At 38.5% G+C, this 72,089-nt stretch overlaps 1 protein-coding gene across 1 annotated transcript; it reads right to left on the minus strand.

Moving 5' to 3' along the window:
• Nucleotides 1–17,766: 17,766 nt before the first annotated feature.
• LOC136771407 (axonemal dynein light intermediate polypeptide 1) lies at nt 17,767–21,938 on the minus strand. The gene is made up of 6 exons (XM_066723704.1): nt 21,732–21,938; nt 20,342–20,475; nt 19,638–19,807; nt 19,150–19,328; nt 18,598–18,762; nt 17,767–18,287 (listed from the first exon to the last, which is right to left on the minus strand). The coding sequence occupies exons 1-6, from the start codon at nt 21,807–21,809 to the stop codon at nt 18,246–18,248; spliced, it is 768 nt and encodes a 255-aa protein (XP_066579801.1). The 5' UTR covers nt 21,810–21,938; the 3' UTR covers nt 17,767–18,245.
• Between the last annotated feature and the right edge of the window lie 50,151 nt (nt 21,939–72,089).

Genomic DNA, 72,089 nt, shown 5'->3' on the forward strand with positions numbered 1-72,089 from the left:
TTTATCAGATAGATTAAATTAAACACAAGTTGGAAGTTTGGAATGAACCTCCTGCTACCCAAAAAAGTGACATACAATAACTGAGGAAGGAAGGAAGGAAGGAAGGAAGGAAGGGAGGAGGGAGGCAGAGTGTCATCTTCAGCTATTGATGTGATGATATTAAAAAAATACATGACTTGTTTAGTAAAAATTGAGCAACATCTCATCTCCAGGAGATCATCTTTACACAAAGGAAAACTCATCTATGGCGTAAATTAAAACTTTGTGAAAGGACAGGGTTTATTCATACTTGTTCATTCTTACTTTGAAAAAGTATTGAGAAACACTGCCTATTTCTTTTTTTTACAGCCTAGATCCTTTAAAACAGTATTTGTCTTCTATTAAACAATTATTTAAATTTCCATTCTTGCATCTTCTGATCCATTAGTCTTAATTTCCAGCATTGTTTGATTGTTTGCTTGTTTGTTAGATAGTTCAGACTTAATATTGTGATCCATTTTGGATGATGCAGTGTTTTAGATTTTAGTTTAATTAAACCTGTTATCTATATAAAATGATTTCCTTCCTTGTCCCTAAAGCATGCTTCATATTTGTATCACTGTGTAGTGGATTCGTCCTTTATAATAAGTAGAAATTAAAGAACTAAAGAGGTATTTAAAATGTGTTTCAACTTTTGACTAACACAAAGTAGTCACTGTAATGCATTTCCTATTACTCAGAGAACGGAAATTAAGTCCATAAAGATTTACTCCAAGTGGCTCCAGTTGAGATGGAAATCTAATGTCACTTCATGTGTCTTGTGACTTGTGTGGTCTTTAAATGTGCAGTTTGTAAAGGATTTCATGATCTAACTAGCCCATTAGGTTGTTTCAGCATTCCGGACGTCATAATATAAGGTTAGCTGGCACTGACACAAAAAGATCCTAATCAATTTAAAGCTGTAGTTGTCCTAGCAATGTTCAGCCACGGGGATTCTCACATTTCACTTCTCTTACAAGGTAACACTCGTCATTAATTTACATGATATGCTAGGGCTGTGAATAACTAAAGACTCCGCCGCTGCATTTACAGCCGCTGAAGCCAGTCAAAACACAGAAATGTTATTTCTAAGTGTCTGTGATTGTTGTCAAGAGCGCTGATGAAGAAAACTGAAAACTTTGAACATGATGAATTGAACTTAGGCTGTCCAACGACCAATGAATATGTTTTCACAAATCCGTGTTGCTAGAATAATAAAATGTGAATAAAACACTACAAATGTTGACACGTCTTTAATACACACATCAGGCTTTCAACAGCCTGATGTCACTCTCTGTATCTTTAGGAGTGTGAGGCTCCAGTTTTTCTTCTTATTTCAATCTTTAGCGGCTTGTATTTGAGTTATAGGACTCTACTTACAAAGCTTTTAGCTAGTATTGTTACATTTGACTTTGTGCAATCTTATTCTTTGTACACAGTGCATTGGCCTATTGTTTAGCTGTTCGTGTTTAAGGATTGTCTTTCAACATTAACAGTATATTTTGGTTGGGTTACATGATTAAATAGGATTTTAACAAATGCATAAAGCCAATAATCACTTATTTTGTGTTGCAGAACTGTATGTCAGAGAGTGACAGTTTAAAGGTTTCAAAGGATTATTTATTTAACAATTCGTATTTTAATTTAAGATAGTTTTCCTATTTTTATTTTCAGACAGTCATCTTCAATTAGAATTACAATCTGTCCACTAGCAAATTGTAAGACAGGGAATTGACCAAGGTGTTTTGAAATTCAGTTTGACTAAGTAAGTGTGTCATGTAGGGTGTGTGTGACAAGGCCTGAATATTCTGCCGACATCTAGCATACGACTTCATATGTACTGAATATTTACGGCAAAGTAAACTCAAGTAATCCACTGAAAAAAATAATAACATTAAAAAAGTACCAGCATGCCACTTACTCACATGACAAAAATGTGAAATGAGAGTTTCATATAAAAATAGGCATTGAGTCACACAATACTGTAGTACAGTCTTGTGTTACCAAAAAAACACTCTTTGTTCTTGTGAATGGAGTTTCAGCCATTGAATTATGTGACTACAAGAAAAAACATGACAAGTTTAGAAACCATGAACATATTTAATCCAGATTATTGAGCCACCTATGACTTTAATGATGTTTGCATCCCTATGTAGTATAAAAACTCCATGACACAATAAAAAGAACATCACATACTGCAACTGTTTATGTATGATTAACCAAAGAAATGTTACATATTACATATTACATAAGTTTGCATCCAAGTAGAACAGTGAATTAACTGAATAAATACAGAGTTTACAAGCTTTGGACTAACCTGGTTGTCAAATGTAAATGCATAACTATGTATATTTATAGTCAATATCATGATGTGCATGAGGTACTGATGCTTTGATCCTGTGGTTTTCATGTATTCATTCATGAGGAATCTCACCATCTTATTTGAATGTGTGACCCTGTTTTTTCACCTTCACCACACTCTATTACAAAGTTTTGCTATGCAGTGAAATAAGACAGGAACAAATAAACATATTACCAAAGTAGTGCACTGTAACATATGGGTTTGTTGTTATTATATGTCCTCTGGGCGTCTTGAGATTTGTTTTTATTTTCATCCTTGGACAAAGTTTGGGAACTCTGATACACGCTTCAGTTTTATTGAGTCTTTTGTTTTGGTACAGTGTGCATTAATGCAAAAGGTAGTTTGAGGCAGATGACCACAATTATAGTGAAGGGAGGTATGTGTGGTAATTTAAATCCTAACTTGAAAGGCTGTCAGTAGTGTAAAAACATAAAAAGGCCATTTGACAGTAAAGCAGTGTGACTCTTGCCAGCATCCAGACCTGTGGTTATTAATGCACATGTGGAAATCATTTGTTGTGTCGTTAGGATTCGAGGAAGCATATTGTAATTTGAGGACAGCACTTTAGTTTAAATTTGCAGCTTAAAAACAAGTGACTGGTTTGCTGCTTGGTTTGGGATATCCACAGTATTTTTGATATTATATTCTTGATAACATGTAATGATTCCTTATTAGTCTACATAAGTGTTTTTTAAGTTGATGAACTACACAGAAACATATATTTTTGTATCTATGGATAATAAACAATTGATGTATACAGTGGGGGAAAAAAGTATTCGATCCCTTGCTGATTTTGTACGTTTGCCCACTGACAAAGAAATTATCAGTCTATAATTTTAATGGTAGGTGTATTTTAACTGTGAGAGACAGAATAACAACAAAAAAATCCAGAAAAACGCATTTCAAAAAAGTTATAAATTGATTTGCATGTTAATGAGGGAAATAAGTATTTGATCCCCTATCAATCAGCAAGATTTCTGGCTCCCAGGTGTCTTTTATACAGGTAACGAGCTGAGATTAGAAGCACTCTCTTAAAGGGACTCTCCTAATCTCAGCTCGTTACCTGTATAAAAGACACCTGTCCACAGAAGCAATCAATCAATCAGATTCCAAACTCTCCACCATGGCCAAGACCACAGAGCTGTCCAAGGATGTCAGGGACAAGATTGTAGACCTACACAAGGCTGGAATGGGCTACAAGACCATCGCCAAGCAGCTTGGTGAGAAGGTGACAACAGTTGGTGCGATTATTCACAAATGGAAGAAACACAAAATAACTGTCAGTCTCCCTCGGTCTGGGGCTCCATGCAAGATCTCACTTCGTGGAGTTTCAATGATCATGAGAACTGTGAGGAATCAGCCCAGAACTACACGGGAGGATCTTGTTAATGATCTCAAGGCAGCTGGGACCATAGTCACCAAGAAAACAATTGGTAACACACTACACCGTGAAGGACTGAAATCCTGCAGCGCCCGCAAGGTCCCCCTGCTCAAGAAAGAACATGTACAGGCCCGTCTGAAGTTTGCCAATGAACATCTGAATGATTCAGAGGAGAACTGGGTGAAAGTGTTGTGGTCAGATGAGACCAAAATCGAGCTCTTTGGCATCAACTCAACTCGCCGTGTTTGGAGGAGGAGGAATGACCCCAAGAACACCATCCCCACCGTTAAACATGGAGGTGGAAACATTATGCTTTGGGGGTGTTTTTCTGCTAAGGGGACAGGACAACTGCACCGCATCAAAGGGATGATGGACGGGGCCATGTACCGTCAAATCTTGGTTGAGAACCTCCTTCCCTCAGCCAGGGCATTGAAAATGGGTCATGGATGGGTAATCCAGCATGACAATGACTCAAAACACACAGCCAAGGCAACAAAGGAGTGGCTCAAGAAGAAGCACATTAAGGTCCTGGAGTGGCCTAGCCAGTCTCCAGACCTTAATCCCATAGAAAATCTGTGGAGGGAGCTGAAGGTTCGAGTTGCCAAACGTCAGCCTCGAAACCTTAATGACTTGGAGAGGATCTGCACAGAGGAGTGGGACAAAATCCCTCCTGAGATGTGTGCAAACCTGGTGGCCAACTACAAGAAACGTCTGACCTCTGTGATTGCCAACAAGGGTTTTGCCACCAAGTACTAAGTCGAAGGGGTCAAATACTTATTTCCCTCATTAACATGCAAACCAATGTATAACTTTTTTGAAATGCGTTTTTCTGGATTTTTTTGTTGTTATTCTGTCTCTCACAGTTAAAATACACCTACCATTAAAATTATAGACTGATCATTTCTTTGTCAGTGGGCAAACGTACAAAATCAGCAGGGGATCAAATACTTTTTCCCCCACTGTATACAGATCTGTTATGCAATATTGGAAGAAATTCAATGTGAGTTTGATAAAGGCTCTAAGACCAAATTTAAACCTAGATGTGGAAGAGGGTGTAATAAAAACAATGTACAGTGGCAGGAGCAAGATAATTTGATTCATGCATGGATGATCAAATCACTGTGTTTAATTGAACTAAACAACAGCAGGTGTAGTTTGAGTGACTTAAAAATATGAACCTTTGCATAGAATCCAAATATCTATTATAGTAGGTTTGAAAATTAGAGTCCCTGAAAGAGAAGCTACAACATGTATTCGAATCCAAGATATGAGAAACAGTTGAACGTTTTCTTAGATTTCCCCTTCTTTTTCTTCTTCTTGTTTTCATCGTCAACATATAAACTAACCATTAAAATAATTAAATTGAATTTCCAGTGCTACTGACAAGCTAACTAACTGGAAGAGCAGCCAAGTGTAAACCCTAATCAAATACTTAAAATAAATGATCAATCATTCTTTGTGTTGTTCTTTTCTAAGGTTATGGGCAAAACTGTTTACTACATATTCAGCATTTCTACAACAAAACTCAGAAGAGTCTAAATACTCTCCCAAATGAGCATGTGAAACTCAGCTTAAAAAAATAATCATTGTAGTTTTATGAGTTGTGGGGAGAAACTGTAGTGCTTGCGATTCTGTGTAGTTTTCCAGTGGCTTTCTCAGCTTAACCTTAACTACCACCTGATAAATGTTTAAATGTACCCTGCTCTATATTATATATAAAACATATATATGGTCTACTCTTAAAAACAGGAAAACGTTGACGTGTTGTTTATCGTAATGTAAAGCAAATTAGCTTTTGAAATATCAGTACATGCATGGGTTGTATGCATGGATACGAAATGTGGACTAGTGGAGGTACATGGACAGGTCTAAGAAATACTAATAATGTACCTTTCTTCAGTGGAAATGAGAGCTAATGCAACCCAGTTTGTATTAAATAGAAATATCCCAAAAAACATTAACAATTTCCATTCACCATTCACCAGGCAATGTGTTCACTTTGAAGCGAATTTCAGTTTTTTATACAGTGCAAGCCCTTGCTGGACACAGGAAATATGTCGAAACGTGTGTGTGATTTGATTGATGTTTGTTGACGTACACTAAATCAATCTTTGTGATTGTATGTGTAAGCTAATAATGCTATTTACAAGAACGTTGTAGACGGGTGTATGAGATATGAGACATATGTAAAACAGATGCTTTTATTGGTGTAAATGCAGTCTTTTGTAGCTACAGGGAATCTCCTGTATCGCCTGCTATTTAGAGGATCTTGAAAAACATGTTGCTGAGATAAAGCTGATGTTGAGATCCATTCAGAAGAGATTTGGGAGAATGTTTTCTCGATTGTGCATAGGCTACAAACTAAATATTCCGGATCAATCTAACTTGGGACAAAACCTAACTGCAAAGTGTATGTATTGTTTTCAAAGAACAATGGATAAGAAAAATGCCTTGCATGTATACAGGATTATGTTGTTGTTCTTATTTTTCTTATACATGCAAATAACAGATCTTTTTTTGCATGCTGAAATATTAAGGAGCTTTTATCATAAAATCAGGCAATGCTCTAGGGAGAATTACTGGATTTGTGCTCTGTTTTGTGTCTGAGGCTGGACTGTAAGAAATGAAAGTAAACATTTGGAAATGCTTCTAGATTATGCTAATAGTTTTTAATGGACTATTACAGGAACTACAGCATTTGTATTATTCTTTGCATATTCTATGAAGAACATTTTGTATTTTGTATAAACATCAGACTTTAACTTAAAACACAACACAAAACGTAGCTTTTTGTGTCTTCAAAACAACTTTACCAGAACCAAAGATTTTATTATTATGTGGTACTTAATTTATGACAGCTACCTGAACAAATCAGATCTCCCTTCAGTCAGTTACATTTTTTATTTTTTTTATTTAATGTTTTGAGGTTATTAAAGAACAACTTACTCTCCAAATGAGTAAGGAAATAAATAGTCTCCTGTCATCTGTAAAAAAATGTCCCTTGTGTTGGTATTTGTTTTTTTATTGAAACCAAATGGTGCCTTTTAAAAGCAAATATAAAAGTCTGTAGTATGCATTATTAAATTAAAGTATGTATTTTTATTTCCTCACTGAATGAATTAACAGTGTGAAATGTGAATAAAGATTGCCCTCTTGTGGTTATTAAATCCTCAGTTCTCATTTGGCACATGTAAATGTGACTCCAATAAAACAATTTATTCAATGTGTTTGTTAGAAACTGTATAAATAATAATAATCATCATAAGTTATCACTTTATGTGGAAACAGGATTTTGACTTTCATGATGAAGTTGACATGTTTCAGATTTTACATATAGTATTTTTAATGCTGCCCTTTAAGACGGGCCATTTGATACTGCCTGTATGCTTTATGGAAATTGATTTGTATTAAACTTGTGCAGATTTTTTTTGTTTGTGATTTGTTTTTCTTGTTTATTTTATTTTTTCTTGTTTGTTTATTTCTGCTTGATGATCTTAGTAATCATCTCTGACTCCGATTAACACATCTTTCATGATTTTTATTTTTGTTTAGTTATAGTGACAAAAACAGACACCAATAATAAGAGTCTGAGAGTCTGTAAATAATATGTCAATAAAGTCAAGTTAAGCACAAATCTCAATATGTGCAGAAATTAATCATAGAACGTTCACTCTGGCATTAATCACCAAGCTAGTTACATTTACATAAATGGCTGGGCTATGTGCATTCAGATATGTCTAAAAGAAAGGAAAGTTTACACCACAAAATGTGTTATAATACCTTGTCAGCCCTTACAGGTTTAAACAGGATAAAAAAGTGCATGTTAAACAGTATGAAACATGTATATCATTTAAAATTCCTTAATTTTATATCAGATTAGGATGCAAAAGTGGAACTGGAATGATACCTGCAGAACAGGTGTATAAAGTTGCACATAACACTGCTGTTTTCTACAAAAAAACATTGTCACAGATTTTTAAACAAATCAGTCAACCCAGCCATTTCAGACTAGCACTTTAGACTAAACTGAGCGTGCGATTGTTTATTTATTTAGTTTTCCCTTGAAAGCCTCATTCAGATGGGACAGCTCGGGAAGGCCCAGAATGAATTCAGTTCCCCTCATCCATAGGATTAACACAGTTCCAAGTTTTTGTAGCGAGCAATCTGGATCACTCATGAAGAACATTTAACAGTAAATCCTGCGAATTTGAAATTCTTCTTGAAGAAACGTATTCAATATATTATATGTAGATATATCAACTGTGTTTACTTATGTTATACATATATTTTATGGTCTGTTCCTTTTTATTTATTACTATCCCTTCACATTTTTGTTCGTTTTTTTTTTTTTTTTTTCTCTGCCACGGTATTATTTTCACACATAACACTAGATGATGCTGTTGTTAATCATTTTGTCACTTCAAAATTAATAGCTTCCAATTCTGTAGATCAGACATGTTTAAGATTTCACATGGAGTTTTCTACAGTTATTCAATTTTCACTTTCTTGAAAGGTATATTAATAAACTGGAAAAGCAGCTTCCTGATGCATTATAGCACCCATTCTCGTCTGCATTGTGGATGACAAGTGTAAAACCATGCAAACTGGTCAATTACTTATTTTATATACTGTATGGGTTTTATTAATCATATATAACTGTTTACTTTCATTCATGACTTAAATTTGTCAGTAAGATTGATGCAAAAAACATACACAAATGGATTGCATATAAACAAATGGCAGAATACAATGGACTTGTTTTAGAAGTCTGGTCTCTGTCATTGTAAAACATTAGCAGAATGATGGAACTGCAAAAGCACCCAAGTATATGTGTCTATCATTCGAGTCCATCTGGAAAAATGCAGAATTTCATATTTCAAGAACATAACCTCAAAATGCTAAAATGTTTTTCAGATTTGAATTGAATTCCCACAGTAACTGAATAATTGTTGTCCATTCATAATTTTGATAAGAATCTATGGTTCAAAATATTTATTAATCTCTGACTGTGGACCTGATTAATAAGTGTTGGAAAGCAAAGGTTTAATTATATTGCTTGTTTGATGATAACTAATGATATATGGATAAATGGATTAACATATATAAGTACAAAATCCCAAGATTAACAATTTGTTTCACACTGAGTCGCTGATAACCTGTACATTATAACTGCTTAATCATTAATTTACAATTTAATGCAATGTCCAATATAGATTAAAAAATGGTACTGGAAGTAATTACAATACATATATACAACTAAAGTTACCAGATACTCGCTATCCTTGGATTTGCTTGACAGCACTCTAATTTCATTGAGCCTGAGTGAAGGTCATCTTCAACATACATTATTGATTAATGCTTTATTTTCAAACTAAAGAGAGGCAGAAAATATAAGTACTCTAGTGTGTAGAACCAGATTTATATACAATGTCTATTAAAACTGTGAGGCCAGCTGGAAATCTTACTAAGAAGGGAAACCTGTACACAATCATTGATTTGGACTATCATTTCATATCCATTGAAAAAAGCAATGTATCAGTAAGTATGTTTTACTAGAATTATCCATCAGTAATTCCTATTTGACTAGAAAGAATTAGAATTAGGGGGGTAGTGGTGACTGTGTTTTTTCAGTGTCAGAGCGGGGTTGCGGGTTGCTGACAGTGTTTTGTGGAGTTACTTCTTCATTCTTGGAAAGGACCCTTAACCATAAAGACTGTTCCAAGAAGAACTGGAGACTGATGGACAGATTAAACTATAAACATTAAATTAACAAAAATAAATGGTGATACACTTCTTAAGATAAGAAGAAAGTTTACAAATGAGAGGAGGTCATTTGACCCCTTGTGCTTGTTTGGTGTCCATTAATAACAAAGTGATCCAAGGATCCTATCCAGTCTATTTTTGAATGTTCCCAAATTTTCAGCGTCAACCACATCGCTGGGGAGTTTGTTCCAGATTGTGACGCCTCTCTGTGTGAAGAAGTGTCTCCTGTTTTCTGTCTTGAATGCCTTGAAGCTCAATTTCCATTTGTGTCCCCGGGTCTGTGTGTCCCTGCAGATCTGGAAAAGATCCTCTGGTTTGATGTGGTCAATGCCTTTCATGATTTTGAAGACTTGGATCAAGTCCCCACATAGTCTCCTCTGTTCCAGGGTGAAAAGGTTCAGTTCCTCAGTCTCTCAGTAGGACATTCCCTTCAGACCTGGAATAAGTCTGGTTGCTCTCCTCTGAACTGCCTCTAGAGCAGCGATATCTTTCTTGAAGTGTGGAGCCCAGAACTGTCCACAGTATCCAGATGAGCTCTAACTAGTGCATTGTACAGTCTGAACATCACTGCCCTTGATCTCAATTCTACACTTTTGACAATATACCCTAACAGTGTGTTTGCCTTTTTTATTGCTTCCCCACATTGTTTGGATGGAGAAAGTGAGGAGTCCACATCGACTCCTAGGTCTTTCTCATGCAGTACTTCATCTAGTTCTATTCCTACCATAGTGTAATTGGAATTGTAGTGTTAAGGAATACATAATGTATTTGCCATGTTAATTGATTATTAAAATACACCCCCATCCCCAAAGGCCCCTCTACCAAAGGGCAGGGACTCTAGCTGTGGGACTCTAGCTGTGGTACTTCATCACTGGCAGCAGTGACCATCTCTCCTTGTCCTGTCGTCCTCTCCCCCGTCTCTCATCACTCACCTGCTCGACGCTGCTTCCCCAATTCCTCCGGAATTGCCATTCCAACAAAGAAGACTTAATCTCTCCGCTTTGGCCCCCCACCTCTCTCACTGTCCTAGGCAATATTCACTCCCTCCACCCCCCACCCTAGTCTCCACTGCTCTCACTCCCTCACCTCCTATTGACTGCTTCTCCCATCTAGCTGTCGAACGTGCTACTGCCATCTTATCTTCTCTCTCACCTCCCTCCGCCTCTTGTGTAAACTCACACCCCGGATAAGGGCTTCTGCTAATAAATAAATACCAATAAAAACATTAAAACAATCGGATTTGTTGCATTTCCTTTGAGAAGGTAGGACGTCTCAAGATCTTATCCTCTCAGGTAGTCCTTGAGTTTTGGGAAGAGATGCGAACACGCAGAGTGAACACACCAACAGCGCAGATCCACAGTGCTTCACAGATTCAGCGGCTTCTCAAATGATGTGGAATTGCCCAGGAGCATGAGAACATATGTCATCAGATTCATATTTATACTCTCCTCACCCCCCAGTAAAACCTTTTCACTGACATACTTCCCATTTATTTAACCCTCATTGCATATATGCCTGTGTGAGTGAACCTAACTGGAATGTAATTACAAAAGTGCCTTTAAGCATCACACAATGGCAATGTTAATAGTCACGGGGCGCAACAGGTTTCTTGTGAGGGAATTCAAACATTTTTAAATTAAACTTCTTCTGAAGACTTAAACAATGCCTACTAATCCCTTATCTCTGAGAGAGGGCGATTACCTTGAACAGAACTTAAATAATCCCCACTTATATTCAAACTATCACAACCTGTGTATTTCTTTTCTCCTCATTTTTTCCCCCCACTCACAACTGCTTCCCGAGTTGATAATATTCACACTGAACATATCAATAAATATTCATTAAAATGTCTTTAAAAGAGACAGACTGAGAGAGCTGAAGGCAATAATTACTTGAATGTTGGCTCATCTTTACCAGTTCCAGCTGGCAGAATGAAATCAGACTAAAGCACGCATTTAGGTATTATTTATTAGTACTACAGTATGTGAAGTTTCATCATGAATATTTGTAGTCTTTTTTCTAAAGAGAACAAGCTCAGAGTGTATCTCTAGCTTGTGAATAAAGCCTCGGGCAAAGACTGCTTTCTCGATGTGTGCAATCTGAGACAGAAGATTGGTGCAGCATTTGTATTATTATTAATATTAGTTTTTTCGTGTTGTATTGTTGTTTTTTTTGTTTTCATTAGGATGCCATCAAGCCTTTTTCTACCTTCTCTCTATATGCAAATCTGAGGACACAAATGGAGTACAAACAAAGACAGAAACAAACAAACAAAAAATCCCCCAATAAAGCAAAACAACTAGTAACAGTCTGTGGCTGTGGGATTCTGGCTGTATATCGATTTTATTTCCCTTCATGGTTATTTAATTCTTGAGGCTGGATTCAATACAAATGTTCGCACTGCAAATTGTGCAGAGCAGCATTAGCAGTTTTAAAGGTCATTTTTTAAGTAATTGAAAATATATCAACCTTTCCTGTTTAGTTTGTAATTACAAACATTTCTGCTGCTTTAGAGAAATAATCAATAAAATATTTCCTGACATCATCTATTTTTTTTTTTCATGAAATCAAACCATGGACCGAAACATCACCCTGTACGATGCATATCTACCTTTTGCTGGACAATGTTTCCTGAAATGAACAGTAGGTGGCAGCATTAGGAAAAAGTGCAAGAAGAATTGGAAAATCAAATACGCACCTACATTTCAAGTAAATAATGATGTGAGCAAGTAAACACTGTATTAATAAAAAATGCATGGAGCATATCGTAATATAGCAATACACAATTACTGTCAACAGTGAGATTTTTATATGTATGTATAGTAAAAGTTTACCTGCGAAGCACTGGTTGGTTTCTACCAAGATCATGTTGCATGGTCTTTTATGTATGATTGGGAAAAACAATCGGAAGGACTTCATGCTATAGTCTTGAGTATATTCTCTAGGAATATGATTGAGCTCTGGTCATGACGTGGAGTGTATATTTTGAACATACGTCAAGCCGTGCAACAGAATAACATTTTCAAATTCCTGCATTCAAGCAAATATCATTTTTTGCTGTAATAAATTAGTGCAGAGTAACTCAGTGTATCCCTGTATATTTCTTAGGAAACACAGACAAATTATGTATAAAAATGTGAGCTTATCTGGTGATCAAATACTAAATAATAAAAACACTACACATGATTGTCTGATTCATAATCATTCATGCTGTAAGGAGTTTTCTGGAAAGAGGGACGGAATCAAAAAATACAATTTTCCAATTTATTGAAAACACAATAATATACAATACTTGCAAACTCTCCATACATCTCTATAAGAGATCCCTTAATACAGTGATTTTACACGTAGAAACAAACACACAAATACATACATACATCTTAGTTGCAAACAAGTCTCTGGCCTCAGCATACAGTCAATTTACTGCTTAACATTTCAGCACCATGTATTGGGAGATCTCCGCAGAGATACTCAGATAAATTACTGTTCAAAAACCCACATTTTATATATTTTTTCCTTTGCAATCTAATCTAGTTTCCACCAAACCCACTAACCTATCTTTATCTGTGGGGCTGTTTAGCATTTTATTTCTTTAGACATTTTTATGACCTTTACTCCAGCCCTCAGAAATCAATTGCTACAACTTAAATACCTCCACAGACTTCTTTGTTTTTAAGATCATAGATAACCATTGTCTTCACAGATCAATGAGAGAAATATTCAGAGAATTTCTTACAAACACTTTGAAACAGATACAAATGTTATATTTAATTCTTGATTTTCCTTACACTGCACTATTAATGTAAATGTAAATGTACTGACATAATTACTACATACCTCAGATAAGTTGGAGAATGTGTTGCATCAGTAAATTTTACTACAATGATTTATGGCAAGAGCAACAATTATAATGTAGCGATAGACATTCCCAGGTTAAGTATATTAGTATATAATACATTATTAAACAAATGTAATGTAGTATAATTATTATTAATACCAGAAGTGGTATTAGGGTATTAAGAGTATTATTAGTATAATACAGTATTATAAGGGGGAATAAAATAATATACAATATTGGGACCACTATGGGAAATCCCAGTACAACACGGCAATGCGGAGTTTAAGAATGAACATGCGGGAACTGTGATCGCTAGATATTAACTAAAAACTATACTGTGCTGTCCACAGCCCAAAGCTCCGGTTTCTACACAAAGACTCGTAAAACTAGTTGCTTTTAATATATTCATTTAATACATATATGTATTAACAGTAGGCTAGTCGCTGTGTTGGTTTGTCTTTCAGGTCTTTTTCTTCTACAGCGCAAGAGCTGGCACCGGCAGTACATCTGAGGCCTGGCTGACTGAGCTTAAGAGATCTCGCCCACATGAGGGGGTCCCCCACTGGCTTGTACTCCCCCACACACGCAGGGTCACAGCCGCATCCCGGACACTGCCACGTCTCTGGGCTCCTCATCCTCATCATCGGCTTCCCCTCCTCATTGCCAACGAAGGGGCGCAAGCTCTGCTGATAGGGTGTGCTATGCTGCTCTCCTGGCACTCAATGCCAGGGTGGACCAGATCTGCGAGCTCTTGAGTGCTCAGGCGGCTCAGGTGAACCCTCCCCCCCCCACCCCATAGCTCCACTGCCTGTGCACGCTGCACCGCTCGCTCCCCTGCCTCCTCTATCTCTACAGCTGAGGACACAACCCTGCACGTACGGGACGCCAGGCAGAGTTCTGGGTGGTCATTGAATGAGCCCTGGAATTCCTTCAAATCCCCTGGCCCAATGACCCTCCCCCCCTGCCCCACGCTCCATGTTTGAAAGGAGACAGTGGTCGCAGCGGCCTGCCCGGTCCCTCCCGCTACTGCCACACCTCTTGGCAGAGCTCCAATCCTTCTGGAACCCCCTGGCGTCGCCCCCCTCCCAGGCTCGGGCAGGCAATGCCTTCGCCAGGACACAAGGCGTGAGAGTGGCATGTTTCTCAGACTTCCCACAGGTGAACTCCACCATTGCGACGTTATTCTCCCTGTCCTCCGTCTGTGGAGCCCTGGGACCTGTCCTGTCCCAACAGGCAGAGCTGTGTAACTGAGTCCCAGCTCGGGACGGCCTACGAGGCCAATGCTCAAGCGGCTCGCCTCTGTAACAGTGAAAGCCTGCTGGTCTTCTACGTGGCCCAGCTGACAGAGGCTTTGGACGTGGACACTGTGACACCAGAGGCCCCATTGCTATTGGGGAGATGGTGGCAGCTGACCTGTTGGTCACTGTGATGTGCTATAGTGCGCGGGCCAAGGGTCGCTCCCTGGCAGCCATGGCGGTGGCATGCTGCCAGCTGTGGCTTTCGCAGACAAGGGGAGTGCCGGATGCAGATAGGACCCATCTGATGGATGCACTCATATTCCATGGCTTTACATTCGGCCCTTCAGTGGAGGAGATGCTGACATGCACCCTCTTCAGGAGTGAGAGCAGTTCTGGCCCTGCAGGCAGGCCGCAGGAGTGAGAAGGCAAGCTCTCAGGTAGCAGCCTGCCTGAGCATGCATCTCCTCCACTGAAGGGCCGAACGTAAAGCCGTAGAATATGGGCGCATCCATCAGATGGGTCCTATCTGCATCCGGCACTGCCCTCGTCTGTGAATGCCACAGCTGGCCGCGTGCCGCCGCCATTGCTATGAGGGAGTGACCGTTGGCCCGCGCACGTTGGCGGATCACAGTGACCAACAGGTCAGCTGCCGCCATCTCCCCGATAGCAATGGGGCCTCTGGCGTCGCAGCATCCGCATCCAAACCCTCTGTCAGCTGGGCCACGTAGAGGGCCAGTAGGCTTTCGCTGTTACGGAGGCAAGCCACTTGAGTATTGGCCTTGTAGGCTGTCCCGAGCAAGGACTCAGTAACCCGGCTCTGCCTGTTGGGACAGGACAGGTCCCAGGGCTCCACAGACGGGGGACAGGGAGACTAACGCCACAATGTTGGAGTTCACCTGTGGGAAGTCTGAGAAACATGCCACTCTCACGCCTTGTGTCCTGGCGAAGGCATTGCCTGCCCGAGCCTGGGAGGGGGGCGACGCCAGGGGGTTCCAGGAAGACTGGAGCTCTGCCAAGAGGTGTGGCAGTAGCAGGAGGGCCCGGGCAGGCCGCTACAACCGCTGTCCCCTTTCAAAAATGGAGCGCGGGGCGGGGGGGAGGGTCATTGGGCCAGGGGATTTGAAGGAACTCCAGGGCTTGTTGAATGACCACCCAGAACTCTGCCTGGTGTCCCTTACGTGCAGGGTTGTGTCCTCAGCTGTAGAGATAGAGGAGGCAGGGGAGCGTACTCCATCCTCAGGTCTCCAGCTCAGAGTCCGTGTGCGGACTGAGTGAGAGCTGGTCCTCCTTGTATATCCCCTGCTGACTGCCCGTCTGGATACGGGGCAGAGAGGATCTCCTCTGACTCCAGCGGTGCAGCGTGCGCAGGCAGTGGTGCTATGGGGTGGGGGGGAGGGGTCACCTGAGCCGCCTGAGCACTCAAGAGCTTGCAGATCTGGTCCACCCTGGCATTGAGCGCCAGGAGAGCAGCATAGCGCGCCCTATCAGCAGAGCTTGCGCCCTTGCGTCGGCAATGAGGCGGTCTTCCTCCACACTCCAGGCCTGGAGCGCTCCACGGTAAACAGCCAAGGGTGTGCAACTCGAAAAACTACCTTGGGTTGAAATCTATCCACTATTATACTGTGCTGAATATGCATGTACATGTATATTTAACACATTTAGCTGATTAATATATTCAACATGAATCATACAATTTTACATCAAGTGGCTACATATGTACAGTGTTAACCTATAAGAAAATACAGTTTTGCAGTTATTCAAATTAATTTGTAATATACATCATGACACTTAAATACACCGATCAGCCATAACATTATGACCACCTGCCTAATATTGTGTAGGTCCCAAAACAGTCCTGACCCATTGAGGCATGGACTCCACTAGACCTCTGAAGGTGTGCTGTGGTATCTGGCACCAAGACGTTAGCAGCAGATCCTTTAAGTCCTGTAAGTTGCGAGGTGGGGCCTCTATGGATCGGACTTGTTTGTCCAGCACATCCCACAGATGCTCGATTGAATTGAGATCTGAGGAATTTGGAGGCCAAGTCAACACCTTGAACTCATGATTCATCAGACCAGGCCACCTTCTTCCATTGCTCCGTGGTCCAGTTCTGATGCTCATGTGCCCATTGTAGGCACTTTCGGCAGTGGACAGGGGTCAGCATGGGCACCCTGACTGGTCTGCGGTTACGCAGCCCCATACGCAACAAACTGTGATGCACTGTGTGTTCTGACACCTTTCTATCAGAACCAGCATTCACTTTTTCAGCAATTTGAGCCACAGTAGCTCATCTGTTGGATCGGACTACACAGGCCAGCCTTAGCTCCCCACGTGCATCAGTGAGCCTTGGCCGCCCATGACCCTGTCGCCGGTTCACCGCTTTTCCTTCCTTGGACTACTTTTGATAGGTACTGACCACTGCAGACCGGGATCACCCCACAAGAGCTGCAGTTTTGGAGATGCTCTGACCCAGTCGTCTAGCCATCACAATTTGGCCCTTGTCAAAGTCGCTCAGATCCTTACGCTTGACCATTTTTCCTGCTTCTAACACATCAACTTTGAGGACAAAATGTTCACTTGCTTCCTAATATATCCCGCCCACTGACCGGTGCTATGATAACGAGATTATCAGTGTTATTCACTTCACCTGTCAGTGGTCATAATGTTATGGCTGATCGGTGTATATTTTCCCTGTGTATCTGTGTCCTTATTAGCAGCACTACTTCTAGTGTAGCTGGCTACTGTTTCAACTTGTACAATACTCAAGTACTCAGTACTGCAAAGATGTACGAGAGTACATGAAAACCAAAAAAAATACTTGACTTCATCCTTACAGCAGTGAGTTTGTGAATACCCCAGGTCGTTAAATAAAAAAGTATACATGGGTACATTACCCCAGGTACTGGTACTGTACGATTACTCCAGCTCAGTGAATAAAGCATTTCTGTCAGTCCTGTCTCTGAAAGTAAAACTAGACTCTACTAGATCTGAAATTGTTTGCACTAATATCATCATAATATCACTGACATATAAGCTACAGTATACAGGACAGGAATGACAGAAACGCTTTATTGAAAGACTTGGGCAGCTCATACAGGACACGTTCTTGAGGTAATGAACTCACGTTAAATATACATTTACATTTATGTTGAATATATTAATCAGCTCAATTTATTAAATATATATGTACATGCATACATGGTTATATTGCTTTAAAAATTGAATTAAGTACAGTATACTAGTGTTATACAGGCTCTAGCCTTTACTTCTCGCCTCCTTCAAAACTAATTCCCGCCTTTGCACTTTCACACCTGCAAGGTAGTTGAAGGCGGCTCCTCGGAGGCAGTAAAGCACGATTGGTTGAAAGCGGATTCCTCTTCTTTGCAATTTGATTGGATAGATTCAACGACTGCCCAAGGAGGTTTTTGCGCACACCTCGGAGGCTCAGGCAGGCGGCCGTTTACTGTGGAGGGGGCTGGAGCATGACTTCTCCATCTTCGCTGGGTGCCACACACACAAGCTGACCCGAGCAGAGCGTTCACGTGTCAGTGACAATCAGCGCGAGTACAGTGAGATCGCTTACAGATCTTCGCCCTTGGGCAGTGCTTCTGATATGTTAATTACATATTACAAAAGCACATACTATTAAATTGGTACCTTTGCTGCAAAAATGCTTTCCAGCTGAGCCTGCAAAATAAAAATCATATACTAATGTTACAATAAGGTTAACTGGAAGCATGTATATATCTATGTATGTAAATTATTGATTGATTGCAAAGCTGATCTGTCCTCCGAGTAAATAAAAAATCATACTCAATCTATTTTATTTAAAGTTAATTCCATCCATGATTTGTTTTTATTTTTCCTGTATGGACTACAATAAGCAATTGAAGATTTCAGAATGTGTGTCAAAGTATAATCGCCCACGCTGGACCCAACTACCTGTTGTGCGTTTTTTTTGTGTGGTCCACTGTATGCAATTGCAGATTTTCTTTACCCTGAGTTGCTGGTTGCTTCGTGTCACGGACTTCAATGCATCCGAGTGTTTTGTTTCCTCCACCTGCCATCTCGCGGCTTCGTCTTCCTCATAGGCCGCATGCACTGATTTCAGCTCTCTCAACTGCCTCTCCAAGTCTTTCTTCTCGTTTTCCAAATCAGACATCTAGAAAGAGGTAATTCAAATAATTTTGCTTTTAAAAAACACAGCTGGCAAGATCTGATCAGTTGTGTGTGGAGAAAATGAATCTCAGCCAAGCAAGACAACTGACGTTCAACAAGAAACACAAGGTTACATCCCCCGCATTATTAGCAACATACCGCCGAACATCATGGCCATACTTTGCTTCATTTCTAGAGGCTTTAAACACATTCTTGAGTGAAAAGTTTATCCAGTTCTCCCATAATATACTTTTTTTCATGACTTTAAAGCAATAAATGATCCATGGGATATCATGTTTCCAGTGTCTTTAAATCATGCACCGTATTATTGTATTGCTTCAAGGAAATGCCCGCTGTCACACGTTATTTCAAACCCAAATTCCAACATTACCTTTGTCTTCATGTTGGATTTGCTCAGCTCGGCTTGGAGGGCCTTCCTCATGCCATAGGCAATACTGCTCTCGTACAGCGTCTGATAGGCGGCGATGGTCATCATGATCTCATTGCGTACCCTCAGAAGCAGGAGCCCGCGCTCGGCACAGCTGATGGTGTTCTGTCTGATGAGTTCATCTGGGCGGAAACGAGAAGCGGAGGACCAGCTTCATATGGCTGTTCTTATTTGGCAAACCGGGACTACACATCTTGGTATAGCACTGAAGAATAATTATCTTTTTAGCTACTGACATGCCCTCTGGAGAGAAGCTGCCCGTCAACCCTTATTCCCCACGTGAACTCCCTTTCACAACGATTGTGAGCTCCATGCATGTCGCCATAACAGGGGAGAGTAACTGTGACAAGTTCTCTCAATCTTTTTCTTGTTCAAGTGCATACATGATAAATGCTTTGAGCTACGGCTCTCCTCTGTCCTTCCACGCTTACCGAAGCACTGCGAGTATAGATCCCTGCGTATGGGGCAGATCCCCGTCTTGCGGCCCTGTTTCATCTCCAGCTTCCGGTCCAGCTGCTCCTGAAGGTGCACCACGTCCATCCGAGTGGAGGGTATGGTGGAAACCTGCTGCACCCACAGCTTGTTGTCCTCTATCCATAGCCTGCAGTTACAGAGAAGAATTATGTAGTTGCAGGCTGTGCTCCGATTGGTCGGTCAGTCAGCCAATCAGACAGCTTGAGAGAAACCTACAGCCCTATTTATTTTATTTTTAAACTCATCTTTATTTTTTTAACCCATCTTCCACCCCTCCTGCAAAATATGTCTCTTGCTACCATGAAATTATTGTATTATTATGATTATTATTATGATTATTATTATGATTATTATTATTATTATTATTATTATTATTATTATTATTATTATTATAGACACATGGAATTGTCTGTTGGAAGTAGTAGGTAACTAATTTTAATTTTGTCTGGGAGTCTCTATTTTCTTTATAAATGGCATTTATTTGCTATATAGCAATTTTAAAACTTGTCCAATCTGGCACAAAGAAATACATGTACACATAGCAGCATGAATTGCTTTCCTTTAAAAATTCAAGGAGGGTTTACAAAATCTGAATTGTAACTAATGATACCATTCTTAAACTTTAGTTAATGCCCTGACCCTATTATTATATCCATATTACCTGGGAGGCAGGATAGCGTGGAGAAGCTGTTTTGTCTGCTCCTCGTTGGCATCATCTGCAGCTGTCTTGGGAGGTTGTGGAGGTGGTGGCATGGTCCACGGCATTTGCTGGGGTCTCAGTTTTAAAGGCTGGTCCTGCAATGGAAAGAAAAATATTTGTTTCACTTTTATGCATTATTTTAATGGAATATCATATGACAAGTTATACAAACATTATTCATAATAATACTGGATGAGCCTTTTTGTAATTTATTGACTTGGATAAATGTGCAGCTTTGGTATTGGTAGCTATACATTATTGAAATGTTGTGTGTATGTGGCTTTTAAACCTCCACTTGTATTTATTATTGGTAATATTTCATACTACTACCATCTTAAAAAAAAGAAAGATGAATTGGCTGTCAATTTTTGAATGTTCTTTATTTTAAATAAAATGATGTAGTTGACATCAGTGTTATTTTCTGCCCAGGACATGTCCTAAATATCGCCTGTTTAACATCGCACTTTGGAAATCAAGGCTTCAAGTTGGTATGGTTGGCATTAGATTAAAAGCTCAAGGGAACTCATAAATGGACGCATCTGCTCGAGCTTTCTTCTGACTTGGTGCATGGAGATGCTTTCCATTGGGGGGATTGGGAACTTGGTCACACAATCTGTCACCGCCTATTTCTAGCCAGCATTCAGATATACAATTAGAATTTATTTTTTTAAATGAAGGTTAAATAAGGGGTCATCATAATGCCATGAAATAAAATTATCATTTTAAACAAATCAACAAAGAGAACAGTTAAACAACCTCAATGTGCCTACAAGGGGCTTGCAAAGTATATGTTATTGCGATTAAGTAGTAAAAATAATAATAATAAAAATCATAGGCTAAGAACAAACCAATTAAATTGTACACCATTAAACTCAGCTCTCAATTACTTAATTGCACCTTAATTGAAGTAACACTGCTTGGGTTTTACTTTTAAACGTGTGTAATGAAAGAGTTTGTTCTTTAGTAAGTTTTTTATAGAGTTCTATACTTAAAACCCCTACTGTTAAAAAATATTAAAAGGCTCTGATTTAGGAAATTATTAGTTCAAGTAAGGGTTCAATTGAGAGCTGGGTTGGAACAAAAAACAGCAGGGTAGGGGTCCTCCAGGACCAGAGATGGGGACCCCTCCTGTATACTACATCAGTGTCTAATAAAAAAAAAAAAAGCATGCACATTTTAAAACGTAGTTAAAATTACTTACACACGCACGCACAGACACAAATGTGTTTTTAACATGTTTTAAGACGTTCTAATTTATGGATGTGAGTAACCAATGCATCCCATTGTTCTATATATATTTCACATGTGAGATAAATTTGATGTCACCAGTTCCTTCACCGTTGTTAGCTACCTTTGATGACTTATCCGGTCTCTTGGTCACCAGGACCGGGTTGTCATAGTTCAGCAGAGAGTCGGCCCGGGGGGGCATGGTTGCACAAGTGTGTTTTAAATGGTGCGCTTTTTGCGCGTCGGGTGGGTGTACATAGGGCCCGACAATTTGACTGTTGAAGGTTAACCTGTCATTCCTGTCAGCATATTCCAGCCTACTGCGCCCTGTCAGATGCGCAGCAGGAAGAACGCTTCGCGCTGTGACGTAAGACAACAATGGAAGTTACACGGCGAATGCAGTGATGTCACAAATGGAGTACATACAGTGAATATCAACAACGTACAACTTCGTTATCATATTAGTATGTATTATTTGGCTTTTTATTAGTAGTACGTTAGTTTAGTAAAAATCAATGTCTTGTGTTCATAAAACAATTAAAAGACAACTATTTATAGTTGAACACATTACTATAAAAACTTCCTGTATCAATAGGAAAGTACCCATGAGTAGTCCCAGTATGTGATTGTACTACATTTCACATTAAAGGAATGTACAGATATATAATATTAATAATTGAATTAATGTATTAATAATTCGTATTTAAAATGTAAAACTAGCAAACAGTATAACATCTATGGAATATTATGTATTTATGTATATAGAAAGAATAATAATAATAATAATAATAATAATAATAATAATAATAATAATAATAATAATAATATTATTATTATTATTATTATTATTATTATTATTTATTTATTTATTAGCAGACTTACAAAATATAAGCACAACAGTTATATAACAGTTGTCATTGTTGTCAGTAGTAGTATTGGGAGTAATATAGGTAATTAGATCAAACAAGTTTAATTTCACATTTAATTTGTTATTACAGTGAGGGAAAAAAGTATTTGATCCCCTGCTGATTTTGTACGTTTGCCCACTGACAAAGAAATTATCAGTCTATAATTTTAATGGTAGGTGTATTTTAACAGTGAGAGACAGAATAACAACAAAAAAATCCAGAAAAACGCATTTCAAAAAAGTTATAAATTGATTTCCTAATCTCAGCTCGTTACCTGTATAAAAGACACCTGTCCACAGAAGCAATCAATCAATCAGATTCCAAACTCTCCACCATGGCCAAGACCAAAGAGCTGTCCAAGGATGTCAGGGACAAGATTGTAGACCTACACAAGGCTGGAATGGGCCACAAGACCATCGCCAAGCAGCTTGGTGAGAAAGTGACAACAGCTGGTGCAAATGGAAGAAACACAAAATAACTGTCAGTCTCCCTCGGTCTGGGGCTCCATGCAAGATCTCACCTCGTGGAGTTTCAATGAGCATAAGAACGGTGAGGAATCAGCCCAGAACTACACGGGAGGATCTTGTTAATGATCTCAAGGCAGCTGGGACCATAGTCACCAAGAAAACAATTGGTAACACACTACACCGTGAAGGACTGAAATCCTGCAGCGCCCGCAAGGTCCCCCTGCTCAAGAAAGAACATGTACAGGCCCGTCTGAAGTTTGCCAATGAACATCTGAATGATTCAGAGGAGAACTGGGTGAAAGTGTTGTGGTCAGATGAGACCAAAATCGAGCTCTTTGGCATCAACTCAACTCGCCGTGTTTGGAGGAGGAGGAATGACCCCAAGAACACCATCCCCACCGTCAAACATGGAGGTGGAAACATTATACTTTGGGGGTGTTTTTCTGCTAAGGGGACAGGACAACTGCACCGCATCAAAGGGACGATGGACGGGGCCATGTACCGTCAAATCTTGGGTGAGAACCTCCTTCCCTCAGCCAGGGCATTGAAAATGGGTCGTGGATGGGTATTCCAGCATGACAATGACCCAAAACACACAGCCAAGGCAACAAAGGAGTGGCTCAAGAAGAAGCACATTAAGGTCCTGGAGTGGCCTAGCAAGTCTCCAGACCTTAATCCCATAGAAAATCTGTGGAGGGAGCTGAAGGTTCGAGTTGCCAAACGTCAGCCTCGAAACCTTAATGACTTGGAGAGGATCTGCAAAGAGGAGTGGGACAAAATCCCTCCTGAGATGTGTGCAAACCTGGTGGCCAACTACAAGAAACGTCTGACCTCTGTGATTGCCAACAAGGGTTTTGCCACCAAGTACTAAGTCAAAGGGGTCAAATACTTATTTCCCTCATTAACATGCAAATCAATGTATAACTTTTTTGAAATGCGTTTTTCAGGATTTTTTTGTTGTTATTCTGTCTCTCACTGTTAAAATACACCTACCATTAAAATTATAGACTGATCATTTCTTTGTCAGTGGGCAAACATACAAAATCAGCAGGGGATCAAATACTTTTTTCCCCCACTGTATATAATAAGTAATTATATATATATATATATATATATATATATATATATATATATATATATACACTCACCTAAAGGATTATTAGGAACACCTGTTCAATTTCTCATTAATGCAATTATCTAACCAACCAATCACATGGCAGTTGCTTCAATGCATTTAGGGGTGTGGTCCTGGTCAAGACAATCTCCTGAACTCCAAACTGAATGTCTGAATGGGAAAGAAAGGTGATTTAAGCAATTTTGAGCGTGGCATGGTTGTTGGTGCCAGACGGGCCGGTCTGAGTATTTCACAATCTGCTCAGTTACTGGGATTTTCACGCACAATCATTTCTAGGGTTTACAAAGAATGGTGTGAAAAGGGAAAAACATCCAGTATGCGGCAGTCCTGTGGGCGAAAATGCCTTGTTGATGCTAGAGGTCAGAGGAGAATGGGCCGACTGATTCAAGCTGATAGAAGAGCAACTTTGACTGAAATAACCACTCGTTACAACCGAGGTATGCAGCAAAGCATTTGTGAAGCCACAACACGTACAACCTTGAGGCGGATGGGCTACAACAGCAGAAGACCCCACCGGGTACCACTCATCTCCACTACAAATAGGAAAAAGAGGCTACAATTTGCACAAGCTCACCAAAATTGGACAGTTGAAGACTGGAAAAACGTTGCCTGGTCTGATGAGTCTCGATTTCTGTTGAGACATTCAGATGGTAGAGTCAGAATTTGGCGTAAACAGAATGAGAACATGGATCCATCATGCCTTGTTACCACTGTGCAGGCTGGTGGTGGTGGTGTAATGGTGTGGGGGATGTTTTCTTGGCACACTTTAGGCCCCTTAGTGCCAATTGGGCATCGTTTAAATGCCACGGCCTACCTGAGCATTGTTTCTGACCATGTCCATCCCTTTATGACCACCATGTACCCATCCTCTGATGGCTACTTCCAACAGGATAATGCACCATGTCACAAAGGTCATATGTATATGTATATATATACACTCACCTAAAGGATTATTAGGAACACCATACTAATACTGTGTTTGACCCCCTTTCGCTTTCAGAACTGCCTTAATTATACGTGGCATTGATTCAACAAGGTGCTGAAAGTATTCTTTAGAAATGTTGGCCCATATTGATAGGATAGCATCTTGCAGTTGATGGAGATTTGTGGGATGCACATCCAGGGCACGAAGCTCCCGTTCCACCACATCCCAAAGATGCTCTATTGGGTTGAGATCTGGTGACTGTGGGGGCCTGTTTAGTACAGTGAACTCATTGTCATGTTCAAGAAACCAATTTGAAATGATTCGACCTTTGTGACATGGTGCATTATCCTGCTGGAAGTAGCCATCAGAGGATGGGTACATGGTGGTCATAAAGGGATGGACATGGTCAGAAACAATGCTCAGGTAGGTCGTGGCATTTAAACGATGCCCAATTGGCACTAAGGGGCCTAAAGTGTGCCAAGAAAACATCCCCCACACCATTACACCACCACCACCAGCCTGCACAGTGGTAACAAGGCATGATGGATCCATGTTCTCATTCCGTTTACGCCAAATTCTGACTCTACCATCTGAATGTCTCAACAGAAATCGAGACTCATCAGACCAGGCAACATTTTTCCAGTCTTCAACTGTCCAATTTTGGTGAGCTTGTGCAAATTGTAGCCTCTTTTTCCTATTTGTAGTGGAGATGAGTGGTACCCGGTGGGGTCTTCTGCTGTTGTAGCCCATCCGCCTCAAGGTTGTACGTGTTGTGGCTTCACAAATGCTTTGCTGCATGCCTCGGTTGTAACGAGTGGTTATTTCAGTCAAAGTTGCTCTTCTATCAGCTTGAATCAGTCGGCCCATTCTCCTCTGACCTCTAGCATCAACAAGGCATTTTCGCCCACAGGATTGCCGCATACTGGATGTTTTTCCCTTTTCACACCATTCTTTGTAAACCCTAGAAATGGTTGTGCGTGAAAATCCCAGTAACTGAGCAGATTGTGAAATACTCAGACCGGCCCGTCTGGCACCAACAACCATGCCACGCTCAAAATTGCTTAAATCACCTTTCTTTCCCATTCAGACATTCAGTTTGGAGTTCAGGAGATTGTCTTGACCAGGACCACACCCCTAAATGCATTGAAGCAACTGCCATGTGATTGGTTGGTTAGATAATTGCATTAATGAGAAATTGAACAGGTGTTCCTAATAATCCTTTAGGTGAGTGTATATATATATATATATATATTATTAGTTTACTCTCCTCAGTTGCACTTTTGTTTGACTACTCAGCAGGTTTCAACACACTCATTGCAGTCACTGGACATGCCTGGCTATCTTTGTTCCTTTTTGATTATTCCTTAATGTTTCTGTGTGACTCTCCACTTTGTCAAATTTATTCCAGTATTCATCAAGCATTCACTATATGAACATCCATTTCAAGCCATTTGGCCAATCTTATTCATTTAATTTCCAGTAGTTAATCCATCCTAGAACTCCATGCAGCCAACTTTCGAGGTAGCTACGAAGTCAGCTTCAACTAAATGGCCGAGTAGTTTCTCATATCCATAAATTACCATTCATTGTGTAAAAAATACAAAATTAATCATTTCCTAAACATTTATGTGAGTGGGGAAATGTGCAACCATGGCATATTCAATTCTTTACTCATTTTCATCCTTTTATTATGAGGTGTCTTTTCAAGGCAATTCACATATTTAGAACCCATGGTGCATACTAAAGAAAATGCAAAGAATAAGGGATCATTACTATTTTTTAAACAGCTTCTGCTCTCGTTGTTAGTCTACTTGACTGTTTATGTCAACAGGCACATAAAGATAAATCTGACAGGTTATTAATGATAGCTACAAATAGTTGGCAAACAAAGTCTGGGAAGGCAGCAACAGTTAAGTTGTTTTTGGGTTCCATTAAAAATTGATACATTTTTCAGAAAGTGTTCTGCTTTGTCCTCAAAGCAATGAGCCCTGTAATAGCAGAGACTGCTGGACTGTGGAAAGTGGTATCGTGGGGCAGAGCAGTGATTATATAGAGATGCAGATGGCATTCATTGTGAATGCAAAGGATACACTGTGCATTATGTCACTATGAATATTTATTAATCAATCAGTGTCATTACATTTTCATTTTATCTGAATATATACATTTCTGTTGGTCTGTTGGAACAAGCAGAAAGAAAAATATATTTGATCTATTATGTTCTGAAATTCTCTCTGCAGATATACCTTGATCTATCTGTCTATACAGTGCCTTGCGAAAGTATTCACCCCCCTTGGTATTTTCCCTATTTTATTACATTTCAACCTGTAATTTAAATGGATTTTGATTTTGATTTCTTGTAATGGACATACACAAAATAGTTCAAATTTGTGAAGTGAAATGAAAAAAATTACTTGTTTTTAAAAAATCTAAAAAATAAAAAAGGGAAAAGTGGTGCGTGCATATGTATTCACCCCCTTTGCTATGAAGCCCCTGGTGCAACCAATTACCTTCAGAAGTCACATAATTAGTTAAATAAAGTCCACTAGTGTGCAATCTAAGTGTCACATGATCTGTCACACGATCTCAGTATATATACACCTGTTCTGAAAGGCCCCAGAATCTGCAACACCACTGAGCAAGGGGCACCACCAAGCAAGCGGCACCATGAAGAGCAAGGAGCTCTCCAAACAGGTCAGGGACAAAGTTGTGGAGAAGTACAGATCAGGGCTGGGTAGTTAAAAAATATCTGAAACTTTGAACATCCTATGGACCACCATTAAATGCTTTATTAAAAAATTGAAAGAATATGGCACCACAACAATCCTGCCAAGAGAGTATGGCAAGCCAAATGATCATTTAGAGATATCTCTAAATGCATTTAAAGATATCTTCAAATATTTAAAGATATCTCTAAATAATTTAAAGATATATAAATGATTTAGAGATATCTGCAAACAATTTAGAGATGTCTAAATAAGGTGCTTTTTAAAGATATCTCTAAATGATTTGAAGATCTCTCAATCATTTAGAGATATCTGCAAATGACTTCCTGTATTTTGGCTGAGATTATCACTTCCTGTTTCCTTATTCAGTTACATAGAAATGAATGTACAAGTTAACAGGAAGTGATAATCTTGGGCTACATACAGGAAGTCATTTGAAGATATCTATAAATGATTTAGAGATACCTGCAAACGATTTAGAGATCTCTAAATGTACTTTTAAATGAGATCTCTAATTGATTTGCAGATATCTTTAAATGATTTAGAAAGATCTTTAAATGATAATTTGGCTTAGAGAGGGCCGCACATCAAAACTCATGGACCAGGCAAGGAGGGCATTAATCAGAGAGGCAACATAGAGACCAAAGATAACCCTGAAGGAGCTGCAGAGCTCCACAGCAGAGATTGGAGTATCTGTCCATAGTACACTCCACAGAGCTGGACTTTACGGAAGAGTGACCAGAAAACAGCCATTGCTTAAAGAAAAAAATAAGCAAACCTGTTTGCTGTTCGCCAAAAGGCATGTGGGAAACTCCCCAAACATATGGAAGAAGGTACTCTGGTCAGATGAGACTGAAATTTAGCTTTTTGGCCATCAAGGAAAACGCTATAACCCAACACCTCTCATCACCCCAAGAACACCATCCCCACAGTGAAGCATGGTGGTGGCAGCATCATGCTGTGCGGATGTTATTCATTGGCAGAGACTGGGAAACTGGTCAGAATTGAAGAAATGATGGATGGTGCTAAATACAGGGAAATTCTTTAATTCCAGGTAGGAATAGGAAAACTACCAAGGGGGGTGAATACTTTTGCAAGGCACCATAGAAGCAACTCCTCTAATCAACACCCTCTGTTTCCTATACATCAACCAGTTCATAATCTATCTACTTACACCGATCAGCCATAACATTATGACCACTGACAGGTGAAGTGAATAACACTGATAATCCCCTTATCATGGCACCGGTCAGTGGGTTGGATATATATTTGTCCTCAAAGTTGATGTCTTAGAAGCAGGAAAAATGGGCAAGCGTAAGGATCTGAGCGACTTTGACAAGGGCCATATTGTGATGGCTAGACGACTGGGTCAGAGCATCTCCAAAACTGCAGCTCTTGTGGGGTGTTCCTGGTCTGCAGTGGTCAGTACCTATCTAAAGTGGTCCAAAGAAGGAAAAGATGTGAACCGCATGTGGGGAGCGAAGGCTGGCCCGTGTGGTCCGATCCATCCAATCCAATTGAGCATCTGTGGGATGTGCTGGACAAACAAGTCCGATTGAATGGAGGCCCCACCTCGCAACTTACAGGATTTAAAGGATCTGCTGCTAACATCTTGGTGCCAGATACCACAGCACACCTTCAGAGGTCTAGTGGAGTCCATGCCTCGATGGGTCAGGGCTGTTTTGATGGCAAAAGGGGGACCTACACAATATTAGGCAGGTGGTCATAATGTTATGGCTGATCGGTGTACATTACCCTGAATGCCTACAGCTTCCAACTTTAGGATCAGTCTTTGGTAAACCTAGTTTGCTAGGATCTGATAAACAGCACAGACATTCACCCTCTCCTTCTGCTGCAAAACTGACTTGTATGGCAGTGGTTGCCATTAACAATGCCCCAGCTAAACCTCAAGGAGAAATACAGGGTACAAGTCACAGTACTGAATGCAAACATTATTATTACAATAATAATCCATCATGTATTCATATATTAACTCATCTCACGAACATAAAATTGATGGTGGCTATATTTATGAGTATAATATAGCAGCATCTAACAATAAATAATGCCACCACAGAGTACAGGTTTTTAGTTTTATCTCTGTATAATCCAGTCGTGATCTCCTATCCATGTGCATTGATTCTTTTTTAATTGTATTGTTTTGTTAGGATGGAATATTCAGGGAATACACTTTTTTCATTACTCAAATACCAAGAGTGTAAATGTCTAACGTGTGACATTTCCTGGCTCAGAATATTATTACTTGACAAAATAAAACAAACATGGATTTTTTGATTTACAAAGTGAGACTGTGATACATAGATTCAAAATGTTCATACTTGGCTTCTGCTGCTGTATGGTCTCCTACCCAGTGATAAGTATAATTTTAGACTGATGCAGTATGGTAGCTGTGGGTTCCAAACAAGTTTGATTAGATAAGATTAGATTTGAAAATATTTTTAACATTAATTAAGATTTAAACTGACTTTGCAACAGGTGTATTGAAAAAAAAAGAAAACTTGTATTTATCATAATTGTATTCTGTGAATGTCCTGTACCAAAGGAAATAGCAAGACCTCTTCATCACTTTGTTCTGTTAATATAGCAGAGACAAATTACATATCTGGCATCCAAGAAACTAGATTTGTTATATTTTTTTTCATTACTGAGATTAAGAAAAGGAATATATCAGCTATTATTGGCCTTTAAGAATGATTTAAAAATAATTCCAGGAATTGCCTTCATTTGTTAAGCCAGATCAAATCAGACCAGAAAAGATCAGAAAAAGCATATGTATTATTATTATTCTTTAAAAAACCCATAATATAATTATGGATTGTGCATTTAAATAATAAATAATACATATTGTCTAAGCATTAAAACACACAGGGTCAATTGCAACGAACTTGCAGAGTTAGCACGGAGCTGCCTACAAAGTTGCATAGTAGCTTGTATCTCAAGATCATCCCAGCTTTAGTCCGGTACTAAGGATCAAGTCTGTTGTTATGCTGCCAAACAGAAAGTGAAGTCAGTGAAGAGGGTCGGGCCTCACCTCAACTAGCTGAGCGCAGTCGATAATATTCTTCAGAATTCTTTGTTTGTGAATGAAAATGTGTTTATGGCACAACTTATTTTCCAAACATAGGATCTACTAAACATGAAGGTATAAATAATTGTAATAATAATTATTATTTTATTGTATGTGTTTATTTATTTTGTGAATGTTTTGGCTTGGACTGCACTGCCTTAGTTACACTCTCACTGTTCAATCAATGTACTTCGTGCCATCCACTGCTCGAACATGCTTTTTCACTTCTTTCGAGGTCGTTAAAACGCATAGAATTTTTGCTGTTGATTTTCCGCTCGACGCTTTTGATGTACATCAGTTTGATTCACTACAAAGCGGAAATATTAATTTTGCATTTGTTTTGTGTTACAGCTGCAAAACAAAGGCAGGGAAGATGTCAGCTGCTACAAAAACGGGTTCCTGTGAAGGAAGCTACAGATCTGTGGGATGTATTTATCAAAACAGATTAACATCTCAAATCCTCAGGAGCACAGAACGTCAAACTCGCAATAAACCCATACAAACAAACACCCCCTTTCCCCTTTCCTTTTGCTATTGTGAATTTATTTGCACACGTTAGGTGCTTTCAGACTGTTTTAGAAATTATGTTGTTCTCTCCCCCCGGGCACTTTGAATGAAATTAGTATTCTACAAAATGTGCTTAATCTAAACATGTGAAACAAAACACAAATATTCTAATATTTAGAACTGTTCGGTGCATAAATGTGATATATTTCTTGAGATTATCATTTTAAATGTCTTTATGTTAGAGAAAGTAAAGAAAATGATGTTGCACTGAAAGGAAATGGTTACACCAATATAGTATTTCTTGTTTTATCCTATATCCAGTCTAATAAAGATTTAAATTTATTTATGTACTTAAAATGGTTGTTTGATATAGAGCAAGTTGGTCAATTCACAACTCTTCTTGTGCAAACTGCTGAGTGGATTTTGCGATTTATTTATTTATTTAGTGTAAACATCAGGGAGAATCGAAGGAAAGCTTAATTGAGTTTGTTATACACATCACTTTTTGTCATGCCGGGCTTGTCATGGTGATTTGTCACAGCTCCACTCTCAGAAGAGACAATTCTCCTTATCAATGATGGACAGGAACCAGCCAGGACTGCTTTTTTCATTTATTCTATACTAAGTTTTTACTCAGGATAACAACAGAGTCACCGCTCTCAGCTAAAACTGTACACAGAGATTGTGAACAGAAGACCGTGCTGTGAAGCTCAGGATCTTGTCCGTTTTCCTGTTAACCCATACTTGTTAAAAAAAAACACCCGCTACTCAACAGTATGTCAATGTGTAACAAATACAAAACCCAACAACAACAGACAGGTGAATTCACAAAGGAGCCTGTGGAATCTGATAACGTAGGAATTCACTATTTTACAGTCTTTCAAGAAATTAAATTAAATAAACTGCTAGACTATAGGAAATTAACACCCGCATGTAGTGAAATAACATCTGTATGACAAGACTGTTGCTGGTAAGGAAGTAAATAAAGTCTAATAAACTAGAAAGTGACTGCTCGGGTATAGTTACACACAGGTCCAGCACTATCACAAGCAAATTAAATTCTGTACATTCTTTGGCATGGAGAAATATTAGATTGAAAATATATACAACACACATGAAATCACTGATCCTTTTAAGTAGGTGACTTAAAAAAAAAAAAAGATCATTAGCATTTGATTGAGGCTGTCCTATTTATGTGGCCTTACGCACACTTACCCGTCCTTGAAGCATGAGTGGAGTATTTATTTTTTATTTTGTTCTCGTTTTGTCTTCACTTGCAGCAATGCCGTAGTTCAGGAAGTTATCACTAAGCATTATTAATTGATTGGAGAGAAAATTTAGGGCATTTGCTACTGTCAGGCTTTTCCAGCATCTTCTGAACAGCTTGATCCAATTTAGATTGTGTCGGAGAGAGAGGAATGGAAGATTGACAAGTCCATGGTGCATATCTCCTGCCTCAAGTCATATAGGTAGATGCATCTACAGTTCTTTCTACAACACATGCTGGCATGACACAGGGACATGGTTTAGTTGCTGCATAATAATATTGTATTATAACCGAGTAATATGTTTACATTTTTATTGTATTTATTTATTATAACCAAGTAATATACCAAGTAATATACTGTATTTGTACTATAAAAGGCATTTTGGTACAGAACTACAAACAGTTTGATTTCCATTTTAGAGATGCAAGAAGAAAAACTGAATCTTTGTCCTGGAGGGAGGGAGTCATGTCAAATTAAGTTCTCTCTTAGGAAGAGAAGAGTAGAACTTAAACAGCAAGAGTCATCTGTTGTGATTTCCACAGAACGGGGCTGTTTGTGAAGGATGGGGCTGAAGGCATTTTTAGATTATTGTAAATACTGCCAACAAAAGCACTAAAGAGCAAAAGTAAAACATCAAAACAAAACGTGTACATTGTGGCATAAACTTTGCTTACAAAATGTAATGTTTAAGACAACAGTACATGTATTGTACACATTGAAAACTAGAAGGAGTGAGAACAAAACATGTGTACACACACAGAAACAAACCTTCCTTATATAGAAATTGATCAAATACACCTGCTTAGTATTTGAAATTGAATTGACCTTTACTAGAGAATTGCAGTCTCTTAAAACATATACATAAAATACACATTTTGTGTAACTTTACATAGTCTAATACAATAATTATGAATGATCAAATTACCTCAAAAGCATCCTTAACTTGCTATTTTTTTTAAATAAGGTTAGACAGCATCAAGATACATAGTACACATTTGCCTGGGACTTCTCTCAAATAACACAAATTATATGTAGAAAGGGGAAACAAGTTATTTATTAGTTTTCATCAAATACAACAGCTAATAGTTTGAGTAGCCTATTTGAAAATGTCATAGATTTGTTGTTTTGTTTTTGTCCACCTAAAGAGATGCTCCATTCATGGCTAGAGACGTTCATATTGTACATTAACCATCCTAAGGCCAGCTGCGTTTACACTGCTGTTAGGATGGATCTAAGCCCTTGCAGGGCCTATTGAGCGGGCAATTTTAAGGTCAGATTTTAGGTCTGCTTAGGTCCGACTAGGTCAGCACAGAGGCATCTTCTTAAAAATTCAGTCCATAAGCACATGTCAGTTACTGGCTTCTTCTCTCTGGCTCCTACTCCAGCTTGCCAATCAGCTCCTACTACCCAACAAGAAAGGAAGGCCTGCATCCTTCCTTTATACAGGCCCTGACCAAACTTGGGAGCCATTGTGCCCCTTCTCACACCATTTTACTATATATATACAGACGGTGACAAATTAAAGGAAAAACCTGAATAAATGAGTGGAGGAACATAATCAAAGCTGTCCAAGGATGTCAGGGACAAGATTGTAGACCTACACAAGGCTGGAATGGGCTACAAGACCATCGCCAAGCAGCTTGGTGAGAAGGTGACAACAGTTGGTGTGATTATTCGCAAATGGAAGAAACACAAAATAACTCAGTCTCCCTCAGTCTGGGGCTCCATGCAAGATCTCACCTCGTGGAGTTTCAATGATTATGAGAACGGTGAGGAATCAGCCCAGAACTACACAGGAGGATCTTGTTAATGATCTCAAGGCAGCTGGGACCATAGTCACCAAGAAAACAATTGGTAACACACTACGCCGTGAAGGACTGAAACCCTGCAGCGCCCGCAAGGTCCCCCTGCTCAAGAAAGCACATGTACAGGCCTGTCTGAAGTTTGCCAATGAACATCTGAATGATTCAGAGGAGAGCTGGGTGAAAGTGTTGTGGTCAGATGAGACCAAATCGAGCTCTTTGGCATCAAATCAACTCGCCGTGTTTGGAGGAGGAGGAATTACCCCAAGAACACCATCCCCACCGTCAAACATGGAAGTGGAAACATTATGCTTTGGGGGTGTTTTTCTGCTAAGGGGACAGGACAACTGAACCGCATCAAAGGGACGATGGACGGGGCCATGTACCGTCAAATCTTGGGTGAGAACCTCCTTCCCTCAGCCAGGGCATTGAAAATGGGTCGTGGATGGTATTCCAGCATGACAATGACCCAAAACACACAGCCAAGGCAACAAAGGAGTGGCTCAAGAAGAAGCACATTAAGGTCCTGGAGTGGCCTAGCCAGTCTCCAGACCTTAATCCCATAGAAAATCTGTGGAGGGAGCTGAAGGTTCGAGTTGCCAAACGTCAGCCTCGAAACCTTAATGACTTGGAGAGGATCTGCAAAGAGGAGTGGGACAAAATCCCTCCTGAGATGTGTGCAAACCTGGTGGCCAACTACAAGAAATGTCTGACCTCTGTGATTGCCAACAAGGGTTTTGCCACCAAGTACTAAGTCGAAGGGGTCAAATACTTATTTCCCTCATTAACATGCAAATCAATTTATAACTTTTTTGAAATGTGTTTTTCTGGATTTTTTTGTTGTTATTCTGTCTCTCACTGTTAAAATACACCTACCATTAAAATTATAGACTGATCATTTCTTTGTCAGTGGGCAAACGTACAAAATCAGCAGGGGATCAAATACTTTTTTCCCTCACTGTAGGTATTATCTATTATTTACAATCATGGGATTTCTATTAAATGATCAATCTCTCTCTCTCTATCTCTCTCTCTCTATATATATATATATATATATACACATACATACATACACACACACACATATATATATATACACTCACCTAAAGGATTATTAGGAATACCTGTTCAATTTCTCATTAATGCAATTATCTAACCAACCAATCACATGGCAGTTGCTTCAATGCATTTAGGGGTGTGGTCCTGGTCAAGACAATCTCCTGAACTCCAAACTGAATGTCTGAATGGGAAAGAAAGGTGATTTAAGCAATTTTGAGCGTGACATGGTTGTTGGTGCCAGACGGGCCGGTCTGAGTATTTCACAATCTGCTCAGTTACTGGGATTTTCACGCACAACCATTTCTAGGGTTTACAAAGAATGGTGTGAAAAGGGAAAAACATCCAGTATGCGGCAGTCCTGTGGGTGAAAATGCCTTGTTGATGCTAGAGGTCAGAGGAGAATGGGCCGACTGATTCAAGCTGATAGAAGAGCAACTTTGACTGAAATAACCACTCGTTACAACCGAGGTATGCAGCAAAGCATTTGTGAAGCCACAACACGTACAACCTTGAGGCGGATGGGCTACAACAGCAGAAGACCCCACCGGGTACCACTCATCTCCACTACAAATAGGAAAAAGAGGCTACAATTTGCACAAGCTCACCAAAATTGGACAGTTGAAGACTGGAAAAATGTTGCCTGGTCTGATGAGTCTCGATTTCTGTTGAGACATTCAGATGGTAGAGTCAGAATTTGGCGTAAACAGAATGAGAACATGGATCCATCATGCCTTGTTACCACTGTGCAGGCTGGTGGTGGTGGTGTAATGGTGTGGGGGATGTTTTCTTGGCACACTTTAGGCCCCTTAGTGCCAATTGGGCATCGTTTAAATGCCACGGCCTACCTGAGCATTGTTTCTGACCATGTCCATCCCTTTATGACCACCATGTACCCATCCTCTGATGGCTACTTCCAGCAGGATAATGCACCATGTCACAAAGGTCGAATCATTTCAAATTGGTTTCTTGAACATGACAATGAGTTCACTGTACTAAACTGGCCCCCACAGTCACCAGATCTCAACCCAATAGAGCATCTTTGGGATGTGGTGGAACGGGAGCTTCGTGCCCTGGATGTGCATCCCACAAATCTCCATCAACTGCAAGATGCTATCCTATCAATATGGGCCAACATTTCTAAAGAATGCTTTCAGCACCTTGTTGAATCAATGCCACGTAGAATTAAGGCAGTTCTGAAGGCGAAAGGGGGTCAAACACAGTATTAGTATGGTGTTCCTAATAATCCTTTAGGTGAGTGTATATACACACACACACACACACAGCACCACATGCACAACACTAACAAATGAATGTGACTCATGTTTAATATGTGACAACGCACTGTCTGAACAGTTTGCATGGCATTTTTAGCATCATTACTAAGATTTTTTTATTCATAACCATTTCAGACTCATTTGAATGATGAATTTCTGTAACAGTTTGCTGATATTAGAATCTTGCCAGGCAAAAATATATTAGAAATCCCTTGATTTGTAAATGAAAGTCAACTTAGGTTTCAGAAGTGATCTCATTACTCCACAACCAATATAACCTCACATTACCTTTGGGCACTAGGGTTGAGAAATGTATCAAAAAGCTCCTGGGACCTTATTCACTTCTGCTCAGAAACCACATAAAATAGACTGCTGCCAAAGGCATCTCTGCCCTTGATGCTGTCTTACTAGTTTACAGTCTCATTTAAATATATTACACATTTAAAAGTGATCTAAAGCCTTTTATGTCATTTCTGATCACTCACAAAAGACAGTATATGTTATGGGTAAAGCTTATTTGTAGTTCAGGAAAAAATGTAATGCTTCATTGTGTATTGGATAATGTGAGTACATTAATGAAAATTAGTCACACATAATAGTTTTCAACATTTGTCAACATGTATCTGCTAGCAAATTATAGGAGGTCAATTAAGTAATTGTTTACTACTGAAACAATGTGAAGAGAATTGCTGATTCCAGGAAGTTTGGGTGTTTTAAATCAGTTCTAATTGCATTTCAGGCTGGTGTTTGTAACATAAAAAACTATTCGGTATAAAGCACAAAACATAAATGTCTTTTAGAATGGGAACATTAAATTACATAAAAACATAACAACTTCAGGTTATATTTACTTTGTTCTTCTTTATAAACAAAACGACTCTACCGACATGGAGAAAATAAACAATAAAGTAATCCTTTACACTATATTTTCTTTTCTAGCCACTGGAAAACAAAAAACGTAACAAACAAACAAAAAAAAGCGCTTTTGTATGAATGTTTCCATTTTCCGCGGTACAATAACCATTTCCTGAATGCATTGTTTAAACTGGGTTTGATTATGTGTACGGCTATTCACTTCTCATTATACAAGAGTCATTGGGCACACCTTTGTATAGGGAAATGGAATTCTGGCACATATTCTATATTGTTTTCAGATTCATTCATGTCATTATGGATCCACACAATTATGAAAGCAGCAAGAACGATAGTACCTTTATTGTAGTCAACAAGTACAATTAACGATGTTTGTGTGTATACTTGTAACGATTGTATTTACAAATTCATGCACATTCTACATTTAATATCCTGATCCTACATCTCCTCTAAGCTGGACCCACACAGGTTCGTATCCCACTGCTAACACCAGTGTAACCTACTGGGGGGTCTCTGTATACTTAGGGGAAAGCATCATGGATGATCATTATGTAATGTACGTTATTACCAGGAGTCTTGGCATGGGTGCTGGGTTTCAATCGTCTCCTAGCTTGTGACTGCCAGGGTCAATGGAAAAATATCCATATTCACTACATTCAAAGTGATCGCTAGTTTACAAATGAATACATATCAGTTGAAAAGCAATCGGAAAATACTCTGACACTCTTTGTTCTTATTTATGTATGTATGTATTTATTTACTGTAGATCTGACACAGCCCTGGCGGATCATTTGTTTCTGAAGGGACATAATAGCTTGGGGTGCAGAGAATTTTTAACCAAGACATCATTACTTTATTTTGTTATAGCAAGATGACCATGTTGGAGAGGCTTTGATATGAGCAAAATGCTTGATTTCGACTCTAAACATTGAAACATTAAATCCACTACTTTAGTTTTCCTTTAATTTTGCAATGTATTGCCAGAACATACTAATAAAATAATGTTTAAGGTTGTAATACATAACAGATAGTTTTGGTACAATGTGCAAAATAGGTACAAATGTGCACATGATGAATTATGAATATCCAATATCCGACTCATTACCATTAGATAACTGATGTCTTTGACCTTTGTATGGCAGCTGTCCTCTGCATCATTTTAATGCATGCTTACCTAAACTACCAAATCCTGAAATTACACTGTCATAATGATAGTGACGGTTGAATTTTATATTTATAGTTATTGAATGGATACATTTTTTAATTTTATTTTTAGAAATGTGAAGAAATCTACTTACTTTTCTGGGGAAGATCTGTTGATTTCCAAAAATGGAAACTTATTACCAATATAAATCCTGGTCATCAGGACAGCAGTGGTGAAGTAGTTCTAAATCATTAATGAAGTTTAAGAATTGATGGCACGGTTCAGGATGTTAACCCACTGTTCTGCTACATGATTGCTTCCTGTTTGCTCTCAATGGAAACATCTATCTTGGGCTTCTTAAACTTGAATGTGTGGAAGTCCACCTGTACAGAGCAAACCATGATATATTTTACTCAGCAAGAACGGACTTTCGATGGAAAATAAAAATAAGAGTCAACAAAAGGTATCAACTTAATCATAAGGATGGTGGCACCGCAATCATACATGATTATCCATCATGGGACAGCCCTAGAAAATGTCTTAGTGGACTTAAAGGGAAACTCACATAGCTCCTAAAGTTATGCTTTTTCTGTGTTGCTATACTGTATAAGTATGATGTATACCACTCTTCCAGATCGTTCTATTACGTTCTATTGTAAAAACTATATTTAAAAATATTAACATTTAAAACTGACCAAATAATGGTGGATGGATGTTTGGTCCTTCAGGGTAGCAGCAAGTGTTGTATCATCATTTCCTGGATAGCAGAACAACTACAAAATCACCAGATTTGTCTTCCCTGTGGCAACTCGTCATTATTATTAAATTAACCGAGTGTTACATGAGGTGATGAGAAATTAATGAATCACCAATTGTTTATTTATATACTTGTCTTTTGTTATATTTATTACTATTATTCATTGTTTTTGCACTTCATTTATTATTTTTATTCATAATGTGAGAGTCACCAGAGGAACCAACAACCATAGCAGCAAAGAGCTTCCAATAAAGCAATAAAGGAGAGCTTCTGAGGATACAGCTGAGATTAGATAGACCGAGACCGCATTAATGCCGGGATTGCTGATTTGTGTTGGAAACCAGGGAGTGCTTTAAAGAGCAAAGGCTGCAAGGAACAGAAGATTCCAGAAGCTAAGAATCATTGGTTTATTTAGATTATATGAAAATTATACTTTTGAGAATAAGACGTGAAATACCGAAGAAATGCAGGAGACCTTCTGGTTAAACAAAACTCTTTATTAAAGCGTTCTGCCAGTCTGTTGTTGCTGGTTGTGCTTTGCTGCATGAGGAGGATTAGCACTCTTGATATCTGGAAAGAAGAAAAGTCAAAGACAGAAAGCAATGAATTAGAGTTTTGGGCAATAAATTGAAGCTTCTTTTTCTTTTAACTTATCTGCAGCTCGTTGTCCTTCTGTGCAGAGAAATTTACCTGGGGCTGAGGACTGACCCATGCAGCTTCGGATGAACAGACCTGCAGAGACAGGACATTATTAAGCATTTGCACTTATCTTCTTTTTGAATTGTGGCTTATTCTCGTGATCTATAGAAGTGGGGGTTATATATAGCATAGTATTAGTTACTTTGGCGGATTTTAGAGGACAAGGTTTTTGTTTATTTTTGTTGGATAGAATTCTGGGGACAGGAGTTTCAGACATTCAGCTTTATTTCAAAATAATTCACATGGAGACACTGTGTCTGGTTGGACCACAAGGCCTGTTGATTTCCTGGTTATAATCAGTTATATTAACCACCAGAAAAGGCGCTCTACAGAGAGAGCAAGACGTAGGAGCTGCTCTGCACCTGTTATCAAGATCTTGTTCCCACTGAAAATGATGGTCTCTCAGTTAAACTTGGCATTAACACTGTCAGGGGAGGCTCTTCAGAGGAGGAAAGGGAAGACCATCCTCCTCAATGAAATTCATAAAAATAATGACAACAAAACCAAAAACAAAATGTTTTTGATAAAACAGATTGTGATAAATACATTCACGTCACAACATACTGGATTACAATCAATGTTCCTGGTGTGAAGAGGCAGAGAGGAGAGCCTGGGAGACGGTGTGAGCGATCGATTGATCGAGTGAGAACAACGTTCATAAACAAATTACTTACAAACGGATTGGAGGGCAAGTGATGGCATCGCAGCCCGTCTCTCACTACATGACCATCGGTGCTGGGGACGCACCCCGACCAAACTGCTTGTCTTGACAATCCCTGCAGATTTGTTGGGAGGGCCAAATCAGGCTCAAATCGGGCTAAAAAATGTGTAGTGTGACCTAGCCTTTGTTTTGGTTTATCTTTAGTTATTGTATACAGTAGGGACCAGTTTACAATTGTTTAGTTTAGACTCAAATAAGAGTTAGGTTTTGGTTTCAGTTTGTTTTGGCTCCACGCACATTTTATATAATAAATCGACACTTTTGCACCCTAACCCTGCCTTTTTCTGTGTTTCCTGATTCCTGCCTTTAGAGCTCTGGCAGTGCGGGCAAATCCCCACTACCAATACACACAGTATATATATATATATATATATATATATATATATATATATATATAAAAAAAAAGACAAAAAAAAATCAATTTTGTGAACTTATAGCATGGTCAGAAAGACAGTCGATTGTGTGCTATGGTTGCTGGAGATAAGTATTCAATACAGGATTAAGGAATTGCCTTTAGGCAAAAAGTCAATACAATTCAGCTCAGAATGTATTTATAAAGGACAACATCTATCATATCTAAGTCTTCAACTTATACCATGAAAGATTTTATCTGCAGCACACAATTCCCTGATAAACAGTGTTGTTGTGAATCACAAAGAATGTTGTTCACAATACAGACAGAAGAGCTGTCTTTGTTTGTTAATAAAATAGAAAACTATAGATGTGTGCATACCCTCAAGTTTTTTCAATTCACACTGACATTATGACTTTTGGAAAGATGTGCATGTAACTACACTGTATTTTTTGTTCTCAAAACTTAGTTTGTAATAATGCAAAGCAATACAGTGTGAAATTAATTAATGTGAAATAATGAGGCAAAATATAAATATCCAATTTCAAATGTTAACATGTTTAAATGCCATAATGTTGTGAATAATGCCAATTAATTTGCTTTGATGCACATGAAATTAAAATGTAATAAAATCTTCCAATATGTATGCATTTACCTTTCATTCCAGATGACATAAAACAAAGAATGGCAACTTATACAGTCAGATGCAGAAAAGGGGAATGTTATTGCTACATTTGTCAGAATTATTTTATAATTTGATGTTTTGTACATTCTATGATACATTTTAATTGGTCACCTATCACTATACAGGACTAGGAACGGAAGTCATATCAAGTAATTGTGTGTATATCTTAATCCTGTTTTCAATTTTTTCTAATAGTGTCCTGTGGCAGATCCACCGTATACGAATCATTTCAGATTATTCTTTCCAATTATACTATTAATTCAAAAGCACAAACTCTTTAGCACACAATGCTATGCTTAGATCAATAGTGTGGGTTGTATGTGTTTAAAATGTACAATGCCTGTTTAAATACTCACATCAAAACTCTTTGTAAATTACCATCCTTGTTTGAAGACCCCAGGGAGCGCATACACATTGACAATACGAAGTAAATAAATAAATAAAATGTAAATAATTTCTCATTAAAACATCAACCTCAAGTGGTTTCCTTTATTTTAGCCTACAATTAAATATACACGTAATTTGCAATACTACAGGATAATAGATTCTCATCAGCAATAAGTGTACAACAGTATAAAATGCGCCGCAGTATATTTATGTAATTTTTGCATAACACAGAGGCCTATTCTTTATGAATGTGTCTCACTCTTTTCAAAATAATTCATTCATTAAAAAAAACAAAAAACATCTCAAATTAATGCTGCCTTTATTATTTTAGGAAAGACTTAATGCAAGGTCATAGGTGAATGGAGCCAGGAAGATATGGCTAGTACTTACAAACCTTTTTAAATCTGCATATGTTATAAAAAAGTGACTGATTGTGTGCCACATAATTAGCAAATGAAAAGTGATTTGGAATATAAATGAACTCTTTAAATCACCGTAATTGCCGAGAAAACAAAACCTACTTTGCCATTAACAGGGAGAAAGTGTGCATTCATACATTTTAATTGACTTAGTAAGTATATACTTTTCTGGACATCTGTTTTCCAATTTTAATGTCTTAAAAACGGCAAAATAAATAAAACAGCATACCTTACACAGAAGAGACTGCAAGCCATTTAATTGGGGGGTTGAGATTAAACATATATTTAGTTGAAGAAATCCAAAGGTAAATGTGAGTTTTTAAATATAATAATAACAGTTATAATAATCTTGTTGCATTGACATACTTGACAAAAAAGTATGTATCACACTTTCTCCCCAGGGACAATACATATATATATATATATCATCATCCCCATCAGACTATAGAGATTCACTGCTGGATGAAGTTTCCTCTTGCTTCTCTCTACAGCTTCTCTTTTCTGTCACGCCTGCAAAGTGTATGATTTCCCATATTCTATGTAGTCGTCCTCTATGTCTTTTTTAATCTTTTGGAATTCATTCAGTAGCTTCCTTTGTCCACCTTTGATCTGTTCTTCTTGCAATGTGTCCGGCCCACATTTTAACACTGTCACTATTTGAATTATGTCACATATTTTGTTTTGTTCGAACATTTGTGCACACAATGCAATGTTTATATCTTCATTGTAATCGTTCAAATATACAGATGTGTGAGTCACTATGCTTCGTCCATACTACTGCTACCAATAATAATTCAAAGAATAATATGAAAAGTTTGACAATTGCACTGGAGTGGCTTCAGGGGGGCTAAGACTAATTCTGGGATAGTTATAACCCCCGCAGCCCATCCCCAGCACCACCTCAGGTGATAATTGAAAAGCCATCAAATCCCCCTGTACTTGGGGACTTCCACTAATTTGGGACACACAGCTTAAAAGTGAATCTATGATGAAAATGATAGTACAGAATGTGCCATATAATTATAAATGTAATATGCAATTGCATCTTATCTAATACAACACAACGCAATATATTAATAACAATTCTCAGTTTTTTGTGTCCACATCTTAAAATCTCCATTAGGATGCTTCGGACTATCGTCAGATTACTTTGCATGTCATGCTTAGCTGACATGTTAAAAATCTATCTGTTAAAAATGTGATGTAACAACCGTGTTGAAACAATACAGGAGACTTGGGTATGCTTTTGTATATATACACACATAATAGTTCCTGCAATCCCTAGTCTTTGTACAGGTGATGCATATTATTTGAATATTCTGGGGTCTTGGACTCCAGTTCCAATGCTCTGGGTGAATGCTTCTGCTAATAAGTATTAATTAATTAAATAAATAATAAATAACATGTCGCTGTTTGCTCACTGAGCTATGCCACCTAATTCTTCTCAGCAGTACCTCCTTAATAGAATTGGGAGTAATTATTTTTGTTCAATTTAATTTCCAACTCAATTAATTTTGTATAATAATAATAATAATAATAATAATAATAATAATAATAATAATAATAATAATAATAATAATAATAATAACAATACATAGTAGTAGTTGCTGTTGTAGTCATAGGCAAAGGATTGCAGCAACGTGAAACATCAACTTAAGTTCTCCTAGTGGTACATATGGTTACAGCATAATTGGGCATCCATGTATTTACATCTCGGCTGCTAATACACTGCAGTAGTCTGTGCAATCCAGGTAACACCAGCCCTGCTAAAAACATAATTGCAGTTAAAAGCCTATGCAGTTAAGGTGGCATTAAGGACACAGTGCGCCTCACTTTCCATTTATAATAATCAAATGCAGCAGATTCCACTCCATTAAACAAACAATCAGGTTTCAAATAGGAGAAAGGAACACTGTGCATATTAAAGCTGTTTTGTGTTATTACATTAACTCACAAAAAGTCACTTAACTTTAGCAGACTACCTTCTACCTGCCTTCATGAATCACAGAATTTAATAAATAATTCAGTCCTTATGTGTTGTCTGCTGCAAACTGTCCTGCAGTTGAGAGCAATGTTTTGCCAACTTCTTCTGGTTAACAGTGGGTACTGGGTTCCAGATTTTATATAATGAATGCATATTATTGCTGACTGTTTCTTGCAATTAAGTTAAAAAAAAATCTGATTTATGGAGTCTTTTTAACTATACACCCAAGTCCTGCTGACAGAACAAGAGGTTGATATTCCTAATACTCATTTTAACATGAAACAAGTCTACACAGCTAACACTGTGTGTAAAACCATATTTATAAAATACAATTTTGGAAGTTTAGAGATTTTTAATCTGAGTACACAAAGTACTGCTTGTGAATCAAATCAGTTCTACCTGTGCCACTCCATACGGTATTATGATTCATTGGCTTTAATGATAAAAAGCCAGTCTGGGCAGTAATGGAATATTCTGCAATATCTTTCCAAACAAACATCTTCATTTGCATTTTGTTTAATGGATTTAGTGCCAGGTTTAGCACAAAAAGGATAATTGAGGTAGTGCATTAGGTTCTACCCAATTATGCCAGCAGGATACTATTTTTAGTTCAGAATTATGAAGTAGAGAAAGTAAACTGTAACTTTACAGATTTTAAAATGTATTTTGTTTGTTTAATTCCTAGTGCATTTAGCCTAAACAATTATTAAAATAAATAAATAGTTGGAACCATTTTGGGGAGGCCTTCTAAAGGATAGAAATTGTTGACAGGCCTGAAGAAAGGAAATATGTGCATACTATAAAGTATTCAACTTGCTATGAATTGCAAAGAATAATAATCTGTAAACAATGTAATGCACTTTTTTTTTCTCTATTTCTATTATTACCCAAACACATGTATTATTCAAAATGGGTACCTGGTTCCAAATTACCCATGGCCACTAATTTAAATAAAAAAATAAAAAACTCAGACCTTGCTAATATACTAAATGAGTTTTGGAAATCACTTACCCTATTATGTAGTGTTAGTTTTCTATGATAGTTTCTTATTTTATTACTTTTTTCAATGTGACTGGCAGTTTTGTAATCAGTCTCAGGCTGAATTTAATGCATCTGCAATTTCTTTCTCATTAATTACCGCATCTCATTATTCATTGGCGAAGAAAGTGACAGCTCAAACTCAAAGATGAGGAATATTCCTGCTTTGATAAAACTTTATTGTGATCTTCATCTCTAATATATTCTTCCTTCATAATAGTACCTCTGTTTACTATAAAATTATATATATATATATATATATATATATATATATAACTTTTTTCATCTGCCTTCAAAAGCAATGACACCTTAGCTCTACTGATAACGCATCACTCATTTATCCCTTCATATCGTTGATGATATGTCTCTTATGCTGGAATTGAACACCTTCACCCACAGTTAGACATTTATAAAGGGTTTTGCTATTTACATTAGTCTACTCAAAGCCATATTTAAATCATCCTTGAAAACTGTTGACAAAACCCTTTTTCATAATAAGTTGTGTGATGTTACTAGTACACTTTACAATGAGAGGACAGTAAACAATAATTGTATCATTTGGGGGATTTTAGTTTATAAGCTAGTACATTTGTTAAACATTTTAAAACATAAAAATTAATACAAATGTTGTCTTTTATAGACTTTTTTTATTCTTGGAATCTAAATCTTGAGCTTCTATTTGGTGCCCAGCTAAATCAAGGGATTCAATTCTTCCTCTCTGCAACACATTACTGAAGATAACAGTTCAGTTTTAATCAGGGTGCACTTGCTGTGCAATCTCAATTGTGTAATTGTGTCTTCCATTACCTTCTTTATCACAATTAGTGCTGACTTTCATCTGCTTGACCAGAGTCATGAATCTGTAATTGATCCCTCTTTTAAAATTCACATGCAGATAAAATTAAACATTAAACAAGCATCGGGCCTTAAACGTACTGCCTGGTGAGCTGGGGTCCTCCGAGGAGAAGTGCAGGTGATAGGAGTTGTAGATAGGAAAAGGGAGCAAAACCAGCAGTCTGATTATGTGGGTGATTTGTACTTCATGCCTTGGAGATCATCTCAATTATCAAAACAATGTTTTTCTGGACAGCTCATATTCATCAGTTTGTCAAAAAGTATGAGATTTCATAAAATGAAAACTACCAAACTGAAGTTGTCCAATAAGTCATATGGTCTGATGCCAATATTACATTTATTAGACAATATTCAATCATCTTCTTCTCTGAAAACCACTTATCAGACAGATATGAAGCTTGGTGCATTAAGTTATGTTATGACCTGTATTCAGATTTGTTCAGGACAAGTCGATACGTCACATGGTTTGGCAGCCATATTTATCTTCTTCTCTCAAACAAACAAATTGGGATCAAACTATCAGCAGGTTTTCAAAAAATTGGCAGTGGGTTGACAAAATCGTCCAGTACCAGACATGTAGGCTTCTATTGTATCGCTGTTTTCACAAAGGGCTTTCTTAGCTAACACATTGTCAGTCATGCTACTGAAAGACTTTGCCCAACTGGCAAGATCGACCAAATCATTTGCCACCTTATGTGATCTGGCTTCTGCTAAGCAGTGAGAGATGCCAATATTCTCGGTGCAAATGCTTCTATTGCTGCCACATCTGCTTTTATCTCTTCTGATTTACTTAAAGTGACCACATCTTCAACAGCTGAACTGCAGCTTCGACCACATTCCTCCTCAAAAAAACATCCACATAAACCTGCAGGTGGCTGGTATAATAATGAACAGCTTCAAACCAGCGGTCCACCATGTGATTACCAGTGAAGGTGGGATTGCAGGGGCTTTTCCCTTTCCCTGCAATGAGTGATGGAACTGGGCAGGGCAGGCAGTGAATGCACGCTGTACAGCAACTACGAATTAATTTACTTTTACAAATGTAAAAGTAACATGCACTGCATTCAGAAAAAGTGCTTTGAGACTTCGTTCCCAGGTTTGATAACAATATGTAGCATTGTTGCTGACAAAAGCAGTGACTTTATCAAAAGTATTTCCATATTTGTGAACTGTTTCCACCATTGTGTTAATCACAGTCTCCAAACATACACAGTCTATTAATAAAGGCTTCAATTCAGAAGTACATTCCCCTTGTTGTCTCAAAACGTCTGCAGACAAACAGGGCACAGCCAGAATATTCAGAATGTAGTGCCCTATAGCATCGGTACTTTCATCTGCTATGAGACTAATTGTATTCAACAGTACTTTTAGATCACTTACATGTGTTTCAAAAAGCTTTGGCAAGTATGTTCTTCGGAGTTGATCCGAGGTATGTATAACACCAATGTTTTTCAGGGAGCCTTCCAGATAGCTTTTAAAAGCAGGGTTGTCTAGCTCTGTTAGTTGGTAAACTTCTATGATAAATCTATGATAAATCTGTTCTTCTGTCTTTGTGGTTAACAGCTCACTTTCCGTTTTTTTGGACTTTCTCGTTCTTGCTCACAGCCGATTCAAGGCCTTGCACTTTACATTTCTGCAAAGTACTCTTGATATGTTTGTCGCAGCTTGCTTTTTGTTTGTGATCTATAGGGACATTACATGCTGTACAAAACATCAATATGCCACTTTCATGAAATGTTCCCTTTGGGAATTTAGTACTTGTATTTGCCACCTTGCTCCTCGCTGTACTTGACATCGCCATATCTTCTCCTACTCTTTACCACTCACATGATTGACACTTATGCTTCTCACGCACAACCGCTCAATTACAAAAAATCTTATTAGATTAGAAACAAAGGGGTGCAAAAACAGTTTTTGACAGTTGTTGTAGAACAGATTTTTCTCAAAGTTTAATACATTAATTGGATTTTTCAAGAAGTCACAGACAACTTTTACAATCCCTTACGGAAATGAAATATATGCAGAATATATTTTTCAAAATATGTTATTGGGAAAAAAAAAAAAATATATATATATATATATATATAAATATATATATATAAATATATATAAATATATATATATATATAAATATCCGTACCAATATCTTCCTGGAAAATATATTACAATAGCAAAATATTGTACAATAGCAACATTTTTTGTTAACCCTTTACGCTCCCATGTACATGTCGATGTTAAAGAGAGAAAAACACTTAAATATAAAATAAATATAAAATAAAACAATGCAAATGTGATATAAATAACTTTTTTGTTTACAACAGTATACTTTATAATAACGATTTTGTGTAATAAAAACAAATACACTAAAATACAAATAAACACATACAAATAATATGAAATTAATGCAAATGAAAATACACTGAAATGCTATAATAATAATAATAATAATAATAATAATAATAATAATAATAATAATAATAATAATACTAAGCAATGAACAGTAACTATCAACTAAAACTCCGTCACAATCAAAACCTGTGCCATCACCGGCTTGCTCTGCGCCATGTATTGAAATGTTACACAATGTTACACAATGTTACAGGGCGCACATTGTGATGGATCTGGCGCCGCAAACGCTGCTTCACTGCCTTGTATTCAGCACAATTTTCTGAACGTATCTCGTCACAGCACTGTATAGCTTTTGATAAAAACTACAACTTAACAAGTACAGCTATCAATAAAACGAGCAATAATATAAAACTATGTATATACTTGTAAAAGGTGAATGGATTGCTGCAATAGACAGAGACTTCGAGACGCGCACAGTAATGACGTGCAGTTCGCGAACGATTCGTTCTTTTTAGTGACTCGTTCCACTGTTTCCGTCATTCGAACAGTTGGCCGCGGATTTCTACAACATGATCATCTGCTTCATACGAGTCCTCCAGCTCAGTGCTGCGATCAACGTCTGTGTACATTCGCAGAGAAAAATAGATCAAGCCAGGAACATTATAAAGACATGTTTATAACTAATATAATTGGATGCAGGCTACAATAATTAATATAGTTAGTTGATTATTGATTTGATGTCATGATAAACACAGATGAAAACATGCACCGAGCGTTTGCTTAAGTAAAAAAGACTCGTGGACGACTGAGTCGTTCATTTGTATCGTTCAATTGAAGGAGGCTCCTCTCCATCAGTAATGAACACTGAAACACAGAGTCGGATGAAGGGCCGTGTCCTCCTCTCCATCAGTAATGAACACTGAAACACAGAGTCGGATGAAGGGCCGTGTCCTCCTCTCCATCAGTAATGAACACTGTAACACAGAGTCGGATGAAGGGCCGTGTCCTCCTCTCATCAGTAATGAACACTGTAACACAGAGTCAGATGAAGGGCCGTGTCCTCCTCTCCATCAGTAATTAACACTGAAACACAGAGTCGGATGAAGGGCCGTGTCCTCCTCTCCATCAGTAATGAACACTGTAACACAGAGTCAGATGAAGGGCCGTGTCCTCCTCTCCATCAGTAATGAACACTGAAACACAGAGTCGGATGAAGGGCCGTGTCCTCCTCTCCATCAGTAATGAACACTGTAACACAGAGTCGGATGAAGGGCCGTGTCCTCCTCTCCATCAGTAATGAACACTGTAACACAGAGTCGGATGAAGGGCCGTGTCCTCCTCTCCATCAGCGGTGACGAAGCTCGTTGAGTCTTCCTAATGTCCCCTTGTTTAGTGCCCGGACATTTCTTTGGTTGCATCTGTGAAAATAAATAAATTAGTAAGGACAGAATTACATTATTAACATTATCATCATCTTCAATGGCAGGGTGAATACAAAATAATGTATGTGAGGTTTACACAAATCAAGTACTGACACTTGCACTAGACAAGTCAAAACTATGTTTTTTACCTGGATTTGGTTCACAGAAAAATCACTAGGTATGAAAACAAAGAAAATAATAATAATGTTTGATAGACATGCTATCTTCATCAGAATATATCCATTTTTGAACGACTGATCACCTGTAACTTCCATATCATTAGAATAACTGTAAGCGCAAAACAAAAACAGCCCAGAGTTACACACACAGAAACACCCATGTCTCCCACTGTCTGGGTCTCCATCAGCTCTTGCTCTGGTTTCAGTGGAAACTCTGGTCCTGATCGCATCGCTTTAAACTCAACAAAACACACACTGGTGCCGGCGACTGAATCCCATGTCTGAAATCTGTTAATTTAGTTCTTAACGCACAGGAAAACATTTGACAGAACTGACATAAAGCAGAAAGGAAAACAGTCCGTTATTTGCAACATTCATCCTAATCTGCATCTTCCTGCTCGACTCATTCAAAGCTTTTCCCCGCCCCCCTCTGGCGCGTCTCTCTCTCCTCCAATCAGCTCAGAGTATCAAGGGTTTCAAACGTGATTGACAGCAGAGCAAAACACATCAGCTCGGAGCCTGTACGGCTCAAACTCATTATAGATTAATAGATGGATAAATGGATAGATCGCTAGAGGCCATATATTAGGAATATATATGTTTGTATTGATGTAAAAAATACAATAAAATGTATACTGGTATATATACAGTTGAGACTGAAGTTTTGGCACCCTTAATTTTTAAAATCATTATTCGCTAATTGACTAATAACTGAGTTTGAGACTTGGGCATTTCAACACAATGCAATGTTAAATATTTTTTATTGAAATTGGAAATAATACATTTGGTGAAATATATTAATGTAAATATATTCTAAAACGCATTTTAGATATAATTTAGGAAAAAGTATTTTGAACTAAATATATTTTACATTATACTGCATGATATGTCCACATAGTTTTATAATATATTGCAATATATTTCATTTCCATATGGGATCATGGAGTCCGTGACTTCCGTGACCTCTGTGACAAAATCGTAGCCCTAGTTTAGTTATGAAATGGAGTAGTTAGTATTCAGTAACAGAATTTCTTTTTCAAAGTAATCCTCCCAGCACTGTGTATATGTACAGTATATTTATGGCCTGGGCAGCAGACAAATTATAAGGCAGACAAAATGTTGGTCTAACATGCAGACCAGTTTCATTTGTCAGTGTGGTATAAAATACTGGCCTTGTGTAATATCTTTCTGGATTCACCCTGATGAGTCAGACTGGAGATTAGCATTAAGAAATCCTTCTGCTCTCAGTGTAACATGTATCGGATGTCTGTGCGTGTGTGTGTCCAAGCAAAAACCATGAACAGAGAATTATTGTGTTTCTTTCTCTACTGAGCAGTGAGAAAGTGAAGTGAAGTGTAGTTCCCACTGCTTCACAACAATTTAAACATTGGTGTCAGCTATTTGGTATTCCTGCTTCGAGGTCCAGGTAACATGAGTGCTGGAAATCTGTCAAAGCTTTCCAGCTTTAAGCTTTTTTACTCTGTAGTGATACCAGCATACAGAATGTTTGCCCAAAAAGAAAAAAACATTCTCATACACTCCAGGCCTTAGGTAAAAAAACACTATGCCCTCCACTTAAACAAAAATGAGCAGAGTATTCATGGATGGCTTAAAGCTTTGTTTTCAGATTTTATGGTTGCTGGTTTTTGATCTTTGACCTTTCATGTAGGTTTCAAAATACAAAAATATTGATAATTGTGCATTTTGCATCAAACATGTTTATACAATGTGTAATTAGTGTAATTCAATGTGAAACCAAGTTTTAAACAATATAAGTACACATTTAATAATAATAAAACATGGCATATGCTATAAAATACATACTTTAAATTTTTTTTTAATAAGAAGCATTCATACATCGTAAACAATATTCACTAACATTTGGATAGTAATGCATTCCAAAAGCTACAACATTAAAATATATATTTATGCACATACATGCTTCACTCTTACAGACATTTCATATCTATTTCAGAAGAAAATGTAAAACTGGAAATGGTTCACTGGCGTATTAACTCCTAATATAATTACTCCTTATAATAAAGTCTGCTAGTCTCTTTCAGTCAGAGGGCTACACACAGCCTCCAGAAGTCAAGAGAGAAATATTACAATTTGGAAACAAGCAGCTGATTTGCGGGGGCGTCTGTTGCAATATTGGTTAGACTGGGAGGCAGGGGGAGTGAGGGAGTTGCCATGGCTCCAAGAAAAAGAAAAAAAGCACTGCACCTGTAATAAACTATAAAGACAAATAACAGTGAGTCAGTAATCTATATTCTCTATTTTGGTTTGATTCATTTTTCATATAGCACAATAGTTTGTGTCCATAGACATTTTCCTATAAACCAATACTTTATGCTGATTCTTCCTTTCTTAGTTACAATTCAGTCAAATGTTCTGTTTTCCCCATAACTGTGATCGTCAGTGTCCATAGGACATATTTGTTTCATTAGTGCAGAGTGAACAAAAACTCTCAAAGAGCGTTGATGTGCATTATTCATTACTTCATTAGACCTAATAAATATTTGACTTTAATAACTTATTAGATTAATGATAAGTTAATGAATAAACCCTCATCTTGTGCTGAGTCACCAAACCAGAACTGTCATTGGATTCATTCAGTTCTGCTCTGCATATCTTGACCTAAGAAATAAATTAATTCATCTTTATTGCTGCTAGTACAGAAGGGAAGTTAATTCTTTGCGGTTGTGTCTTGGGCAGTTATTCTTCTATCTAAGTTTTGTTTGGTAAATTAATAAAGAAAATGTGTTCTCTGAAGTGCATCATGGTGATCTGAAATATCCATTGACTGCCAAGAATAATTACTCAGGGGCAATGAGTATGTTCATTCAGAGAGGAAATGAGACAACACTGCAGTGGCATTGCAGTGACAAAAAAACAACAAGGTTTGTAAAGTAAAAATTGTATTGTAATTGTATTTTACTATTTATTGTATACTAATCAGTAGGGTGAATGTGATTAGTGTGTTATAATGCTCACATTTAGTGTAATTTATCATTATTCAATATTAATAAATAATAGGTTTGCTACACAGGAGGATGGAACAGCTTTGACAGTATAGGTAACTTGTCGTTTAACACTTAAATGCTCACTAGCTTTTTAAATTGGTCGGGCGAGTGACTGATACCCATCGAAAGAAGCCTTTTATGATCGCTTCTATAGTCATATCCTCATACTATAGACAGCAGCACTCATACACTTCCTTCGCTTTCATTTTTTAACGTTATCTTCCATCCACACTATAAACAGTGCTTTGATTTCTGCATCTTCCCAATTGTACTACTCAGTTCAATATCATTGCATGTCGGATTGCATAGTAAACAGCTGGTCTCGTTTTAACTTGCATTGATTTGAATGGAAACCTGCTTCGGTTAAATTTATATAGTTTTAATGCAGAATTCAGATAAGTGAATAAAGTTACCTGGTCCCGTTCACAATCTCACAATGCATTTTACACCTTAAAATTGCATACTGTTAAAATTCAGACTTCAATCAAACTTAGAAGAAGATGAAAAAACAATGGCAAGTTTACCAGCTACACAGACTTTTATTTTCATTGGCTGAGTAGTTTACTGTTTACTGTTTACATGATAACTCATTACTTAGCCTTTACTATATATATATATATATATATATATACACACATTTATCACAACATTTAAGGCTATAGATCGATAAATACAGAGAAAATACTGTTTGTCGTGTAAGCTATTTGGTGCCTGTATGCTTTTGCATCGGCGAGAAGTGGCGTCTTCTTTAAATCAGACACCCGAGCCTCTGGGGGCGGGGTTTGAGTTGCGTCACGCACTAACTATGACCCCTATCCACATATAAGTTAAGGCGGCCCTGGGCTGGCCTAAATCTCAAGTGTGAACAGGGTCTTTGGAGGTCCCTGCAAGAACCCAAAGCTACAGTGCAGTCGTGAAAAGTCTCGATTCTTACATGGCAGGAATCCATTAGCATCTAAAATGGATTCCCTGCAGACAGAAACAAGAGTAAGCAAACACGACCTCAACAGTGCATTTCGCTAATAGAAAAGATGCAACTAAAGATTGCCAGTCTGGAAGATCGTTCAAGGCACAACAACATCAGACTGATTGGGCTTAAAGAAGGCAAGGAGGGGAATACCCCAATAGGCTTTTTACAGAAAATGCTCCCTCGGTGGATACCCTGCATTGCTGGAAATATTACAGCCATAGAAAAAGCTCACAGGATATCTGGTTCTGAACAAATACGTACCATAATGTTAAATGGTCTTTCTACAATAATCTGCAGGCCATTCTCCATGGGGCAAGAAATACAGGGACGATTTAAGTGTTTCTGATTTACCCTGCAAAGCTGTGAGTGCTTTACAAGGGGGCAGTCTGGGAGTTCCCTGTGTCAGCTGAGATGGGGGTGGGGTCTTGCAATTTTATTATATATAGTGGTCACATTGAACAACTATTAAAATCATACTGTCATACTGAGACAACTATCAGTTTATTTATAATTGCTATGTGTCAGGAAAATCAAGAAATACCACAGATCTCATCACATTATTGTAAAGTTATTGTAGCACAGCACTGCCACTTTAAGACCTCCTCAGCAGCCTTGTTACTCTAGAAATGTCTAATTTTTCTGCATATGCCAATCATTGTAATGGCAGTTTATTCTTAGTTCACGCTGGGACAAGGCGGGTGCTAATCTGTCACTGCCCTTGGTGTCAAACCTTCTCCCTGACAAATAGCCTGACACCGACTTTCCTTGAGCTGTCTATTTCATGCCAGAATGTGCTCACTCTCCAGCATCCTGAATCCTTAAAATATTGGTATACATTTGTATATATATATATATATATATATATATACACTCACCTAAAGGATTATTAGGAACACCATACTAATACTGTGTTTGACCCCCTTTCGCCTTCAGAACTGCCTTAATTCTACGTGGCATTGATTCAACAAGGTGCTGAAAGCATTCTTTAGAAATGTTGGCCCATATTGATAGGATAGCATCTTGCAGTTGATGGAGATTAGTGGGATGCACATCCAGGGCACGAAGCTCCCGTTCCACCACATCCCAAAGATGCTCTATTGGGTTGAGATCTGGTGACTGTGGGGGCCAGTTTAGTACAGTGAACTCATTGTCATGTTCAAGAAACCAATTTGAAATGATTCGACCTTTGTGACATGGTGCATTATCCTGCTGGAAGTAGCCATCAGAGGATGGGTACGTGGTGGTCATAAAGGGATGGACATGGTCAGAAACAATGCTCAGGTAGGCCGTGGCATTTAAACGATGCCCAATTGGCACTAAGGGGCCTAAAGTGTGCCAAGAAAACATCCCCCACACCATTACACCACCACCACCAGCCTGCACAGTGGTAACAAGGCATGATGGATCCATGTTCTCATTCTGTTTACACCAAATTCTGACTCTACCATCTGAATGTCTCAACAAAAATCGAGACTCATCAGACCAGGCAACATTTTTCCAGTCTTCAACTGTCCAATTTTGGTGAGCTTGTGCAAATTGTAGCCTCTTTTTCCTATTTGTAGTGCAGATGAGTGGTACCCGGTGGGGTCTTCTGCTGTTGTAGCCCATCCGCCTCAAGGTTGTACGTGTTGTGGCTTCACAAATGCTTTGCTGCATACCTCGGTTGTAACGAGTGGTTATTTCAGTCAAAGTTGCCCTTCTATCAGCTTGAATCAGTCGGCCCATTCTCCTCTGACCTCTAGCATCAACAAGGCATTTTTGCCCACAGGACTGCCGCATATTGGATGTTTTTCCCTTTTCACACCATTCTTTGTAAACCCTAGAAATGATTGTGCATGAAAATCCCAGTAACTGAGCAGATTGTGAAATACTCAGACCGGCCCGTCTGGCACCAACAACCATGCCATGCTCAAAATTGCTTAAATCACCTTTCTTTCCCATTCAGACATTCAGTTTGGAGTTCAGGAGATTGTCTTGACCAGGACCACACCCCTAAATGCATTGAAGCAACTGCCATGTGATTGGTTGGTTAGATAATTGCATTAATGAGAAATTGAACAGGTGTTCCTAATAATCCTTTAGGTGAGTGTATATGCCTACAAATCTTGGCCCTGGATAGCTGCCTGATGAATGCTCTGGTCCCATCTGCTTCAACTTTGATCATTTCCAAAGATTTCCAAAAAAACACACTTGGAACGTCTGGAAAACTAGACTTACCCATCATATATAAACACATAATTGACAGTAATGAAATTAGGTGACCATGAATTTTCATATATTTCTTATCTTATTAAACTCCTGTGTAGTTCCATTGCACATTCCCCTGGAATTTCCCAAGACTTAAGACCGTGGAACTCCAAACGGAAGGCGGTTCTAGAATGGTTCCTTGGGGAACACCTTAAAAGAGAGAGAGAAAAACTTTTCCTCAGAAAGTTAGGAAGGGAGACGGGTAAGAGAAGTGTCTATGATTCCAACAGCGGAAAGGACGAGAGTGTAGTCAGCTGTGTCAGGAGCTGTTGAAAGCTCCAGAAAAAATCTAAGTGCATACACTATTTAACTGAATAAATTAACACATTTGTTTCTGAATTAATCAAATGTATTCCACACTCTGCAATGGATTTGTACTTTGACGCACCTGCTAACACCAAAACCCAAACTTATTACACAAACTTCCAGGGGTGAGTTTTTGTGGTGCCAATCAAAGCTCAGTTTAGGGGCTCCTCCTCCTCTACCTGTCATTACCAGTTTAGTGTTACCTCACACACCGTATAAAATAAAACTAATAAAAGTTCACCTACCTTTTAGATAGATGTGCAGACAGGGTGTGTGGTCTATGACATCAAATTTGTATATATCCTCTATCTGACAGAGGAGAATTGTAGCTTCACAAGAGGTATAACTTGTTAAGATATGTTAATTCATCGCAAAGTTATAATTATAATTCCAACTACTTGGAATATACAAAACCGAGAAAATAGCTGTTAAAGTTCCATTTACGTTATAATTACAAAATTCTTTAGCAACATACGCTTATATTAATCTAATTTACAGCACAGATATTCCTTCCAATGTGTATATGTAGATTTAAAATTAAATGTGTACTTTTAAATGGAAAGTTATGAAGTAAATATAATCTCGTCTTTCCTGTCGGTGTTTAGCATATGAGTGATTACTTCCTGTATGTCTGAGTGGTCCTTGGTCAAGATGCTGCAAAAGTGCATGCACATGTAAGATCTAGTCTTCTAGAAGCTTCTGTGGTCACATGAAAGAAACAAGCCTGAGTTCTTTATGGACGTAACCTTGGTTTAAAGCCTTCAGATTGGTCTGATTTCACTCCATGGTTTAAAATGACATAAAATGCGGAAGAGGAAGAATTATGTTTTGATACCAAACATCACGGCTGTAGCTGAGAAAATAAGGATTTGTTTGAAACTTGCAATTCAGGCTGTAATGTAATACTACTACATGCAATTACGTGGTTTGCGTTTTGGGAAACCATGCAACTGTATTCTTCATAGCTGTTGCATTTACAAGTAGAAGAAGCATCTAACATAAAGTCAAGCAACCCCTGAGTACAGTTTTGTAGTTTTCTATTGGTGGGTGGGTCACAGTTTTCCTATCTGTAGTACATAATAAGTAAATTATCCAGATGTAAAACACTTCTTACAGTTGCAGTAATATGAGAACTGAAACAGTAATCATAAAGGTAAAAAAAATATATGTGTATGTCAAATATTTGTTTTTTAACAGACAAGGGAAAACTCACAGTCATGAACGGCTGTGTAACAGGTTTAGAGCAAATATGCTGACAATATTGTGACATTAATAGGATCTGTCACTCTGTTGCCTCTTTCTTATAATTTTCTGTGTGAAAAGCAATTTGTAGAAATATACATTATACACTAATTTATGTTCGTTCTAAGAGAAGAGGTTAAAAATATGCCTTTAGAGGAGGAAAACTATTCTGAAAGAGTAATGCCTGCAGGACAAATCCAGATCAGGCCAGACCACAATACAAAATGCCCTGTTAGCACTAAAGGGAGCAGTGCCCCAAAACTGAGTCATGTTGCTCATGCCTTCAAAAGCACCTATGATTGTATAACATACACTATAGATGGACTAATGTGTCATTGATTTAATCTTTTGTGAATTAGGATAAATATAAATGTGATTATCTATGAGCCAGTAAGGTATTGTACCACATTTGCACACGGGAACATGTGTTGAATTAGGCTGATGAAAAATGTCTGTTTAATTTAAGAAAATCCATGTGGGAAAATAGGAAGAAATTGTCTGCGACCCTAAAGCCTAGCATTATGTGCAAATCACACATCTGACAAACCATTTTTAAATGTTTTTCATTACAGTATATTATGCCTTAAGGTTATGCCTTTACATTTGATAATAATAAAAACGAATCTCTCACTTTCAATACATCACGCTAAATGAACATGCTATTATCATGCTTGACTTAAAGTATATTTTATCACACTTCAAAATCACCTTGAAAGTTGTGTGTTTTGAAATAGAATAATATAAAATGTAAAATACCCACTGTTTCTTAGATTTTGTTTTGTTTTGTCATTGTCTCCTGGACTTTTGGGTCTGATTCTAAATATGGTCTCTTTTTTTCCCTTCTGTACTTCTTTGGATTGTTTTTTGCCTTACATTACCATTAAGTACATATGATTTCTGATACTGAAAACATCTATTAGGGCTGTCTTTTTTTTCCTGAGAAACGATTATGAATACTATTGCAGAAAAAAGGAAAAAACGAGGTAAAGGCAAGTCAATTAGAATGGTTGCATGGATGCACATTGCTGTAACAAAGCTGAGGGATATAGTGACTTGGCATCAAGGGACTATGAAGCTGCTAAGAGAGCAATTTTACAATAAAGCCCCAAAGCAAGTACTGTAAAATTCTATTTGAATTTTCTAGCTGCAAGCCTTAACACAGCCACATGCTGAGAGTGATAAATCCAGGGAGGCACAAACTTTTTTTTATTTTATTTTGCAAAGCAATTTTTATTAGCATTCAAGATTGCTGCCTCAGCAGCACAGGAAACACAGGAAATATGGCAGTTTGAATTTTGAATTTTAAAATAATGTTGATGGCGTAGATAAAAACATCCTTACTTTGAAAAAACAACAGTTTCACAAAACTTTCTTTTTTGTTTCTTTTGAACTATGGGCTTTTTCAAATTCTGTCTTATGCCTCCTGAACTGAGCAGCTATACTTTCCTCTTGAGTATTCTATTGAATTACATTTATGGTTTAGAAATGAAAATACTACATAACAATATTGAAAAAGGTTGTAACCTTTCAAACGGGGTGATTTGTTCTGGTTAAACTTAGTTTTAGATGTCCAGGGGGAATACGTTTAAGGTTTACTTTAAGGAAAGGAAAAAAATAAAATAAAAATCTACACAAACCAAATAAAGAAACAAGGATGTTTTCGTATCTGCTGTTTTGATGGACTTTTTTAATAAACACCTTTATTGTAGGTAAAATATTTGATGCGTTTTGTGTTTTTTATTTAGTCTTCAGCTTCTTTATGTGTAATGATAAAAAAGTCATTGTAAACTTACAAACAGAGAAATGTCTATATTTATCTACATTTTCACCTATTGACTTAAGAGATGTATCCCTGACTGTATCCGATACAAAATGTTTATTTAAAATAAGAACATATGTGCAGAGAAAAATCAATTAATTAAGATCAAGAATGTGTTTAAATGTATAAGGAATAAAGAGTATTGCACATGATGTCTTTCATCCCTGCTTAAACACCCTTTTGAATTCAAGAAAGATATACATTTTCTTACTGGGAAATATACACATACAGTATGTGCTTACACATCTATAACAGACGTAACAGATTAAAAATGACAGAATAGCTTTTGAATCAGTAGTAGAACTAAAATAAATTCACCCAATTCTTATCATGATCAACACAGTTGACTTGCATTAAAAAAGTTAAATACCTGCATCTCTTCAGCAAACTTTACCAGTCAGCAAAATGTCAGTTTGCTAACTAAATTATCTGCTGCCTGTGTGAGCGAGTCTTAAATAATCAGACATGATTGACATACTGTACAGTTTAAAGTCATCCATTTTCCTTCACACACAGTGTTGTTATGATAGCATTTATACAGGCTCATGGTGTAGTATTTCTGTGCTAAGTGTACACATAAGCTTCATTTTGAGCAGTCAAATACTATTTTATCAACTGCCTCATTTATCTTTATATTGATTCAAAATATATATTCAAATGAACATTAAAATGGTGCTCCGAGACAACTGATAGTTATTGTCTCGAAAATGAGGCTGAATTCCATCAGCTTCTGTGTGCAACAGCTGCTGTATTAGCAAGCTCAATTAGAAGTGCATTGAGGTGCGCTTTTAAAATCTGTTAAAATTCTTGAGTTTCTAACATGGCTATACGTTTTGTCTTTGTGGAGCTCATTCAGACATACAAAATAAATAGCACAGCATTAGTGAGAGAGGCTTCCTGAGCTCACACTGAACAATTAGGAAATATACCCAGTGGAATACTGAAATGTTAATTTGGAAAACAAGGTTCAGGTTGACTCTAATAGGAGGGAAGAATAGGCCGAAAGGAGTTATATTATTGAGAATAAGATTAACTACATTTTGTGGCTGTAGCAGTCAAGCTGTAAAAGATGAATAGATACATATATAAATCATCCAATTTCTGTATTATACAGACCATTAGAAAAATCCCCAAAGTATGCTATTTACCGATAGATACTCTCTTTATTTGTCATATTTCCAGTAATTGTTTCCTTCCTTTCTTTTCATGCTCCTGTAACAGTGCTCATTGTGAAGTCAATCCTCTAGACTGGACTTTTGGGTTTGGCAGTGCGTTTATTGTGCTCAGAGATATGCTTTAGATATGCCTTATCTGGGGTCTCATCATCTACAACAGTTTAATGCCACAAGCTGGATCAAGTAGATTAATGTCTATGACTTTATAGGGTGAGAGTATTTATATGCATGAACCTGTTACAGTGATTGGAGTGATTGAATTTGATGCCAAAGCCATTCTTTTGGCATAGTTGGCATGATAAAGATTTTTGCAATCCTTCTAGGTTAGCCTAAAAAAATACGATTGAACAACTGCTATTGAAGATGTATATATTAAGTTATAGACCTTTAGATATGAATGATAATTAATTAGCATAGTGCCTGCTGCCAACTTCCTTTAAGCATAGTATCACAGATTGCCAGACCAAGTCATGGTGAACATTTGATTCAGCTCTCTCTGCAACAGGAGAATGTGGATAATCAATAAATCAAACCGACTTGCCAGTAGCAGAAGTAACACTTTATAATAAGTTTACACAAATAGCAGGTAATAAGTAATGGCTGTTATATTAGTAGATGATTAATAACAACCTATAAAAGCATTCTTTATCAACATATAAACATTTATATATTAATTGGTTTACAGGGAAGCAAACACAAGAGCATAATCATGGACTTGCTAAAACACATCTGTCAACAAAGCTCAGGTTTTCACTTCTTCCTCAGACTGAATAAATGTATTAGCAGCATTAACATATTACAAGACATTATATATTATGGCTTATTAACTGCATTAATAACAATCATATATGCTTTAATTGATCATCTATTGATATGACATTATTAACCGCTTATTAACTTTATTATAACAGTAATACAAATATTATAGCAGTACACCAAACACATTATAAAAAAGGGACAACTTATTTTACAGTCAAAGTGTCTACTTTAAACTTGGCAAACACAAATTATATTCAGCATTTCTACTCTAAGATTTGTTTATTCGGAGTCCCAATGCGCAAGACTTATATTCTCTCCCAAGGCACAATGTGGAAAATGAAATACAGGAAAAAAGAAAACCTGAATGAAAAAAAAATATTTTTTGAAAACAAGTTACTCAACAGATGTTTTAATAAGATTAAATTATCCACCTTTCCTCAGAGCTGCAGTGCCTAGGCTGCAGTGGCGTTTCTCGACCTTTTCAACTGGGGGGGTAACAATTTCTTTTGCTGTGTATGAGGAGGGGGGTGCTGACGCTGGTTTGTCCGCTATTTTCCCGGGGTGGCGGGGAGATATTGACGTTGTTTTCTCCGTGAAGTTACGGGGTGGGTTAGGGTGTTTTGTCTGTGGCGGTAGTTAGGGGTGCCATAGGGGGGGCCAGGCTTTCTGTTGAGACTACTAGGCTGCCTTTAGCCCTTATTGAATCAGAGATTTTAATTATAAAAGTGTTCTAGGTTCGAATCACCATAATGTGAAGTAATTCAGATCTGTTTTCATCTCTGTCATTACATTTAAAAATAAATGAAATAATATCCTACTTTTGACAACAAGGAGAAACTCAGTTAACCTGCAGGAAAGATAATATCATCTGCTATTAGCATAAATTCCTATTCATCTGACGTTATTATTTTATTTTTTATAATTTACTCCCTAAAAATTGTTTTCTACTCTCCTAGTCTAATAAAGGAGTATTGTAATATCTATGTACACATATCTCGGATAGAGGGTTGATGGTATTGCTGAATGTGAATAAGTGAGTAAAAATCAAGAGTAACTACAGTCTGTTATTTAACATAGATTTCAGTGATTTCACCTATTCTTTGATGCACACCCCCCACACACACACAGAAACCACCCACACACTCATACCAGAGCATGGCTCATCTTGTAGTAGATCAAAAATTGTTCTCTGTGTCTGTTTCATGCACCATCTTATTTTTCTTCCCTCTTGCAGCTCATTTCTTCCCCCCAAAAATAAAAAATAAACCATAAACTCTTCAAAGCTTAAGTTGGAAACTAAGTTCCACTTTTAATGAAATGAAAATATCCCCGTAATGTTCATTCTGCACATTAGAAAACAGCAGAGAGAATAAAGTTGGGCCATTGCAGAGTGTGCTTGTGAGCACTCGAGTGGAGTCTCTGTGTATTTAAATCACAAATACTAACTAATGGGGAAAGTTACCCATGCTATCACCATCCTGAAGTGCAACCTGCTGTTATAAGTCAGGCTAAATGAAGCGCAGAAGACTGTCCTGCTGTGCTCAGGGTGCAAGTATCCGGTGTTTTGTTGGTGTGTGTATGTGTGTGTGAATGGGGATGGATTTATTTGCCTTCTCTGCTCAACATTTAAGTGGGGAACTGGTGTAAATGTACAATATTTTAAGTCTAATTTCCATGGCACCAGCAGAGAACTTTGCAGAACCTCTGTTTCCACGCTTTGTCTACATCAAACAGATTGAACCAATATACAGTTTTTAGTCAAGCCTTTTTCGTGACACACAGAGAGTTCTCACACTCTGGATCAAACTCCCCAGCGATGTGGTTGAATCGACAATTTGGGAACATTTAAAAGTAGACTGGATAGGATCCTGGGATCACTTAGTTATTAATGGACACCAAACGAGCACGATGGGGTGAATGGCCTCCTCTCAATAGTAAACTTTCTTACGTTCTTATGTTCTCATGTATGGTCAAACTCAAAAATAAGACCAAAGGACATGCTACAATGGGACATGGTTGAAAATTGAAACTTCGAATAAAAAATGTGAATTAATGTTTCCATTTGCAGGTTTCATTAATAACTAAACTCGGCATAGTTTTAACTCTAGTCTCTTATTATACAGTCACTGATTTATTTTGGTGCAAAATATCAACACTTACTCTGGCTAAATAAAGCAGCACTGTATGCAGGAATAATGTGCTATACTGTGCTTGTAATGTTAAATCTGACTGATATGTTAAATCAACGTTCAAATATCTATCTTTAATTTCCAATTAGATATTCCTATTGTTAAGAGTTCATTATTATTATTATTATTATTATTATTATTATTATTATTATTACTAAATTAGTAAGATTTGGTATAGGAAACAGAACATATTTTAGCTGTTTATTATAGCTCTGCAGGGTCTAAGACTCTCCTCACTGAGCCAGTCAAGCACTTGAAAATGTCTTTGCATGATGTTTTTCTTGAGTGCTAGAAGATCCCTGGGTGAGTAGGGGCATAGGCTGGTGTAGTAACTGTGAAACTGATTTATGTATACAGTGTAGGGAACAGAATACAAAATGCACATAGATATGAACTATATAGAGAAATGATTTGCTTTTAATACAGAATGATATGTAACCATTTAAGTTATTGCATTTCCTACTTTTTGTAGTTTAATATCCAATGATATGTCTTCTTTCTTTCTATTATACTTGTTTTTGCGGTGACAGGTTCCTGAAAAGCTAAGTTAGAAAGTCAATTAGAGTTGTAAAAAGAACAGAAACTAATGATATGTGATGTTCCCTGTTTGGGCAGCAAGACACCAGCATTTGGTTACAGAATCGACAAGTCCTGCCGAAAACGGGACATTGATCCATCTGTTTTCTCAGTTATTGAAGAATTCCAGATGCCTTCTTTTGTTTCAGAAGCGTGACAAGAACACTTGCTGGCAGCTTAGGATCACCTTGACAATAAGACATATTGGAGAAAATGTCAGTAAAAGAGTGTACAAATGCACTGCATGGTCCAACCATTGTAAAGCTGGTGGTTAATATTTACATGATTTAGTCCTATTTAGCGTTGAGACAACAATTTCAGATGCCGTTTTGCTGGAATCTGAATCTGACTAGAAATAACAACATGGAATAAAATAGGAAATGCACCTGGCAATGCATAAGATAAATAAAAAATGCAGTTCTGCACTGTGCCTTTGAAGTCAGCTTCAAGGCAGTACAGTGCAAAAAGAAAATAGTGTTATATGAAAGTGTGCAATATCATTATTTATTTCTTAACTCAAAACTCATAAACAGAACTAGGTTAAGCATTGTTTATACCTATTTATCTCACATTGCAACCCACAGACTTTCATTTTATCTAATGTATGGCACGCTTTGCCCAATTCTAACTTGCACACCTTTCACTTATTTACTTATTTGCATTTATCTGTTCATCGTGTTGTTTTAGTTATGCTCTTTGATATTGTATCTGTCCCTGTTCAGTGGAAAGCTGATTTAAATAACTAATAGGACAGTATCATTAAATTCAGGAAAACAATACAATCGTAGGGTTAGTAGCAATGTAGAGTGGCCACTTCCTGATCAGTGCAGGTGTGAGGAAGTGGTCAAAGCTTCATGTGTTTTAATAATAAAGGCAGTAAGAATGAAAAAGGGATGGAAGATAGGGTTACAAGCCGTCCCTGCCAGTTTTTTTCAATGTATTTAAATTTGTTTTTAATCACCTGAATTTTCATTATTTTAATAAATGACACTCATTGATAACCCATCTGGTTGCTTTCTCCCATAACACTCACCCGAATCAAAATAATTTCATTACAAAAGACACCAAAAAGTAAATAAACAAACCGTATATTTTAGTAGCACCCACAGATTTTGTTGGTGTCCATATCTTTCTTCCCCCTTATGTTTTTACTGAAAGAGGATGTTTAACAGCTGTCATCTCAGCCTTTCGTTTTCTGTGTTGACGTTCAAATGTGGTCTAAGGATAAATTACAAGTTGTGCAAAATAAATGATACCCATCAGAGTCCATTGCTGTATATTGTTGTGTACATTAGCTCAATGAAATGCTTTTTGATTGCAGTGTTTTGGACTCCATGTTTAGGTATCTCGATGTTTCTTTTCATGCATCAGTTTATACTAACCGTAATTTATTTTTATTTTTGTAATTAATCAAAGTGCAATTTATTGATTTCTTAATTGTGAATACAATAACCATACCTGGGGAGGTTGCAGGGACATCTAGGGCATCACAGTTGAATTACAATTGTAAAAACACCAGTTGGAGAAAAAACAGGGCCCTAGGCATAAACAATGTAAGATATACTAAGGGTAACTTCTTCTTGCTGCAGAGTCTTTCTAGGTTTGGATTCATGGGCATAACTGTCGTCAATATTAAAGCATTTACATGAGAGACCTCATTTCCCAATCTACTTGGTTAACTGTACATCATATTTGAGAAACAACCCCGCTGGAGGGCCCAGTGTCCAAGCAATATGCACATGTCCACACTACAGATGTGTGCAACTGTCATTGGTTGGTTTAACTTGTAAAATGCCAAGAAAAACCAAGGAAAGGAGAAAGTAGACACGAAGAACAGACTTTTGAATTCAGATCAACTAACATCGGCTGCCAAGAAATTCTACGAGGAGCAGAGCGGCATAGAGCATTATCTATGTATTTTCTATAACTTGACAGATGCTCCATGTTTTATATTGTATTATATGAATATGATTATAGCATTAGTTTTATATATTCTCCGTACTAAATACATTATTATTGCTGACTTGAGAGCTGTCCCTCTTCAGGAGATTTGTGTGAAAGATTTAATCAACCTTAGAGGATAATTTGGCAATCATACATGTGAACAAAAATCCTCTTACCACAACTCATTTTTATTATTTGTGAGTTTCACCCCTGGTGTACGCAGCAGATACAGACTTTTTTTCTGAGCCCTACCACAAAATAAGAATGACTATCAAACCACCATTTCTGGATAATTTTCATGTGCTCATAGAAGCATTAACACTTCTATTATTCTGAGATGACTAACCTTTTAAAAGTGTCCTATCCAATGAGATTAAGAAGTGTGTTAATTTATTTCTACAGTACAGATCTCAAGGTTTACAATTTATGAGGACAAAACAATCAACCCAGAAATTCCCTCCACTTTATTTCATGAACTACATTTACAGCTAGATTGTATGCACACCAATTAAAACAGTGGTGCTCTTTAAATTGAAATATGTACATTTTTTCCTTTAAAGTTTAATCTAGATGTTACACACAGAACACTTTTTACATTATACCAAAAGCCTAACGATGCGATGTGCCTTTTCTGTGATCTAATTTGTAATTAGTTTTTGTAACATATTCCTTTTGGGCATTTTCAGCCATTAGAGATCTCTAATGAAATGCAAATCAGAGGATACAAAATGAATTACTCCATTTGATTATAAAAACGAAGTTGATTTATATTAAAAAAGATCTAAATGAACTGTATGCAATTCAATTCTTAAATGTTGAATACAGTCCTCTATTTTAGTAATTTACGTGTGATTATTCCCAATTTGCTCGAGGGGCCCTTCATGAAAAAATTTGGGTTTTCGTTTGTAAACTTATTCAAATTCAACTGGACAAAGATCAGTTCCTTTATATATGCATGTGCTCACGTACGCTGAGCTGCTTTAATAATGCACATATATTTTTCAGGGCAATGAAGCTGAGCTAATATTACATACATGACTCTCATTTCTAATCTTCTCTAATTCAATCTGTATGCAGGGGGTATATCATCTCACACCATCCACTGCACTCACTTTATCCCATCTGTCTAGGGATGGTAACTCCAGGCTGACCAGAGCAGGAATGAATGCTTCACAGCTCTGCAGATTCTGTTGGTCATATTACCATCGTGTGGTGCCAGCAGAAACCCAAGTACTCAGAAAAGTGAACCAACCGAAACGTCTATAGTCTTCTGCAGGGATGTAATGGTGTGTATGGGATTATGTGTGCTTTTACCAAGTATACATCTCTTCCAACAGAATATGTTGATAGTGCAACTCATTCAGTCAGTATCACTGTCCTGTGATTGGCTTCCACTTTCACAAATGGCATCTTGGAGTTCAATACTTCTTCATCATCATTGTATTATTATTATTATTACTACTATTGATAATAACTTATGCTTGTCACAAAATATACACATTTCACAAAATATAATTAAGTTTAAAGGGATACTTTGGTATTTTGGCATTTTAGCCTGATTGCTTACTCGCCCAGAATCATATGAATCCGTGGAAACCTTTTTTATTTCTGTGCATCCAGTTTGAAGAAAATTGAATTTTTCGTTTCTTTAGTTTAAGCACGATTACTGTAAGTCAGTCAAAACGCAAACTCTCAGAAACCAGATAATACACCTTTAAATATATATTAAGTATTCTATATAAGTCTATACAAAATCAAAAGTAATTTGATGAATATGTTTAAAAGTATTTTTCTGTTGGAAGTATCTCGCTGAATAATAGGTTGCGTATGCAACCCCGGTTATCTGAAATAGGAAGCACTGACCAAGGGGGAGGGGTTTCTGCGCACTTCCGTAGGAACCTGATCGAAACGTCACTCTATCAAAGCTGCCATTGGCCCCTGCACTCATCACTCAGAACAGGTCTCTTCCCACTTCCTGTTCTATAAAACGTGACGTCAGCGCAGGTTCATCCTCTTTTGCTGGGAGCCAGGACTTCCGCGTGACCTTGCAACCCTTGGGCAGTGCTTCCTTTTTCAGATAACCGGGGATGTATACACAACCTATCGTTATCTTTCAAGTCGGAAGCACTGCCCAAGGGGGAGGGGTTACTGTATAACCAAGGCATCACAAGGGAGGAGGCAGCGAGCTGATAAGGGAGCCTGCCCCGAGGTGTACCGCTAGGGGCCTCGGCAACACAACTCCAGACAGGGGCTACAGAGGTCAACTCTTACGCCCTCTGCTTACAATAGCAAGGCCGGCTACCCTACTAGAGCATCTAGGAGCGAGGCCATGTATGTACTTGCACAAAATGTGGTGCGGGCAATCAAGCAACTTGTGCGCCTTCTGCGCATTAAACGTGGCAGTGAACCCCTGATCCTGCAGGAGCAGAGCCACAGACCCACTGAATAACATACAGCTGGCTAGTTTACTAAGTAGCTACAGCTGGACAAAACAGTATACACAGCATGGTAGCAGGAACATTCATGCTGCTTCTGCACAGCACAGGAAAATCACGTTCACTGAACGGTACAGAGCATCCAGCTCCACTGTGCTGTCATAACAACTAAATACAACACAGGGTGCAGGAAGCAAATCATGCACCACCACGTGACATGGGAGCAGTTGTCACCTTTTAGCGCACCTAATGCAGGACAACAGCAGGCTCTACCATGACCATCAAACCATAACATTGCGGTGTGCAGGAAAACCGTTCATGCACTCTTCCCATAACATGGGAGCATTGGCCACTTGCTCCACTAGTCTCAGCTAGGAGTGAGACCACACCAGCTCTACAATGTTGTACAAATGAACAATAATATATATTGTGTGGCAGCAGGAACATTCATGCCGCCTGCGCACAGCACAGGAGCATCCAACTCAACTGAATAGTACAGATTGGAAGAGCTGTATTGTGCTGACAATTAGATTTCATACAAACGAACTATATACACCACGGGGCGCAGGAGCCTGCTCATGCCCAACACGTGGGACGTCATAGCTGTGGCCGCTTGCCCCACTAGTACAGCTAGAAGCAAGGACACACCAGCCTGACTGTGTTGTGACAAACTAACTATATACATCATGGGGCGCAGGAGCCGGCTCATGTGCCACACGTGGAAACACAGGAGCAGTCGAATAGCGCAGCTAGTGCAGGGCAACTACAGCTCTTACCGTGTGAATAAATGAACTATGTACTACAGCGGGGCACTGGAGAAACTCAAGCGTCCTCCAATGAAGGACAACAGCAGCGGTCCCCTTGCTCCATGGCATACACAGTCATAGCGGGCCACAGACCTGCTGACCAAGGAACTATATACACAGCGAGGCAGCGAAACTCGAGCGCCATCAGCTGCTGTTTAACACATTTATATATATACAGAGCGGGGTACAGGCCAGATGCATGCACCATCGCAACACAATGCATAATGAACGTACTATATACAGGGTGGCCTCATAAGGCAATGTGCCTGCAGGCCACATGACAGACCCTGGGAACACATCGACAGGGCTATCAGGACTCATCGAGGACTTGCCCTGGTCCAACAGCTCTTGTAAAAACTGTAATATGACCCCAATAGGACAGTGAATTGGGTCTTGACGGCTTGGCACCAGGTGCTAAATGTCCGCCAGTGGTAGGAATACTGCAACCTCGTAGAGGGAGCTTTCGCCGATTGAATAGTGGCTACTACCACGTCTGACAGACCCCAGGTAATCAGTCATTCGCACTCAGTGGCCAGGCCCAGAGCTGGAGGAGGCCCGAGTTGAGGTGGCAAAGCGTGCCCTGCACCTGGGACAACAAGTCTGCTCCCACTGGGAGCTGCCAAGGCTCTCCATGGAGGAGGGCGATCAGGTCTGGGAACCAGCATCTGCAAGGCCACTGTGGGGCTATCAGCAGAACTGTTGCTCGTTCTCTTCTGACCTTCTCCAGGACCACCAGGAGAAGGGGGAACAGTGGGAACGCGTAAAGGAGACAGCACGGCCACATGTGGGCTAGCGCGTCGATCACTAGGGTTCCTGAGGGGTCTTGGATGGAGAACCATTTTGGGTAGTGTGTGGACTCTGCCAAGGCAAAGAGATCCACGTCCGCCCTGCTGAACCGGCTCCACGGTTGTTGTACCACAGACGGGTGGAGGCGCCATTCCAAGACCGGGGCACCTCCCCGAGAGAGGAGGTCCACTGCCGTGTTGGCTAGGCCTGGGAGGTGAACTGCTCTGATGGATCGGAACCATGGCTGCGCCCACAGAAGCAGACGGCGTGCTAGACAGTACAGTCTGCGCGACCGGAGACCTCCTTGCCTGTTGATATAGGCGACCATCGCTGTGTTGTCCGTCCGAATCAGCAGATGTCTGTCCCGCAGGACTGGCAGGAAATGAGACAGTCCAAGGAGTACTGCTTGTAACTCCAGGACGTTGATATGGAGGGACCATGTGGGCTCCGTCCACCTGCCTCGGACTCCATGTCCATCGCAGACTGCTCCCCAACCCGGCTAGGAAGTGTTTGTTGTCATAATTGCCCAGTGCTTGAGCATGCTGAAGCATGGCGGTTTGGTTTGGGCCGCCGCCTGGGAGCCAAGGTCAAGAGACATTGAGCTCCTGAAGGCTGCTTGCGAGGCTGGGCCGAGGGTATAACTGGGTAGACTCTGGCTCGCTGCAAGGACTGTTCCCTCGCCTGGGGAGTGCGCATCAGCATCTCCTCCATGGAGGGGCCAAAAGTAAAGCCCGGCGATATGGGCGCGTCACATTGACCAGCAGGTCAGCTGCCACTGTTATCTCTCTGATAGGGGGTGGGGCCTGTGATGCAGTGACTGGGTCCGGGGCCCCAGCCAACTGGGCCAGGTAAAAGGCCAGCAGGTTTTCGGTGTTACATAGGCGAGCCGCTTGGGCTCCAGCCTCATAGGCCCTCCTGAGCAGGGTCTCCGTCACGTCCAGTACTCCTTCTCAAACCTGGAGCGTGGGGGGGGGCGGGGTCACAGGGCCAGGGGATCTACAAGCAGTCCACGGTCCTCTGGATCACTGCCCAAAACTCCGGGTCCTGACTTACAGGAACAGGGGAAGTGTTGTTTGCTCAAAGGAGTGGGGGAGGCCGGTTACCCCTCCATGAGCTCCGACTTCAAACCCACGTACGGGCTGAGTAAAAGGCGGTCCTCCTCCCAGATTACCTGTCTGCT

This window comes from Amia ocellicauda, chromosome 15, assembly GCF_036373705.1.
Source record: "Amia ocellicauda isolate fAmiCal2 chromosome 15, fAmiCal2.hap1, whole genome shotgun sequence".
Lineage (NCBI taxonomy): Eukaryota > Metazoa > Chordata > Actinopteri > Amiiformes > Amiidae > Amia > Amia ocellicauda.

Excerpts from the sequence above, each read along its gene's own strand:
- LOC136771407 (XM_066723704.1), bottom strand. The coding sequence starts at position 21,809 with ATGCCCCCCCGGGCCGACTCTCTGCTGAACTATGACAACCCGGTCCTG. Across the intron at positions 20,476-21,731 it reads GACCGGATAAGTCATCAAAG|GACCAGCCTTTAAAACTGAG; the intron begins GTAGCTAACAAC and ends TTTCCATTGCAG. Across the intron at positions 18,763-19,149 it reads AATCCAACATGAAGACAAAG|ATGTCTGATTTGGAAAACGA; the intron begins GTAATGTTGGAA and ends ACCTCTTTCTAG.